This window comes from Pelobates fuscus, chromosome 2 (genome assembly GCF_036172605.1).
Source record: "Pelobates fuscus isolate aPelFus1 chromosome 2, aPelFus1.pri, whole genome shotgun sequence".
Lineage (NCBI taxonomy): Eukaryota > Metazoa > Chordata > Amphibia > Anura > Pelobatidae > Pelobates > Pelobates fuscus.
This window is the reverse complement of record NC_086318.1, coordinates 38,290,240-38,362,328: the sequence shown is the minus strand read 5'-3', so window position 1 is coordinate 38,362,328 and position 72,089 is coordinate 38,290,240. Positions and strand designations below refer to the sequence as shown.

General features: G+C 38.1%; 1 protein-coding gene across 2 annotated transcripts; it reads right to left on the bottom strand.

The window, feature by feature from the left end:
• Positions 1 to 15,210: 15,210 nt before the first annotated feature.
• TFAP2D (transcription factor AP-2 delta) lies at positions 15,211 to 42,656 on the bottom strand. Of its 2 annotated transcripts, none has more exons than XM_063440854.1 (8): positions 42,557 to 42,656; positions 41,352 to 41,849; positions 38,517 to 38,577; positions 22,948 to 23,113; positions 21,649 to 21,767; positions 19,867 to 20,008; positions 19,274 to 19,387; positions 15,211 to 15,577 (listed from the first exon to the last, which is right to left on the bottom strand). In XM_063440854.1, exons 1-8 carry the CDS (start codon positions 42,593 to 42,595, stop codon positions 15,358 to 15,360), a joined length of 1,359 nt encoding a protein of 452 aa, XP_063296924.1. In that variant the 5' UTR covers positions 42,596 to 42,656; the 3' UTR covers positions 15,211 to 15,357. The 2 variants fall into 2 exon arrangements, with proteins under 2 accessions (XP_063296924.1, XP_063296925.1); XM_063440855.1 differs by lacking the exon at positions 42,557 to 42,656 and adding an exon at positions 42,210 to 42,248.
• Positions 42,657 to 72,089: the final 29,433 nt, after the last annotated feature.

Genomic DNA, 72,089 nt, shown 5'->3' with positions numbered 1-72,089 from the left:
TGGCTCAGATTGCTCAGATTGCGGATGAGTATTATGCCTACGACCTGACAAATAGCTGAAGCTAACGAAACCCCCCTCCCAAGTCACCAGGACAGAACAAAGAAACAGACGTTATTGGAAGGCAGACCCTGTGGTCTCCGTGTAGCTCAACGCGCATTTCGGCACCAAGATGCACCTTTGTGAAGAGCTTACCGGCAGTGAAGGCGTCGCAGTTTTAAACGCTCTAGACTCCGCCCCTCCTCTTCGTGACATAATCGTCACACCCAGACACGTCAGTGAGTGGGGGGGGGGGGGAGAGGGATAGGAGTGGCGTAAATTGGGTTGCTGCTCGACATAAGGGGAACATTAACCCCTCATTGGCCAAGTGAAAAAGCACATTAAATAGTCACAGTGACAAGAAAAATTGAGTAGTATTCCTACTCCTTTTTCCATATGAATAATATTGATCAAAATGAATTCTCTATGTGTCTAATAGATTAAGGGATCCAATGGATCTTTATTTACATCCATCTCACCCCTCCATAGGGTGAGGCCCCCCACAGAGTTTTAGGGGTCACTGGGGGGATTAGGCTGATAGGCATACCCCTCTTGTGTCCTTATTGTCATTAGGGTTTGCTAAATAGATAGAGAAAGGTGCAAAGGAGAAGCCTTCGTTTAAACCTTTGGGTTGCAACGTTTTGAGTCTGTATATCCAGAAACTCTCTCGCTGCCTTAAGAACCTATCATATTCACCTCTCCTCTTATCACGTTTTACCAATTCTAGTCCGCAAAAACGTAGGCCAAATGAATTTCCTTTGTGATGTTCCTTGAGGTGGCGAGCAATTGGTGTCTCAGTGGTGAGTTTAGGTGACCTGACATGTTCTTTGATCCTCTCCTTAAAGGGACGAAAAGTTTTTCCCACATATTTATATCCGCATTCACAAGTAAGCAGATATACCAACCCTGAGGTATTGCAATTGAAGAATGAAGTGATATCAAAGACCTGTTTATTATCACTGTCAAACACTTTCTTGGAATCACGTTTTATATGTTTGCAGGCAACACAGTGCCCGCATTGAAATGTGCCAGTGATGGGTTTATTGAGCTAGGTCTTAGTATCAGTACGGATTGGTTGAAATTGGCTGGGAACTAGAAAGTCCCTCAAGTTTTTTCCTCTGCGTGCCATCAGTTCCACTTTTTGTCACAAGATCTTTTTTAAGATGGACATCCCCTGTTAGAAGGGGCCAGAACCTCTGGATACCAGATTTTACTCTGTCCCAGCCAGCGTCGTACGTGCGATCATGCGAGGAGCAGTGGTAGTAGGTATCACAGGCTTAATATTATTTAATAGAGTTTCTCTGTCCGACTCTAAGGCTCTCTTGTACGCTTTTTTAGGCAACGATTGGGGTAGCCCTTGTCCTTGAACTGCTGTCGCAGTATGTCCGCTTGAATTTTAAAATCTTGGATGGTGGTGCAGTTTCTACGGGCCCTTAGGTATTGGCCTATAGGGATGCCTCGTTTTAAGGGCTTTGGATGGAAGCTTTCCCAGTCAAGTAAACTGTTAGAGGCTGTAGGCTTCTTAAAAAGAGTAGTCTGAATAGATGATTCTTTGTTGATGGATAGTGTCAAATCTAGGAAATTGAGAGTTTTCCCTCCAAACTCTGAAGTAAATCCAAGGTTCAAGTCATTTTCATTTAGAAGAGCCACAAAAGTAACAAATTCTTTTGATGTACCTTTCCATACTATTAGGATGTCATCTATGTATCTTGCCCATAGATGTATCATAGGTGCAAAGGGTAAAAATTTGGCTGATATGATGACTGTTGCCTCCCACCATCCCAGGTGTAGGTTTGCATACGATGGGGCACAAGCTGTCCCCATCGCTGTTCCCTGTACCTGGTGGTAGAACCTGACATTAAATGTAAAGTAATTATGTGTAAGAACAAATCTGAGAAGTTCTACAGTGAACTCAGAGTGTGCGTTAAAATTTGTTCCTCTTTTCTCTAGGTAGTACTGGGCGTGTTGTATGCCATTCTCATGTGGTATGGAGGAATAAAGGGCCTCTACGTCCAGGCTACATAGGTTAACAGGTTCAGGGAGTGTAAGATTTGAAAGAAGTGCCAGGGTCTGTTTGGTGTCCTGAATAAAGGCCGGTAAAGATTCCACAAATGGGCGCAAAATTTTATCTAAATAGATGCTCCCATTCTGTGTGAGATTATTAATGCCTAACACAATCGGGCGTCCCGGGGGGTCCAATTTATTCTTATGAAATTTTGGTAGGCAGTAGAAGGTCGCTATCCTCGGGTTCCTATTGAGGATGAATTCATATTCCTCCCTAGATATTGACCCTCTACTGCGACCTACATCAAGGATCTGTTTATACTCCTCCAAGAAGGAGTTGGTAGGATCCCTTTGAAGTGTATGATAAGTGTCCTTATCATCTAGAATTTTAAGGGCCATTCCAACGTAGTTAGTTGATTTCATGATAACTATGTTACCACCCTTATCTGCTGGTTTAATGGTAATCGCCTTATCCATTTTGAGGGACTGAAGTGCTTGACCCTCATGTTTGGTAAGGTTCATGTTGGGATGTAGGTCGAGATCTGTGTTCTTAATACTCTCTATTTCAAATTTGATTGCCTCCAAGAACAGTTCAATGTTTCTAAAACTGCCTATATGGGGAGTGAATCGGCTTTTGGGTTTAAGGTTTGTCTGAGCTTGAATAGTAGTGGGATCACTTTCTTCCAGTAAAGACACTAAAGCGGTCAACCCATCATAATCCTTGTCAGACAGTCCTAGGTCTCTTGTTTTCCTTTCAATTTGTAATTGATGATATTTATAGAGAGCCAATTTTCTCACAAACAGATGTACGTCTTTGATCCAATTGAATTTGTTAAAGGCTGGAACTGGCACTTTTTTGAGAATATTGGTTTCATAGGAGGTTAGATTACGGTCCAAAAGGTTAATTATTTGGGTTGCATTATTTAGTATCGTTTTCTCCTTGTGTACCTTCCTCCCCTGCCCCTGTTGCGGGTTTGATATGTTTGTCGAGGGGGGTCTTCCCTTTGGTCCAATTCTAAAAAATTAACCCCTTTTTTAAGTGTTCCCCTTGTGTTGGGTTGGTTCGATGTAGTGGGGGTGGGAGGACCAATCTGCTGTCTACTGTCATTGTCTGTATCTGAAGAGTCGTAGTCGGAAGTCATTGTGTTATCAGAGTTGGTTCTGATTCTACGGGTAAAAGAGCCATAAACCTGTTTCATAGTCCCTCAGATCTCGGATAAATTTCTGATGTTTCCTAGACTTACCGGTAATTATTTGTTCAAATTTGTCTAGGTTTTGTTTTAGTTTAATTTCCATTTGATTGTATAGTGGATCTGTCTGAAAAGTATGGACTCTATCTATTTCCTGTTCTAAGGTCTTATCAATTTCTTCAAGTTTAATTTCTGAACAGGTACCAGCCGCAGCCTCCCATTATTTGACTAATTCAGGGTTTTCAGCATAGGAGGAGGGAATATTATTGACTCTCAACCCTCTCGGGATCATCTCCTTTTTAAGGTAATTGTCAAGGGAGGATATTTCCCAACTTGCTCTTATTTGTTGTCTATATAGTTAATTTAGGGTGTTAAATGATGAGTTAATATCTGATGGTTTATCTGTGGTATTCAATAGTTCGCTTGAAAATAAATTTTCTGCATCTTTGCACCATAATGAACTGTCTGGTTTATTGGCCAGAAAACCTGTCATATTTGAATATTATTGATCAAAGCTATATATGATACAACCTGGGTATTGAAACCTAATACATATAGTAGAAAAGACACAGCCACAGTGAAGGAGAGAAAGAATCACACCTCCACTGGAGTTGAGTGGGTTGTAGGGTATCAAGGCATAACCCAGGAATATAAATGTAAAAAGAGAAGAGACTGAGAATAAGGGATATTCTCCCAAATATCAGTCCCTATACCCTTAAAAAGGTTGTTCCACTTTTATAAGGCAATAAAGTTGCCAATTTTGAACGTAGGAAAATTTGTACATAAAATTAAAAAACCTTTATTGAGCCTCCTTGGGGGAGAAAATAAGTGAAAAAAAAACTTAAATGAAAGTGTATTTACAATAAAGTAATATAAAATAAAGTGAAAACGTCTGCTGTTCTGTTTGTTAGATAATATATACACCACACTTAGGAGCTCCTGTTTGTAGCAACTGCAAATTAAAGTCGACACTGTTGCTGATACAGATAGTGCAACAGTGTCTCAGTAACCAGTATACATTTATGTGTGGATCTAACAGGGTTAATATTTGACCAACCGAAGTGACATAACTTAAAAGGGATAACTAAAAAAGAAAAGAAGAAATAAGTGCCACTTATGGCCACTGGGTGATTAAACCCTGCCTAATCTGGGTATAATTACCCCTCCAAAGTGTAGGGCACTTATTCCTAACAAATGGGTGGGAGTTAACATTAAAGGGGGAGAATAGAGCGTATGGGGTGAAAAAATTGGTAGCATCACTAAACCAGGGTACTAGCCGTTAAAACAATATAACAACCCCTATTTTTGTGCTCAAAAAGATAAAACACCCCTTAGTTACAGCTGAAAGAAGGTATAGTGAGAAGAGGAGCTTGAGTGTCAGAGAGAGTCAAACCGGACCCAAAATGCAATCGATTATATGCTCTCTTAGTCACACGTACTTATGTCAGTCTTAGTTATTTAACACTGGGCTTGTTATTTAATATAGTCTCATCTGATTAAATCTTGCCAAAACATATTAGTAAACCACTATAGAGTTAAAAACTCGTCTACTAGTTCAATACTTATATGGCTAACAGCTCCTATCAGCTCCTAGGTGGTAGAGTGATGGCTCAGATTGCTCCGATTATGGATGAGTATTATGCCTATGACCTGACAAATAGCTGAAGCTAACGAAACCCCCCTCCCAAGTCACCAGGACAGAACAAAGAAACAGACGTTATTGGAAGGCAGACCCTGTGGTCTCCGTGTAGCTCAACGCGCGTTTCGGCGCCAAGATGCGCCTTTGTCAAGAGCTTACCGGGCAGTGAAGGTGTTGCAGTTTTAAATGCTCTAGACTCCGCCCCTCCTCTTCGTGACGTAATCGTCACGCCCAGACACGTCAGTGAGTGGGGGGGGAGTGGGCTAGGAGTGGCGTAAATTGGGTTGCTGCTCGACATAAGGGGAACATTAACCCCTCATTGGCCAAGTGAAAAAGCACATTAAATAGTCACAGTGACAAGAAAAATTGCTTTTATTATTTTATACCAAATAAATGTTTATTTTAACACTTCACCGTTCCTGGTACCTGAGTTCCTGCTAAGAAAAACTTATTACAAACATCTAAGAGGAGGATCAGATCCAGTGTATCCCTTGGTGGATAAAATACCTTTACAGTCCAGAGCCTAACTTATGTGGCTCTGGAAAGTGTGAGTGAACCTTTTTTGATCTCCACATATTGTAAATAGGTTTCAACAGTATACACTATGTTGTTTTCTTGTATATATTATATATAGGGTCAACAGTTACTGTCTGTTGCTGAAAATAGGACCTATACAAGATTTTAAAGGTAAAATATTTCAATGTTTGTGTGCTTTCACCTTTTTTTTCTGTTCACTACTCTATACTAATTCTCCTCGACCTTTCTGCTGCTTTAGACACTGTTGATCATCAACAGCTTCTTCTCATCCTCCGTAATCTCAGTATACAAGATAATGCTCTCTCCTGGTGCTCTCCCTACCTCCCCCAGTACTCATTAAGTGTTTCTTTCTCTGTCTCTGCCTCTTCTCCCTCTATGTTGGTGTTCCCCAAGGGTCTGTCCTTGGTCCCCTATTGTTCTCAATCTACACTGCCTCCCTTTGTAAACTCATCAGCTCCTTTGGCTTCCAGTATCATTTCTATACACTTATCTGTCCCCCCCCCCCCCCCCTGATTTCTCACCACCCCTCTTTACTTGTGTCTCTGTCTGCCTCTCTGCTATTTCCAACTGGATGGCTGCTCATTTCCTTAAACTGAACCTGTCCAAAACATTACTTCTGGTCTTTCCTCCCTCAAGTGTTGCTACTCCCTTGTCTCTTTCTTTCCAATTCAATGGCACTATCATCTGCTCAAGCTCGCTTCCTAGGTGTTCTCTTTGACTCCGACCTCTCCTTCACCCCTCATGTCCAAACAATTGCCAAAACCTGCCGCTTCCATCTCAAAAATATTGCGCGCATCCGACCATATTTAACGCCTGATACAGCAAAGGTGCTTTTCCATGCCGCTGTCCTCTCTTGCCTTGACTACTGTAATCCACTTCTCAGTGCTCTAATGTGTTTCCAACTTACCCCATTACAGTCTATAATTAATGCAGCGGCGAGGCTTATCTTCCTGTCCGCCTGCACCTCCCACGCCTCCCCTCTTTGTCAGTCCCTACATTGGCTTCCCGTAAGATATAGGCCTCAAAACGTGATTGCTATCCAATGATTACAACAGTTAAATTAAGAACATTTAAAATTTAAATTTAGGATCGATGAATGGATCAGCTACCCATGGAATCGCTAGAAAGCTGTGGTCACACATAGGAGATGTAAGACAACATAAACATTGATATATGCATTATTTAGTCTTCCTCATTAGACTCATGACACGGTTATTCTAGATCTACAATAAGGGCATTACCATCCTAGCTGTCATGATACTAATTTTCGTAAAAAATATTTTTTTTCTTACTTACAAACACGGACTCTCTTTTTATTTGATTATTTTTTTTATCTTTTTCTCCTTTTCTCTGTTACTATATCTTAATCTTTCTCTCACCTTCTTTACAAAACTCCTCTTTGTCTGACATTTATATTAATTAAGCTCTTGAAATGCCATATGCACACTCAGATCTGTTGGTGGAACCACATTTAGTTCACTGAAAGGTTGACAGTTCATATTTTTGAAAAGACCGCGACTTTATGTTTAGTTTGTATACACTGTTGTTCTTATGCATACATTTGCCTTTGGCAATATAAGCACAGAGAATCTCATCAATTATTGTCACACAAAAGCTCCACAATGAAGCTGTCTGAAAAATAAGACAGTATATTTTAGTCACTTATTTATTCTGTCTTATTGTATACTACTATGTGGAGCACAGCACATGGGATTAAAAAGCCCATATGCTTGCATGACGATTTTATGGCTAGCTTTGGATGCTCTAGTAACTAATAGCGAGTGCCTGGATAAGTCTAATTAATAAAATATACTAATTTACATAGAGTAGCCTGTACTGCCCATGTATTTAAAGGACCACTCTAGGCACCCAGACCACTTCAGCTTAATGAAGTGGTCTGGGTGCCAGGTCCAGCTAGGGTTAACCCATTTTTTCATAAACATAGCAGTTTCAGAGAAACTGCTATGTTTGTGAATGGGTTAAGCCTTCCCCTATTTCCTCTAGTGGCTGTCTCACTGACAGCCGCTAGAGGCGCTTGCGTGATTCTCACTGTGAAAATCACAGTGAGAGCACGCAAGCGTCCATAGGAAAGCATTATGAATGCTTTCCTATGTGACCAGCTGAATGCGCGCGCAGCTTGTGCCGCGCGTGCGCATTCAGCCGACGGGGAGGAGAAGAGGAGGATCGGAGGCAGAGAGCTCCCCGCCCAGCGCTGGAAAAAGGTAAGTTTTTACCCCTTTCCCCTTTCCAGAGCCGGGCGGGAGGGGGACCCTGAGGGTGGGGGCACCCTCAGGGCACTCTAGTGCCAGGAAAACAAGTATGTTTTCCTGGCACTAGAGTGGTCCTTTAATGCTTCTGAGACCTGCATATATACTCCAAGATTTATAGGCAAATACACATCATCGTGAATACTACACACATTTTCTTTGGTAGTGTTTTAATTTGTCTGGACTTTTCAATTTATCGAGTTGCCTCTTCTTTTCTAAATTATTGAATCTTCTTGCTACATACATTGCTAGTACATACGGGATCATCAATGTTGACCAATAGACAATACAGTAATGGTCAATTACAGCAAATGTTCCATCTACAAAGATGATCTTGCTAATTTAGATTCATGAACACAGAATCATGCCTAAAACCGCAGGAAGAGGTTGTAAATGTACACTGTATGGTAAAATATTATGTCTCTACTTCCTTACCAAAGTTTTTTATTAAAAAGCACTTTACATCACAAGAGAATACAACAATTGTGTGGATATCTAGCATCACATAACGGTGACAAAGGATAACTATTTAAACAACTAAGATTATCAGTATTGCAAATAGACATCAAAGAGGCTCTATAGAATATAATTAATCTGGTTATAAGTAACGATGATAACCAATTAGTGTTATTCATGAAGGTTAGAATTGTTGGGAATTCTGAATTTTTTTTTAGCAGTTTGCCTATTCTAGTCGTGAATTAAAAATTCACTTTAAATTCACTATCAGGGTTATTAACTAAAGTGTGGATTGCCAGAAATTCCTAAAAAAAATCATAGAGAATTTCAAATTGATCACCTAAATGAAAAATTTCCAAGTCAGCTATGCTTCCAGTTGGGGTATTTGGCATCATACATTAAGCTGTTGGCCAGAAAATCATGATTCCATGGATTGGTAGAAAAAGAGCCCAAAGCCATGCACAGTGAGATCCTAGCTCCCCTTCTACATGGTCCTAGGTCCTCTTCTACCTATTAAGACTTCCTGTATATCGAGACAAGAATCGTGTTTGGCTTTGCTGTGTGTGTGTGTGTGTGTTAGCTATTAACAATAAAAACTAGATCAGGGGATGGCACCTTTTGGCACTCTAGATATTGTGAACTACATCTCCCTTGATGCTTTGCCAGCATTATGCCTGTAAAAGCATTATGGGAGATATAGCCAATAACATCTAAAGTGCCGAAGGTTGCCTATCCCTGAACTAGATGATAGGCAGCTGTTTTACTTTCTGCAAGCCTGTTTGTGTGGCAATCTATGAGACCAGTGTATGTTATGTATCTTGTGGAAATCTAGTAACATAGAAACATAGAAACATAGAAACATAGAATGTGACGGCAGATAAGAACCATTCGGCCCATCTAGTCTGCCCAGTTTTCTAAATACTTTCATTAGTCCCTGGCCTTATCTTATAGTTAGGATAGCCTTATGCCTATCCCACGCATGCTTAAACTCCTTTACTGTGTTAACCTCTACCACTTCAGCTGGAAGGCTATTCCATGCATCCACTACCCTCTCAGTAAAGTAATACTTCCTGGTATTATTTTTAAACCTTTGTCCCTCTAATTTAAGACTATGTCCTCTTGTTGTGGTAGTTTTTCTTCTTTTAAATATAGTCTCCTCCTTTACTGTGTTGATTCCCTTTATGTATTTAAATGTTTCTATCATATCCCCCCTGTCTCGTCTTTCCTCCAAGCTATACATGTTAAGATCCTTCAACCTTTCCTGGTAAGTTTTATCCTGCAATCCATGAACCAGTTTAGTAGCCCTTCTTTGAACTCTCTCTAAGGTATCAATATCCTTCTGAAGATAGGGTCTCCAGTACTGTGTACAGTACTCCAAGTGAGGTCTCACCAGTGTTCTGTACAATGGCATGAGCACTTCCCTCTTTCTACTGCTAATACCTCTCCCTATACAACCAAGCATTCTGCTAGCATTTCCTGCTGCTCTATTACATTGTCTGCCTACCTTTAAGTCATCAGAAATAATCACCCCTAAATCCCTTTCCTCAGATGTTGAGGTTAGGACTCTATCAAATATTTTGTACTCTACCCTTGGGTTTTTACGTCCAAGATGCATTATCTTGCACTTATCCACATTAAATGTCAGTTGCCACAACTCTGACCATTTTTCTAGTTTACCTAAATCATTTTCCATTTGGCTTATCCCTCCTGGAACATCAACCCTGTTACATATCTTAGTATCATCCGCAAAAAGACACACCTTACCATCAAGACCTTCTGCAATATCACTAATAAAAATATTAAAGAGAATGGGTCCAAGTACAGATCCCTGAGGTACCCCACTGGTGACAAGCCCAAGCTTCGAATATACTCCATTGACTACAACCCTCTGTTGCCTGTCACTCAGCCACTGCCTTACCCATTCAACAATATTCGAATCCAAACTCAAAGATTGTAGTTTATTGATAAGCCTTCTATGTGCAACAGTGTCAAAAGCCTTACTGAAATCTAAGTAAGCAATGTCTACTGCACCACCCTGATCTATAATTTTAGTTACCCAATCAAAAAAATCAATAAGATTAGTTTGGCATGATCTCCCTGAAGTAAACCCATGTTGTCTCTGGTCTTGAAATCCATGTGTTTTTAGATGTTCAACAATCCTATCCTTTAACATGGTTTCCATCACTTTCCCCACTACTGAAGTAAGGCTTACTGGCCTATAGTTGCCCGACTCCTCCCTATTACCTTTCTTGTGAATGGGCACAACATTCGCTAACTTCCAATCTTCTGGGACTACTCCTGTTTTCAATGATTGGTTAAATAAATCTGTTAATGGTTTTGCTAGTACACCACTAAGCTCTTTTAATAGCTTTGGGTGTATTCCATCAGGTCCCATTGACTTATTTGTCTTTACTTTTGACAGTGGTAAAGAATTAGATCAAATCCATTTTAATTCCAGGCTGTAACACTATATCACGTGCCAACATCAAAGGTGAGTATTAATTATGCAAGTCACTGTCTCCTTACAAACCATTATGCATTGTACCATGTCATTAATCTCAACAAGGGTCACAGGGCACTCAACTACAGCACACCACAGTTTCTACAGGATATGTATATATTTATTGTTCCTTCATATTACCTTACATTGATCATCATCAGTGTAAGTTGCAGCTTGAAGAGTTACGACTTATTGATTCTTTATCTACCTTTCTTGTTGTCGTTTGCCTGCATCTCTACTGCCATGCCTGTACAAGGACAGTGACAAGTGACCAGAGGTCATGTGACCAAGCTCGTGTATACCTTTCTTACAGGGGGATAAGCTTTGCCCTTTGATATTTTAATTGGGTAATTCAATACTTTTACAAGTCAGGAGAGAGATAACCACTTCCCCCTATCTCCATTCCTTCCTGTTCCTTCTTGGCTGTGCTACTGAGCAGACATGGGCTATTTTTTGTCATGGTGAACTATGTTACAGTCTTTTGCTTCCTTTTCTTCCTTAGTGGATGTGATGTTGAACTTGCAGCAGTGAGCCATTACTAGATGTGATGGCCTAACCGTGGGTGAGATCAAACATGTGGGGAAGGGGATTACTATATATATATATAAAAAGAGAGATAGATTAAAAAGGGTTGTTGCTCCGTGGGTCTGGGCTTTGTGTTTGTGATAAATTTATAGTATTGTGTTGTTGCCTTCTAATTAATACCTTTTAATGTAGATGAACATTATGTAATATATATATATATATATATATATATATATATATATATATTTATATATTAATTTGGTAATACACCACAACAGGTATCTCTCTCTCTCTGTCTATCATGTTTCTTTCCATTTATGGCTGTATTGTTTTAACTGTTAATTTTATATACAATGAGCACCATATTTTATTTTCTGTTTTATGTCTATGGAGAGGATCCTAACTTACTTACTTGCCCCAGATAAATATTTCTGCACATATATCCTAGAGTGGGGATCATTCCACTCCAAGCACCACAAATGGAGCCATCTGGAAGCTTCATTAAATGTGAATGTGCATTTTTAATATATGTATTATCTTATTATCTAATTCCATCTTTTGACTGCACCATTCTGGTATTTTATTTCTGTTTATGCTACACATCTACACTATACTTGATGGAGCAAGAAAAAAGTAAAAAATATATATATATATATATCCACAGGCAGGGGATTTTTTTTTAATATCACAGCTTAATTCATTTGTTGAATATCAAATTTTTTTTTTATTTTTCTTATAGTTTGCAGCCCTACAATTAGCAAGGCAATGGAAGTGTCTTTCCCTTTTTCTTTCCAATTTGAAGTTTTTGATATACTACACTATATTTTTTTCTCTTCCTACCTCCACTACATATCTTTTAGATCTTGAGGACCTTTCCACGGAGCTGCTTCCTATTGTACCTCCTTCGTGTGTGTCTGTACTGCCTGCCTGCCTGCCTGCCTGTCTTTCTCTCTGTCTATCTATTCCATGTCTGCATTTTTCCATCTATTTTAGCACATATCTCAGAGTTTGTTTATTATGTTCCATTTACCTGTCTGTCTTTACGTCAGTCACTCTATCATCCTACCTCCTCACTCATCCAACCATCCATCCTTCCATCCAGTTTCTCTGCCATACCTGTGTGTGTCTATCATATTCTTCCATTTGGGTTGATTACATTTTTTTTGTCTAATTTTCATCAGTATGCCTGTCTGTTCCAAAAATGTGACCAATGATAGAGGAATGAAATCTGGAATTGTCAGACAATAATGTTATGATCAAAATTCCAAATGGTCAACCAGGTGCCTTCTGAATGAATCATTTTAGAAGCTCATTACTGTGCTTATTGGTAGACAGTAGGTTTGTTAAGAGCCAAATCTGATATATTATAGGCTCTGTCACTTCATTGATGCCTTGGCCCCAGGTGAGGGATTCTTCTGTCTAGCCCTCTAATCCCCCTGAACCCTTGTAAGATTTATACCCCCAGAACTGATTTAACTTACTGTTTTTGTCATTCCATTACTGTTAGGTCTTTTCCTTGACCTCACCATCTTAAAGTTTCTAAGATGGTGGCGCTATGAAATCGTATCTTTTGCTCTTCCCTGGGCATGCACATGATTTCATGCACATGCCAAGTATATCGATTACATTAGTGGTGACAAAAAAGTCTGAAGACTGCTATGAGCTGGAGGGAGGTGAGTACACACCAAGAAAGACAAACAAACTTGACAAAGATCATGGTGTTTGACTAAACTCCATCCTTGGTCAACTTTTGTCAACCTACAAGTTATACTGTACATGAGAGGAAGTAGTCACTACTTTTCCTTATGTATCAATAAGCATAATTTTGGAAAAATAAAAATAAATGGGCAGATAAGGATGGATTTTGGACATGACAAAAAGGACAGTGGAAAAACACCCAGTAAACGTAAAAAAAATTCTTAAAACCTCCTGGAAAATAGAACCCAGGGAAAACGGATCCTTGGCAGATCTACAATAATGATAAACATAACATAGCGCAATACAGTATTGAAATACAAAATTGGTGGTATAAGGTAGAAAACTCACAAACGAAAGATGAATCAGGCTTCGCACGCCACCAGGGATTAAATGGATAGAGAGGATGGTGGCTCTCAGATGATAGGAATCCTTAAATATGTGGAGGACAAAGGCCACACATGGTGATGTAAAATTAAAATACAAATACACTTTATTTGATTGCACTTACAGACAAGATGAATGCCGTGAGCATATCTCCACGTCAAGTGGAACTCAAAAGCAGCGTAGTGGATCTGGGGTAACCAACTCCACATATTTAAGGATTCCTATCATCTGAGAGCCACCATCCTCTCTATCCGTTTAACCCCTGGTGGGGTGCGAAGCCTGATTCATCTTTCGTATTACGCAATGTTATGTTTATCATTATTGTAGATCTGCCAAGGATCCGTTTTCCCTGGATTATATTTTCCAGGTTGTTTTAAGAATTTTTTTACGTTTACTAGGTGTATTTCCACTTTCCTTTTTTTCATTGTTTGTTAGGTGTCAGTGAGGTACACCTGGGAACACTCTAAGTTAAACATATATTACTCTTGTCTTTAGTGTGTAAACTCCCTTCTTTTTCACTGGATTTTGGACATGCCTACTAAAGAAAATAAAAGTAATAGAGCCACTTTATCAGCAGATAACAGCCTTATCTGCAGTCAACATCTGTTTCTATGTTTCGGTTTAGGTTACCCTGGGTGTCTAGGTAGGTAGGACACTAAATATGGGCTCTTATATTTATTAGAATCAATGTATAGATGAGTAAATATTTATAAGTTAATCTTTTACTACCTCCTCCGCATCTTTGGTTGTACACTCAGCCCCACTTGAAAATGCATGCATATCCCTAACACACCATCCTTTGTAATTGGTCCTGACTTTTTTTTGAGCCCAGAATAGGTTGCAAAAGGCTGTTGAGCCAAGTCACATGGAAGATCACAACCATACATTCAGTTAAGGCTGCTGAAGATTTGCATGAACTGTCTGCAAACATAAGGACCTCATGGATCATGTGAAACTTTGATTAAATGTCTTTTAGTCGTGTTTGTTTCTGTGTGCATAGAATAATTTGTCAATCACAGATATGACCAATAATTTATCACAGTGCTTCTCTAAACTTGTGTTTTCATAGTACAAGACACCTTTTTGGACGATACAGAAAAACCATTGTGTTCACTGACAATAAACATTTGTTACAATGTAATTAATGAAATATTCAGATTTCTCTCATTTTCAAACACGTACTAGATGTTGGGTACCAAAATCCTTCCTACTCATTTTATTACCCACTTAAATAAGAAAAGCTGAGTCAACCTTGTAGGAATAGCGCCTGCATTCATGAGGCTGAGCAGGTACTCTATAAATAAATATAACCATCTGACCAATTCTAGAAAGCTATTGACCAGAAGCTCACGTTTTGATTTTTTTTTCATTATTTTCTTACATTCATAATAAAATACTACTAGTCGTAGGAAGCCAGTCTTTCATAAGACCTATTTATTAAAAATCTTGCTGCGTCAAAAAAATTTGTACAAAAAGTAGTCGTGTTATGTATATACAGCTGACATGCTGACCTGATTTCTGTGTCAGCTTTTCTATATTTGGTAATAATGAAAATATATGGATACCAAACAATTCACAATATTTTTACTCATAAAATTATTACATATTATACTAATGTGGCAGAGGTAATTTACATGCAAATCCTGATTACAAAGAAATCCAATATTGGTTTCTAATACAACAAGATAAAACCATCATAAAATTTAATTTTCTCAAGTTTATTCTTATTTCGAAGCATTTTCAATAATGTGTTTCAATAACACCGTATGCATTTTTTTTTCAGTACCAAAAAAAAGTATTAAAAAAGAAATTTGTCCAGTTTGTGATATTCCATTTAAAATTTTAGAATTTTCTTTCTTTTGGTCAGTAACATATTTCTCAGTAAGAGGTTGTTGTAGTTGTACATATAGTAAAAAGGAAAAGAAAAATGAATCCAATGTGCATTACAATTTTCAATCGATACAGTCTTTTTTGGGGAATTAAAAGAAAGGTGAAAAATATTATTACATACTTTACAATGCAATTCAAAGGTGTGAAATTCAATCCTTTGTAAATATATTAACCTAATGATATATATAAAAAAAATATCAGCAGCAAATCTCTCTGGTGAACACGAAGGAGTTAGTCTGTTTTTTCTGTTTTGGCATCTTTCACAACTACATCTGATGTTTTCCGAAGTGGTCCTTTCTCTGAATTGGAATTACCCTGGTTAGCTTCTGAAATTCCGCTGGATTTATTTGCTGTGTGTTTTTCCAAATAGTTCAGCATCTCACTGAGAACAGTTTGGAAAGTGCTTAAAGCAGCACAGATTGCTGGCGTTCCAAATCCGTGGGTGATCAGACTATAAGAAGAAGAAGAAGAAAAAAAATGTGATATTCAACAGATGAACTAAGCTGTGATATTATAAAAAAAATGCATATTTTATAATCCACAAAGAAAACTATCTATTTACTTCAGTACATGTTGGTTTTAAATGTTAGGCTTCATACAGTCCTGTAATGTAAACGTTTGCTGCATCATACATGCGTGCGCAAAAATCCAACTTTATTGTTCCACAAACACCATGGCACGAAAAGGGAATGTGTGAGCGACACACTTCATTTGTGCTTTTTGTGATTGCTTAATTATACATTCTCCAGGCAGGGATTAACAAATGGATAGTTTCTCTGTTTTTCCATGTGGTCAATTTATGGTTTACAACAGTTGCACATCCTTGTGTGAGACTAAATTATATTTATCATATAATTTCAAAACCTATGAAGGCCTATTGTTTATTATTTAAACTGTATTCTCAAATATGTAGGATTTAAGGTGAGGTGTCAGTTTAGAGGAACTCCTCACACATTAAAAGGAAATATATTTGTTTTCAACATTAGAGTTATCTTTAGTGGGTTTAGAGTTACGCCCCTCTTTCAATCTTGATAATATCTGGTCCAATTAGATGTTTCCTATAGAGAAGCATTGTGGACCTATGGGGCATGTGCTGCAATTTTCACCCTCTACCAATCTTGCGAGGCAATCATATGTTTTTTTTTATGAGAATCATTAGCTCATTCAGCACCATCATCCTGTGTATAATGATGTTGAACATAAAGATATTTAAAGGATCACTGTAGTGTCAGGAAAACTAAGCGGTTTTCCTGACACTATAGTGCCCTGAGGGTGCCCCCACCCTCAGGGGCCCCCTCCCACTGGGCCGAAGGGTTTAAAACCCCCTCAGCAGCTTACCTTTTTCCAGCGCCGGGCTCCCTCGGCGCTGGTGTCCTCTCCTCACCCGCCGACGTTAGCTCCCTCTGCCGACGTCAGCGGAGCCGAATGGTCATGCGCGGCAAGTGACGCGCACCCATTCAAGCTGAATGCTTTCCCATGGACGCTCTGCGTGATGGAGGCATGATATGTCTCCAGCATCGCAAACGCGCCTCTATTGGCTGTCCGGAAGACAGCCACTGGAGGCTGGCTTAACCCTGCAATGTAAACATTGCAGTTTCTCTGAAACTGCTATGTTTGCATCTGCAGGGTTAAAACCTGAGGGACCTGGCACCCAGACCACTTCATTGAGCTGAAGTGGTCTGGGTGACTATAGTGTCCCTTTCACATTTGAATGTCTTCATGAGGAAGTGCCTGAAGTGGCTATCTACTTCAAAAGAGTTTAGGCAAAATGTATACAGTACCATTTCTGAGAAACAGCAATGTTTTACTTTGTGCGAGAAAAGGGAGAGCATCTATGCATTAAGCACTTTATCTTACTATGTGGTGATAGGAGCATAGACTTACTTTGAGCTTTTACCAGACCAAGATGGGGCTGAAACCTTCTAGCCAAAAGATAGTTCTCCCAAAATGTTCTGCAGGAGAGTTAGTCCTCCCAAAACTTTCTGTGGGAAAGTTAGTGCTCCTATAACTCTCTGTGGGAAAGTTAGTCCTCCTATAACTTTCTGTGGGAAAGTTAGTCCTCCTATAACTCTCTGTGGGAAAGTTAGCCCTCCTATAACTCTCTGTGGCAAAGTTAGTCCTTCTATAACTCTCTGTGGGAAAGTTAGTCCTCCTATAACTCTCTGTGGGAAAGTCCTCCTATAACTCTCTGTGGGAAAGTTAGTCCTCCTATAAATCTCTGTGGGAAAGTTAGTCCTCCTATAACTCTCTGTGGGAAAGTTAGTTCTCCTATAACTTTCTGTGGGAGATCAGTAATTTCCTTTTTCCATCTGAGCTCATAGATATTTTTGTACATAAATGGAGTAATCAAAACCTTCATGGAGGTTATCTGCTCTCATAGAAAGCTTTGTTGCAGTTATATGTGGATGTATCACTGTAGAGAAAATGGAAACACTGCACATAAGGAGCGAGGGCCGGGAATTTAAGGTAAATGGAGAATATGTCTTATTTTTCACCTATTCAGGACAGACATGCCAACAGCTGTAATTACTCAATACAATTTACTCAACACCTTTTATGAAGGGGGTTTAAAAAAAAATTACAAGTGAACATAGACTATACAAATGCCATGCTCTTGTCTTGGTTCCTGGATTATTCTTTGGACTATGTTTACAAATCACATTTATTATAATTGACCAGTGTTACGTGTTTGGTTTATTTAAGTAAAGGTTAATACTCTATTAAGTAGCATAGCTTATAGCTCCGTGAAACAAAAATTTATTATTATTATAATTATATTAATTACTAAATTATTCCCATATTGAGCTGAAATTCTTCCTAAACACAATTTAGCAATTCGGGAATTTTAGATGAATTATTATTTGTAATGCAGATAAATATTTTTGGACACAGGTTTTAATAAATCACTTCACTCTACCAAAATATCAAATCTAGATGTGAGAGAATGATTTAGATAACTTTCCCAGTTATACCTAATGATCGTCTTTAAAACAATCAATATGCAAGATTACTGCAAGCAAATCTATAGGGGGAAAGTATTTGCTTTTTCCCTTCTTAAATAATGTTTTTTTTTGCTTATTTATGAAGGAAAGAAAGAAAGAATTTAATTACCAAGTTTGGTCGTGGATTCAAAAAATTATCATGTTACCAACTTTTTCTATTTTGAATATTTTCTCCTAAAAGCTTATCTAATTTTTAGACTATAGTCACAGTTCATATCTGTAGATTTTAGAGATTCTTATAATATTTAATTTTTGCTTTTAAAATACAATGTAACTAGGTTTTTAGAAAATGTTTATTACTGACTAAATCCTTTCTATGGTTCTTCTAGTGACTATACTTTTTTGAGAAGTGTTACGGTCACTAGTGCGTCTTGAGCTTATTGGGATCATTTACAAGAAATGTTTCTTTGGATGCTAGCTAAGTAATTTGACTGATGATGCCATCCATGCTAAAAAAAATTGCCAGCCTGCAAATGTATTTTGTATTTTTTTTAATATACAAAAGGACATTGAGATTCTATTGGACATCCAATCATTAGTCTAGAGAAAATTTTCATATAGCTTCATATAATGAACAAAAAATGGTGAATAAAAATAACAATAAAGAAATGTAGTAAAAGGAGATAAAGCTCTGAAGTATACTTAGTACAATTCACTTCATATTTTACTAAACTGATATATATATTTAAGTTGTAGTATCCATTGACAGGAAACAATATCTGCTTGTATTATTGGGGCAGCTTATCTGTTAATGTGTTTGTTTATTTTTTGTGGTTAGTTGCAGACAGTTCCTACCAATATGATCTTATGTAGGCAGATATACCTAAATCATTTCTAGGCACATTAACCTCAATGCATTATTTCCACTACTATTATTTTGGTAATTATTATTGTAATATGTACTTTGGTAAAATTAAGTAATAATCACCCTGATAAAGGACACCAAAGTGTAAACTCCATATCACTAAAGTTCTCGAATCTCAAATAAAAAATAACCAGCCTGATTTTACAAATTATATGAGTGAACATTGTTACTCACACTCTCAGCACTTGAGTACTTTTCAAGAGAAATTAATCTCACAGTACAAATAACATATATTGAACACGTGTGCACATAAAACACATAAAACAGATTAAAAACATACCTGAAATGTGTTAAATGTCTCTGAATGTCAAGGTCTAAAATTGGAGTTGGTCTAGAAGATCCCAGCGGAGATCGGTCTTGGCTGAGAAGGTCTTGAAACTCTTTACAAATTTGTCTGCATTATCAAAAAAGATGAGTACAGGTTAATTTATTTTTTTTATTCTCGAGATATGCAACAGTCATAGGAAAATGTAACACCACAAATCATAGCACACTGCACCCAAACAACATAAAACATTATCCTTTTTTTTTCTTTTTTTAAAATATAGACTATTATATTATGTAAAATAAAATGTTCAGATTTAAAATCATCTCAATTATAAAGCTGTTCCCAATTAGAAGCTAAAGTACATATTATTATAATTTGTAAGTAGAATACTTCTCAGTGGCACCACCCCTCCACCACTCTCACTTCTAGTAGAAAATCCAAAGACATTACTACATTTCTCGCTTTTATAGAATGATTCATTCTTCCTTTATCAAGTTTGTTGATTGTTTATATTGTGTATAATATACTTTGCCATAGTTCATTTGTAGTTGTAGTCTGCCAATGCAGTGCAATGTTTGCACATTAAAATAAAAATAATAGCTTACTTTGTAGCGAGGATCATCTTTTTCCTTGCCGTCTGTTCTTTCTGCTCCATGTGTTGTCTTGCCAAGTGCTCTCCCACAGCTTTTGCTGGGAATTCTGTTTCACATGTGTAGCCGAAATCTCTTGCCAAGTGCAATGCCTCTCCTATGGAAAGAAAAAGTAATGACACATCTGGTCTTTGCTCGAAGTGTTTCAACAAGGACTTATCTGTGATACTTTCTCTAAAATTACAACTAATTCAACATTAAGCTATATCCAGTGATCAAGAACCTTGATCAGGGTATCCCAATTGTCTATAATTAAATAAATATTACTAATTACTAATTATGTCAAGAAGGCCCTCACACTGCCTGGTGGCAGTTAAACCATGCATTATGGAGAATGGTGAATGGATAGTATCACCAACTATACAGTAATGAATTAGAAGATATGACCAACCCTATTAAATAATCCACAGATGCAGTTTTGTTCATTACAACTCTTTCCAAAAATGTGTTTTTATTTCTCCCACATTTATCCAGAGCAGATAGTATGGGGGCTGTTCTTCAAAGTAGACATGTGTTGACTTTAGAGCCGGTAAAATTAAAATGAAAAAAATACAGAGTTTGATTAAAAAAAGTATCTAAATTTGTTGAACTGGTTATTTATTTTATCAAACTCTATATTGCCAATTACACCTCCAAAACTTGGAGTCTAACACATCACCCTACATTCCTTTTCAGCTCTGTTCCATACGTGTGAGTGGGGGTGACAATATCCTATTTTAGAAAACTAAATTACTTTAGAGAACCCTTGATTCACTAACTTTAACAGTTAAAAGGAGAAGACAGAAAGAGTGCATTCTATTTCCACAATATTTTAATACCATTGATAAATATGATATACAGCACATTTTCATGTGTGATCCTTTTCTATGGGCAAAAGATTCAGCTCCCTAAAATTTGACAAATATAACCATTTTAATACTGCATATAATTCAGCATGTATATAAATATAAGCAAATAAATAAGGATTGGTTCCTTTTATCTCTTCAATTGTTATACGACTATAGCTTTTTGCGCGCTAAAATAAAACAGGCCTATCGGCATAAATGATACCATAAAAATTAAGAAAACTCTTAAAGTCAATTTAGAAAAGCAGAAAAATGATTATTTTCTCCAGCAAATTGAAGCCCCGATACCAAGAAGTTGGGGTAATTTTATAAACAAATACAGAAACAGTCAAGAAATAAGAGGAACACCGGGACGGGTAAGAGGTCTGAGTGTGTTTATGAGCATTTACTTTGTCAGAGCCAACTGAGCCAAACATAAACAATCATTGTTCTTGATAAAAGTTTTTGATCTTAAAAAACACATTTTAAAATACTGATTCAAATTAGAAATGCTATATTCTTGGGCTGGAATATTTGCATTGTTTGCGAAGCTTGAAACAACCAACAATAGAATTAGAAGATGAATGAAGGCTCTCGGGAGACCTTCAGATGAAGAATCACGCTCAACCTGATCAGTGCCTGAAAACATTCAAGGGAATAGAGGAAAACATTTTTTTGTAAGGCCCAGTATGTGAAGCCATACTTTTATCCAGGCTATGACTGAAGCACATCGCCAGTACAGGTACAGCATGTCCCACACATGTTCTCTGTGACTTTCTATAAAATGATCAAAGAGAACTGGGATACAGTCTTCTGATCTGAAGGTTCAGAACATCTTCAGTGATTTGAGAAAGTTGGAGAGTGATGCAGTTAGTCTACTTCTGAGTAAATTAAAATTAAAACAAAAAATTACCTTCTACCAGGGATGTCAAAAGTGTTACATTTGCAGCTTTTCTCCTCCCGGCAGGTAAATTTAAACCAAGTCTATCCAACTTCTCTCTCAAGCAGCGGCCACCATTTTTGGATTTTGCCCTAGAGAATACAAAAGCATTGGGTGTTCATGAGAGCCTATTTTGATTGATAGAAAAAAAAAAGAAAACCTCTATCATCATGATCTTGCCTAGTTTATAGTCCATCTCTACTGCTATCATGTACATCATATCATGCATGCAAATAAATTACATAGGTCAGTTAGATATGGATACCACACTTGTCAACCTATTTTCTCTTCACGGTATGCTGCACTTTGACCTGCTGTGTAATGACACCCTACTTCTTCTAGACTGTAAACTCATTTGAGAAAACCCTCATCCCTTCTTCACCCAAGTTTGTCATTAGTTTACTTGTATGTATTGTTTATCCACTGCTCAATCCTGCAGAATGAGCTGACACTTTATAAATAATAACAATCCCAAAAGAGTAAAAAATATACATCATTAAGCATTCTCTGCTTGCTTTCACAAACACGTGGAGATGGAATAACCAGGTTATGAAAATGGAAGAATGTACACAACATGATCTAAGCATATATGGAGCTTATATATGGACCTCAAACATCACGCACGCTGGTAACACAGAGAAAGACACCATATAGTGACCTGAATATTGCCATGCGCCACATTTTCCTCTGATAAATGTTGATAATGACAGAAATGATTTGATATGTATTAGAAATGATTTAAACATTCATATTGTAATTGATGATTTAAATTTTGCATTGACAGGTGAGCTTACTATTTAATGATCATTGCAGTGTTTCCAAAAAGCTTGGTTATTTAGATGAATATAGATATTCCATATTGTGTGCAGGGATTTTTTCATTTATTTATTTGAGCTGATGAATATTATAGGCATTGCTACCATCCAAGTGTAGTGTGAGTTGAAGTGCAGGGCTTAATATTGCTTGCAGCAGTCCACCATGAATGTTCTCAATTTAGATTTAATTACGTTGTCGATATTCATAAGAATACTCACTTCTGCCTACCAGGGATTTTGCTTTTAAGCTGAGACCATTGAGGTCAGGAGAGCGGCCTTGACTACTACTGCTGGAATCTTTTTTGGGGAAAGAATCAAAGTATGCTTATCCATTGTGTATTGAAATTTAATGTCAGTCACCTCTTCTTTTATTTAATAGGAACACACAATTCTATCTCACCAGCTCTTCTCTTATTAAGACTTTTTCTATTTTAATAAGAGCAATCAGGTATTTTACCTTCTTAATATACCTCCCAGTAGAGAAGCATTCAGGCATTCGGGTGGAGAGAGACGTCGTTTCACTTCAGCTATGGTGACTTTATATTTAGAAGTTGAACTTAGGAGAGATAATCGTCCAGGAACAGAACAGAACAAATCTGTAGGGTTCACTACACAGGTCCCACCTAAAAAAAAAAAACAACCAGAAATGTTATTGGAAAAGGTTTTGGCTCATAACATACATACTACAGACATGGGCAAGAATACAATTTGTGTGTGAATACCATGATATTTAGTGAAGACGGGAGAGGGCCCTATCCTGCAATACCATGTCAATCATAATGATTTCCAACTCAACATGCACTCTATCACGCTCTCCCCAATTTTTTAGGGATAATAGCGCTTCTCTAACACTAGCCATGATCCAGGTTATATTTCTGCCTTTGTACTTGTATAGTGCATAAAGATATCTTAATGTGACTCAAAGAATATAAAATGGGCACAATAAGGACTTTTATCTTCATCGAGGAAATAATGTCGTATACAGAGAGGCGGAGGGCTATACTGTTTTCAAATGTATTTATTACATAAAAAAAAAAGATTTTAAAGGGAAAATTTTTCATGGATGAGGTCAACCAGTGATTTCACCTATGACTTATGCAAGCTTTCAAACTTTTTAAGTAACTTAGCTGAATAATCACTGCAATTGACTTTGAAATAAATATAGTACTATGAATTTAGGGGCTTGTGTTACTCTCAGTCGGTCAGATGACTGCCTAAGTTGGAAACTCACGTATTGTTTACTCTCAACAGATAAGCCAATTCAAGATTTAGAGAACAGGCCCTAGAGAGAGAGATGGTCTAAAGTACATTACTCTAACAATGACTGATGCAATTCTTGTAAAATATAGGAAATTATAGGGTAATTCAAAAGATTTGTAGTACTACTGCACTAAGCTATTCAATCTAGTCCACTGTGTTGCCATCTCCATCCTTTTCTAGGGTTGCTTACAGATTACCCCACAAACTACAGGCGTAAATAAAACTCAACAAAATTATTAAAACATGAGGATCCTCGTAAATAAATCAACAAATCATTTTTTATTTTTACACAACCCTTAGTACTAAAGTTAAAACATTGTATCCAGATTGGATTCTTTAAGGTTTATAGACTCATTGCTGAAGAATTATTGCAAATGGAGCTGTTATAATAGACTGCAATAATCAGTGGTATCAATGAACAACATCCACACTAACCTTATTGGAGACCATGCCCTCCCAGGAAATCTGAGTATCTATAACTGCCTTAAATGATCTAACTACATCTGTATGACTTCTAATATAAGTTATCTGCCATTTCAATTGAGATAATAGTGTTGATTCATTAAGGTATATGTTTTAATATCTAGTATGAATGAAATTGATCCTTTGACATGTAAAACAAAGTATCTGATAATCAGTTAATTCTATCCTCTTGCCACAAATACCCCAGAACCTCTACCTAGTTCCAAAAATGACAATTTATCATTAAGAAGAGCAAAGCATTGCCATCATCAATATAGAATCCAGAATTAAATTATTCATGTACAAATAAACAAAGAGTCTCACAACCTACTCCTAACAGTAAACATCTTTACTCCCAATAATATCGAACCCACCTATTCAAAATCCCCAATCAAAAGTATGCAACACATTCATCTCTTTGTAGACCCATTTAATTGTTCTTTCATTATTCTGAAACAAATCTTGAAACACTTCAAATGTAGTACAGCAAATTTTTCGTTACACTGAAGGTCCCTCGTTTTCTGTGATATAACCCCATGGGTGTAGTGGACGAGTCCAGTTCCCATGCACCATGAATTGGTCATGATTTGCGTTAATGCTTATTTAAGGACCTTTGTATTAAGTTGTGTGAGTTTTACATATTTATGCCCATATTTTTCTTAGGTATGGATATATTTGGACTGTCCAGTAGTGCTTTAATGCCAGCAGGATGGAAACAAGTTGAAATAAAGTCCTTATCAAAGTAGAATTTGCATGGCTACATATTCGTATGCTCCTATTTAACTTGCTTGATTTGTGTTTATCTAATAATGTATAATATTAATGATAATAATAATAATAATAATAATAATAATAATATATTATTTTAGTAACAATCTCCATACTATACTGTTTCTTCACAGAGATCCTTTTACACAAGCCTACATTCTCAATAAATTTCATAGTCAATTAGTGAGATAGGCTAGATGTTTATATCGCAAAGTGAATACGTTCTCATTAAATATGCAGATGACAAGAACATATATGAATGTTACTCAACTAAATGCTGGTGAAATTGTCATTCTTAAATCACATTTTAAAATTAGCCTTTTCATTAGACTGAACTTGCGCTAACGTTCTCCTACAATGCCACATGCTTGGTATTGTGGAGGCCCGTGAAGGCATGTTATTGATATATAGCTTATAACATAAACTAAAATATAAATGCCAACCATTTTCCAACAAAATATACAGATGTACCTAAATACTATATACCATGTCATATTTGAAAGACGGCTGCTATTTATATTATAGAGTTAAGCATTGACTTGCTGTGCAATATAAAAGTAACAAAATCTCCTCCATTACTGAAAGGAAAGAAAAATCTATAAAATATCTTTTAAGTATAAGCGACACATACACACCGCAAAGGAAAAATGTATTGTTCTAGTGGTGAAAAAAGGGAAAACAATGTTTGTACCTTTGAATTTGTCTTACTTTTCATTATGCACCAAAATACAACTAGCTTATCATAATGCTATCGTGAAAACGAATGAATAAAAATGGGTAAAGAAAATATTAATTAGAAGAAAATAGTGGGTGAAAAGAACACATTGCATATTTCTAGCATTATGCCCATGTGCATAAATCGTTCTATTTCATGTATATATTGGCACTATTATGATTAATTAACTACTCACTAAATAATTCAGAGATTACTGCTAGGAATTAGCACAAAAATAGCAATTATTGCTTACATTTTTTTTTACATATTTTGGCAATTTATTAATGCCATCCAATACAAGAAATTGTAGCGCAGAGGTCATGTTTTGAAGAAATTATCCTTGATACCACTTTAATGCCTACGATGATTGTGCAATATTTGATGTTAGGTGTATTTGTGTAAATAGGCTCCAGTATGCTTTACAAATGTATAGCAAGTTTATAAAATACTTATATTGGGGTGTATTGTCACATGTATATATATAGCTATCATTCCAGATTACCAGAATACCTTGATGATATCTAGAGTATATTAAATTGGAAATAGTTACAGCTTCTATTTCATTTTTTTATTCTCTAGTCTACTTTGAGGTTGACTGTACGCTATATATATTTAATGTACACGAATGACAATTGCTGTATGAAATAAATCATGAACAATATCGCAAAAGGATCATGCTGGTAACTACAATCACATTGCTGGAGGCAGAGGCTTTTTTTGAGCCCGATGCTGCCTGTATTCTCGGAGAAATCATTTATTTACTACTTCTATGAAAAAATATGCTTGTGTCTCAGCAAGAAGAGGCATCTAAGAGCCATTACACAAAAATTAAGGGATTTCGATATTTTGTCACTTTTGCTACAATGACAGCAAAGCCAGGCTTTGTCTTACATCACTATTTAACTAGCCCTTTTTACCGTTCACATACACAACATCAAAGTCATTATTAACATCTTAACTACCAGTAAATACTTGTAAACAGCAAAGAAGGGGATGAGGCCTGCAGCATTATACACCATCTCTATGGCATTGACAATTCATTCGAGATAGGAAAATAAACACATAGGCTGTTATGACCAAAGGCTATACCTCCTAATTTAGAGGAGCACCCTGATTTTTATTTTTATTTTCCTTATCTGTTGCTTTAATTAGGAAAGAAATATAATTTATGGGTTGTTTTGTTTTTTTGCATTTAAAAGATCAGTTAAGAGAATGAAAGTGATGCCCAGTCACTAATAATTAAATTAATTTAACTAAAATCAAAATAATATATTTAGTTATCATTCAAGCTGTGTTGGAACACAACAAACGAGTAAGCAAAAAATAAATAAAATGCACAAAGCAAGGCTATATTTTTTTAAGAAGGTTATAAATAATAATATTAATGATGATATTGTTGTGCACACGCATAGATAGGGAATTTTCTCGAATCGTGTATTAAGATGATCATTTCTCGACTTGTAAAAAGTCCCACAATACAAGTCAGTTCATATAAAGAGATCTGAGAGCCAGATGGTGTTTCTACATAGGAATAAGGAAGATTACTGTTATAAGCCAAGCTTGTCCAAACAATTTCGTCAATAAAAGGGAAAGTGTTGTAAACGAGAGAGAGATATATAAAACCAAAGTTGTATTGTTTTATAATGTTGCAAAAAGATTTAAAGTTCATTAAAGTTTTTTTCTTGTCCCAAGGCCATGAAATATGCTGGTCTAGTAATGGTTAGTAATAATTATATAGCTTGCAGCAAAATAAAAAACTGTTACATTCTACCAAAAATCCAAGCAAACTATCAGTAGAACCGTCTCATTCTTAAGTTTAGGTAGGTGAATGTTAAGTCATCTTTTTTTTAAATAATGGCTACCAATACATATATTTTTTTCAATAAGAGAAACATAATTATTATTTTTTCCACTATTGTAGTCTAATTTTCATAGTTAAATCATAAAACATAAGGTTTAATTTCATCTTCACCAAACAACCCAGCAATGAATAATTGCAGTTAAACGAGTCATTCATTAATTGCGGATTCCAAGGACTGAAGGCATATGTTTGTTCGATATAAAACATTTCATTTCGCATCAACACAGGTTCAAAATGTGAACTGTGAGGAATGCAAAGTGAATTCAAAGTGAATCAGGTTCTCGGTTTTACAATTGTAGTTTAGAATTTAAAATTCATAGTTTAGTGATTAATCCCCTAAGTCCATTTTAAATAATACATTTTTGCAAACACAAGAATACCTCCAAATTCTCTTTGGTTAATTGGGGTTTTGAAAATGACAAGTTCCCAAAAGTCAAAAAGAGTTCGAGAATTTGGCCAATCGGTGGATAATCTTGCCTATGTTTAGCTGTTTTTATGAGTTACTTGTAGCGCAGTTGTTTAATAAAAAGAACACCATTTATACCACTTGCCCATATCTTCTATGGTTGATGTTTGTGAAATGTGATGCACATGGCTTTGCTTGTGTGCTACTCTAGACATAATGCTTATTTTATGTCTGATATTCTTCAAAAGGCATAAAAGGTAGCTCTCCTGCTGTTTTAGAACTACAACGCCCATGATGCTTTGCAGTCATAAAGCTGACATCACAGGATTTGCATTTCTGGAAATGCTAGGGATTTCATATATAGCCATCCCCGGTTACATCGATATCAGTGAGGCAGTGTGGTGGGTTGGCTGACTGTTACACACATTGCCCAATATTGTGAAAAATCTAGGCCGTGAACGGAACACTTGGGTAGCAGAAACATGAGCATGCCTAGAATTGTTAGATTTTCGTTATATTTAAAGTGGGAGATTTATAAAAGGTATTTTAATGGAAAAGTGGTGAATTTGTTTTTTGACCATGGACACCAATAAAATAAGCATGATTATTCCATTGTTTTATTGCTCAACTTGTAGAATTGTTCCTCACAGTCAATTTTTAAGCATCTCTACCAATATGTTATCAACATGATGTTGATTGAGTCATATTTATAGCATTGATTTTGATAAAAGTAACACTCCAAACACCATAACCACTACAGCACTCCCTGCCACCCCCCATTGTAAGTAGTCAAACCATTTTAGAATGGTTTGCCTTCTTATTTGGTGTCTGCTGGGCACTGCTTCCTGTCTTCACTACTTCAAACAGAGAATCTGGAACAATGCAGGGCTTAGCTCATTGGCTTAAAATAATCGGCTGCTGCTCTCAGCCAATGAGCTAGCAGGGCTTAGCTCGGGAGAGCTAACGAAAGCACCTGGCTCTTAACTAGCACTAGTGAAATTAGGAAGCAGTGGCTGGTGGAGGCAGGTATGAAGTCAAACCATTTATAATTGGTGAGTGGCAGTGCACTCCTGGCTCCATAACCACTACAGTGCATTGTAGTAGTTATGGTACTTGAAATGTAACATCCCTTACTACAAAGCCTGTTCAAAATGCAAGATCACAGGTTCAAATCCCAGCAGGGTCAACTCAGCCCTTCATCCTTCCAAGGTCGATAAAATGAGTACCATCAATTGGGTAATAATAACATCTATTAGTATTCAGCTGCTGATTTGGTTAATTCCGAGAGCAAGCGCTTTGAGTCCCACTGGGTGTAAGGCACTATATAAATACTAGTTATTACTATATTATTCAGAAGTTTCAGTTGGATACAATTGAAATTGCTCTGATGGCGAGTTTAAAGTCTGTTTCTAATTTTTGTTGCTGATCAACATGAAAATCGCTGCCGAAAATAAATATTGGCCCTATATAAATGCTAATAAAAATTATATTAATAATTATAATATAGTCTTGACCATTTATACAAATTGAGTATATCTTTTATTGTTGTGAAAATATAAATGTGTTAAAAATATATGTTATACCATTGGTTTCCTCTACTAAGTGGTTCATAACGATTTAGTAATTTGATTCAGGGTGAATGCGTTTCCGTTAAAATTTGGAGTTATACTGAGAGGTCCAACTTCGGACATTATGGTAATCCATTCTGTCCATGTCACTTTTAAAGTAGCCCATCAGTTTATAGTATCCCATCACATGGGGCAGGTGCTTCTATTGTAAGAACAGATGGACCTGCTTGAAAAGGGGTTATTCACGTTCAATCACTCCCCAAAATTGCAACATTAAGGCCAAAATAGCATCCTTGGGAAATAGAAACTTCTCAATGAGCAGAGCTAAAATTCTCCTCCTTCCCCTTCCCAGTTTAGCTCCTATAGTCTACACCAGGGGTCCTCAAACTCCAGCCCCCCAGATGTTGCTGAACTACAACATCTGGGGGGCCAGAGTTTGAGGACCCCTGGTCTACACCTTAGTCAATTGTCAACTCACAGTTTGGTTAATAAACACTTATTGTATAATTTTATTTTAGAACCTGATCTGGGGTAAATTCAATGCCAAAAAGTAAAAATCCCATATATATTGTCTGTTGCCTGGGATGAAATCAAATTGAGACCGGCCAACTGATTTTTACCTGATATTAAAAAAAATATATAGGGTTGTTTAGTTAACTTGAAATGTAGTGAATTGTTATTAGAATGGCAAAATGTTAAAAAAGTTCATTACATCGAAGTTGTTTTGGTCTAAATTTTCAATTACGGTACTTCTAATTCAGAATTTAATAATTAAACCTTTATGAATCAGAATTCAGCATCTATGTTAAAACTCCTTTCTACAATTTTACTTTTTTTTAAATTATATTAGCCCTATGGGGTAAACAGCCACACTCCAATCTCACCTCCAGTTCTGCCACTTCTCCACCTTGCTGCCCTGTTGTGTATTAGTACTCCACCTCATGTAGACTGTAAGCTTGTTTGAGCAGGGCCCTCATCTACCTATTGTTCCTGTGTCACTGCCTCATTTATTGTAATTCCCCCCTTTCATAACATTGTAAAGCGTTGCGGAATTAGTTGGTGCTATATAAATATCAATAATAATAATAATAACAATAATAACCGAACTACAAAATGTAGGCCCAATTTGTAGAATATTAAAAAAAAAAAACCCTCCAACTTAAATAAATTGGAGATAAAGTAAAGCTCAGCTACTTTGACATAATATTGGCAAGCTCAGAAGAACTCCCCAAAAATCTGTTTGTAACTTTACCCCTGCTTCCAAATACCATGCAGAACAACTGCACCAAGTAGAAAAATTAAAATAATGCAATGTAATTGTAAAAAGGTAGTTAAAGAACACGTACGATCATTGGTGGCCTACTAAAAAAAAATGAAATACAGAGAAGCAGAAATCCACAAGTAATAATTTAGGGTGTAGCCAGACTCGGAGGGGTAGAGAGAAGACTAAAGGATAGAAAGTAGAACACAAGAAACACAGAGATTCCAATCAAGACAAATTAAATAATTATTATTCAATGAGCGGTAAAGGCAAACTGTGATCCATATATTGTGCAATATCTATATGACTGTCTATATGTCTGTCTGTTTTGCGTTGATGGTTTGCATAGCACATGCACAAAACAAGATACTATGCAAGATACTGTAATAAGCAATGGATAGGATTCTGACTTACTGAAACATGTATAGAATTTTTATTTATAGAGTACAAACTAGTAACCAACTCACACGCACAAATCTAAATAGGGACAGTAGATAAGAGACAATCGCGAGGCACAGATAATTCTCTTTTTCTCTCTGTCTACTTAAAAATATCAGTACAAAGTCACCAAATTAGAGACCAATGTAGCCGTGGTTAAGCGTATTTGTGCACAAAATGTGTTTGGGCTGTTACATTACACCTATTTCCACCCTCCTGAGCTTATGTACAAGGTATAACGTTTGTTTTTGCTTGAGTGACAACAGATTTTTTTTATCTTTGTTTTAGTTACTGAAAATGTCACTGTAAATATAAATCTTTCTCTACTGTGGATGAGATATCAATAATAGGCTGGGTCTAAATTTTAATTTTTTATGTCAGAGACAAAAGATCAACTTCTCCAATGGTGTAAATTAAGGATTGTTGGTTATTGTCTGTTTATTAAACATTATCAGACAATATCCTATGGCATGCATCCCAAATGATGTAGGTGATTCTTAGTGTGCACATCTGTACCCAGGATTGTAGAGTTATGCTCATTAGTAACCGGCTCTAATGCAACATGAAGACATATATATATTTACATAATATGATTCATAACGGTGAACCATGCATTATGGGAAAAAATTGCCATGAATGGGTCTTGCCATCATGACAAACCATGAGAAAAAAGGCCCAAGGTAGAATAGTTTTCCCATAATTCACCATTATGTATCCCCGCTCTCTGGAGACAGACAGACAGACAGACAGACAGACAGACAGACAGACAGACAGACAGACAGACAGACAGACAGACAGACAGACAGACAGATAGATAGATAGATAGATAGATAGATAGATAGATAGATAGATAGATAGATAGATAGATAGATAGATAGATAGATAGATTTCTATACTGTGTATACAAGTATTTGTCATAGAGAAATCAGGACTTGCCTAAATTTGAACTGGATCACTTTATCTACTCCAGCAATCTGATATAATAGAAATATCTGGTATATTTTTTTCAGAATTATGTTGTAATTGAAAATAGTAAGAAAATGCATTTCATAGCCATAGTTTAAGTTATGTAATACTTACTAGGTCCTGCATACCACCGGTTACACTTAATTTTAAAAGTTTTCAATCACTCTGGTATACATCAGGCTGTACAAAATAACAAATCACCAGATAATGTGTACACCAAACTGCATAAAATATAAATCACTAGATCCTGTATAGCATATCAATCTGTTGATCCTCGGTACACTAAGATGTACACTAAACCAATCACCATGTTTTGTATACACCAAGCTCTACTATATATCAATCAATAGATATTCTGTACACAAGGCTTTACAAGATATGAATCCCTAGATCCTGTACACATAAATCTGTACAGAATACCAGTCACTAGATCCTGTACACATCAGGCTGTACAGAATATTAATCACCTGATCCTGTACACATCAGACTGTAAATAATATTAATCACCTGATCCTGTACATATCAGGCTGTACATAATATTAATCACCTGATCCTGTACACACCAGGCTGTACATAATATTAATCACCTGATCCTGTACATATCAGGCTGTACATAATATTAATCACCTGATCCTGTACACATCAGGCTGTACATAATATTAATCACCTGATCCTGTACATATCAGGCTGTACATAATATTAATCACCTGATCCTGTACACATCAGGCTGTACACAATATTAATCACCTTATCCTGTACACATCAGGCTGTACATAATATTAATCACCTGATCCTGTACACATCAGGCTGTCCATAATATTAATCACCTTATCCTGTACATATCAGGCTGTGCATAATATAATCTCCTGATCCTGTAAACACCAGGCTGTACATAATATAATCACCTGATCCTGTATATATCAGGCTGTACATAATATAATCACCTTATCCTGTACACATCAGTCTGTACATATTAATCACTGATCCTGTACACATCAGGCTGTACATAATCTTAATCACCTGATCCTGACAATATCAGGCTGTACATAATATTAATCACCTGATCCTGACAATATCAGGCTGTACATAATATTAATCACCTGATCCTGACAATATCAGGCTGTACATAATATTAATCACGTGATCCTGTACATATCAGGCTGTGCAATATATCAATCACTGGATCCTTTGTACACCTGGTTAAACAAGTTGTTGATCCCAAACCTGTATTCACCAGTCTTTATACTGTATCACTCAGTTGACACAGCATACACCAGGCTGTACAAATAAGTAATCACTAGGTCGAGTATACACAAAGCTGCAAGAGGTACACATCGCTAGATAATGTATACATCAGTCTGTACAAAACATCAAAATCATGACAGCCTCTGTACAGCAGATTGTGTTAGACACCCAGCATTAGATTCCTATATAAACGATGCACGATGCTATGTCACCTCTCAGTGTGAATACTCGGAATATACAGCATCCACCATCCAACCAGCTTATCTATTGTTCTGAACACCAATCACAGCCTCCATTAATCCATGCAGTTACCATAGACAATGCAGCCAATTCTGTGTTCACTATGGAATCCAGATACAGAGACAGGGAGTGCCAGGCTCATCACTACCCTGCCATATGGACAAGGAACAGGTGGCATCATTGCCCTGGGCACAGCAGACAGCAGCTTTATGTCTGAGAATGGATTCCACTTCCAGATTCTAATCAGATCCCTAGATGTTAAACAACACCGAAACCACTCTTTCTCATTGCAATCACCAAAATACACAGCAAACCCTGCCATGCCATCTCTGGCAGTGGGTACCATGCCAGTAAGTAAGTTTCCATCCTGATGAATAAATTGGCAGACAGCATGCAGTTTGATGGAGCAAATGGTTGAATTCACTATCTTTAGAATAGAGTCCAGATGAGTTAACCCTCTCTCTGCCAGAGATGCACATGTAGCTGAATCCATAGTTAACCTCAGGTCCCATCCTAGGGTTAAATAAACACCAATGTTTGTGCAGCTCTGAGTGATATAGTACTATGTTCATCTATCCTGGAAGATAGTGTTTTAATCAAATAAGATCTGACAGGGTTTCTAGATAGTGATAAATGTTTCTCTATGCGAATGTCAGTCACCTCTAAGCGGTTTGACAATCTCAAGATCTCATAAAACGAAAAGAGTTTCAGATCATATTAATTCCCCAAAAATGTTTTGATTCAAAGTAGTTTGTATTTTATGTTGCCAAGGGCAATCGAAACAGAACTATTGGCAATATCCATGTCCTCTGTTCATGGCCTACAGGCTATAGCAGTATTTAAGCTTTTTGAAATTAGCCTGGGGCAGCCATCCTGAATGATCACAAAGACAAACAGGATCTTTTTTTTGAGTTTTGCTATCTAGACTTTTTTCATGATAAAACGACATAGGTCAAAATGCCATCCTGTTACCTTTCTATCCAAATATTGAGAGATGCAGGTAGGAACTGGCTGGTTTCCTTTATTTTATTATATATTAGAATGGTATACAGCTGTACACTTGTATCAAACAAATTCTTCAAAAAAAAAATACACTGATCTTTTAACTAAAGAGAAATAAAAGGCAAAGCATCATATTTTTGTAAAGTTGAATTTTTTTAACTTTTTTTTTTTTTAATGATTAAAAACACTGAAGGCCTCTGTAAATATCTGCTTCATTTCTTCAGTAATTTCTTTTGAAATTGCATATCTGAATATTCAACTAAGGCAAAGGCTCAACTCTGTATGAACAGCCTTAATATGATCTCTGCAGAGCCTGGTACTCTGAAATATTAGCATATCAAAGCTCTTGCCCCAGGCTGAAATAGTCATCGATACCCAGCACTAGGTAAAATAAAGATTATTGGTTGTGATTGCTGGAGTGGGGGGAACTGCAGGGGGACATCCTGAGCTCTATTTACTAGAAGAGATAGCATGGGGATCAGTTCCTCAATGTTGCTGCAAATACTATGTCAGAATTCTCATCCTAGCTCCTGTGCACACCCATAATTGGCATTTGTAGTCAGCTCATAGACACCAGACAGTCAGAGCTAAATGCTGTCTGTCCAGCTGCAGTGAAATACATTTCTTATTATCCTCAGCCATCCAAGGAGGGTAGACTACAAGATGTTAGTCATCTGTGCTACAGTTAAGCTGAATCATAAACTCAACTCTTCCGTACAAACAATGCCGTGTGTCATCTATCAATCTATTTAATTCCATAACTCATCGTGCCCATCACAGGACCAAACTTACTTTGATTTGCAAAACAAAGAGAGTGAGAGTCAGGCCAAACCTTTGTTGTCTGATGTGTCTTTGGTTTGGCCCTTAACCCCTTAAGGACCATACTTCTGGAATAAAAGGGAATCATGACATGTCACACATGTCATGTGTCCTTAAGGGGTTAAGGAGTCAACCGGGCAAATTTATATCTATATGTATTTGTAATTCTCTCTCTTTCTCATCAGTAAAATCTAGGTATTGTATAGGCATTACCGAAAAGGAAATATTCGCTTAGAATCTGAGAATGTAAAGTAGATACAATGTATAAAACTTATATAAAATACAATATATAAATGCTCCCAATAACAAGCTCACCTTGGCACAGAACAGAACGCTGTATAATGTATATTCTTACCGGTCTATACATGTCAACATAGTTATACCTATATGTACACGACGGTATGTATTCTGTGCGCGCGCACATACACACACAAACACACACACACACATACACACACACACACACACTCTCTCTCTCTCTCTCTAGTTTGGTATAACCGTGTGTACACTGCATTACATCTTGTGTAAACTGCACAGTATACCAGTCTGGGATAACCTGCACACACACAGTATACCAGTCTGGGATAACATGTACACACAGAGTACACCAGTCTGTGATAACCTGCACAAACACAGTATACCAGTCTGGGATAACTTGCACACACACAGTATACCAGTCTGTGATAACCTGCACACACAGCATACCAGTCTGGGATAACCTGTACACACACAGTATACCAGTCTGTGATAACCTGCACACACAGCATACCAGTCTGGGATAACCTGTACACACACAGTATACCAGTCTGGGTTAACCTGCACACACACAGTATACCAGTCTGGGATAACTTGCACATACACAGTATACCAGTCTGTGATAACCTGCACACATAGTGTACCAGTCTGGGATAACCTGCACACACAGTATACCAGTCTGTGATAACCTGCACACACACAGTATACCAGTCTGCGATAACTTGCACACACACAGTATACCAGTCTGTGATAACCTGCACACATAGTATACCAGTCTGGGATAACCTAAACACACACACAGTAAACAAGTCTGGGAGGACGGCCTGTAATGAAAGGAGCAGAATATACCTGTGTGTACGCTGCATGACAGGCTGTGTAATCTGCACACATGGTATACTAGTCTGGGATAACGGTTTGTGATGAGAGGAGCAGAATGTAAAATACATGGCAGGCTGTATAATCACACTATAATAATCTGCATACACGGTATGGTCTGCACACATAGTGTACTAGCCTGGGATAACAGCCTGTAATTAGAAGAACAGTATATATTGTGTGTGCACCGAATGGCATAAAGTGTAATTTGCACACACAGTATGCTAGTCAGGGATAAACTGCACACACAATATACTAGACTGGGACAACCTGCACACACTGTATACTAGTCTGGGATAATCTGCATACACAGTATACTAGTCTGGAATAATCTGCACACATAGTATAAAAGTTTGAGATAATCTGCACACACACTATATTAGTGTAGGGTAACAGATAATATACCTGTGTGTACATTGCATGACAGGCTGCGTAATTCGCACACACAGTATACTAGTCGGGAATGACATCTGTAATGAGGGAGCTGTTCTTTCAGCACCACAGACAGGAAGCCAGACAGACATTGCAGTGAGTGGCAGAACCAGCAGCAGCTGTCTGTCATCAGCATGGAGCGTCTCTCACTGTCTGTAACCAATGTATGGAAACATGTATCCTCTCAGACACTACCACAGTGTCACTAATGAACGGTCCTGCCTGTTGATTCTATACCTTTATTGAGTATATTGTACTCACTATGTCTGTGTGCCTGCACCCATCCCCCACCCATACACGAATATGAACAAATTAACATATACATATACACACCCATTCACAGAGACACACACTAAAACACACAGATAACGTCAAGCAGACAATTTCATTTTTTTTTTGTTTATCTGCTAAGGTATTTTTATTATATTTGTCATTATGGCCTTAATTTAATATTTCTGGGTATCATTTTCAAATTATTTACTATTTCTGGATAAGAACTTCTAAATTATAATTTTTTTTAAAATAGTAAAATATCAAAATATATCATATATAAAAACAATATCAATATATCAAAAAATATCAAGATATTAAAAGATTTTTCAAAATAAAAAAATCGAAAAATATTAAATAATTTGAAAAACGTATCCCGAATATAAAATCGAGGCCTATAAGCTAAATTCATGTGTGTGTGTGTGTGTGTGTATATATATATATATATATATATATATATATATATATATATATATATATATATATATATATATATATATATATATACATACACAGTGTATACCATATGTGTATTTATACTCATCTCACACCTCATATAAAGTGGTACAGGCTATAGCAGCACTGTAAGACTAGTCAGACTCGATCTATATGGTCATTATAGAAATAGTGACCATATAAATGGCCATATAAACAGAGCGGTTTGCTGTTTACTGCTATTTATTAATAATAATAATAATAATAATAATAATAACACTCAACCCCAAGAATATTAAAAAAAAAAAAAAATACCCCACATAAGACTACAGCAGCTCAAATGCACCAATATATAGTGTCTTGCCTACAACCAATCAAGGGGGGGTGAGGGGGGATATTCACTAATTATCTACTTTTGGTGAACTGAGAACATATTTGCAAAGTTTAGGCCAAATACTCGAGTTAGAGAAACATATTCCTGTACGGATTTATTTTATTTTAATTTTTTTTGTAAATCTCTCCTCAAATCATCACTGATCAGTGTATTATAGTACAATTGCATTCTGTGGATTTCTACACATTAGATTTAACCTACCTTCATTGTTCTTTATACATCACATACATTGCCAGGTAGAGAGTTAAACCCAGGTTTGCATGGTAAGAGTCTTTCATAATAAAACCTCATTAATAGCGTTTTCTTATGTTATCATATGATATAAATATGGATATGTAATAAATTGTGCTTACCCCTTCTTATCACTCCAGATTGACTGTTTAGAACCAGCCCACACTGGGCCTCCACTGACCCCTTTAAAATAAAACATTACATAGTTACACAATGCTTTATACACAATTATATATCTATACATTATCACTGCAAGTTCTTTATATCCCAAAACTCCTCACTCATCCACATTTATATCTGTGCAAATATTCTTACATTTACATAAATCGGTCATCGTACAGTAATTATTAAATACAATATGTCAAATCAACCCCTCCCCCCCTTTAAACTCTACATATCGAAATATTGTGTAGATTTAAATCTATATTTCTTTATATAAATTTATATTTTCTATTGTGTAAATATTTATTATATTAAATATGATAGATTTTTATAATGTACTGCAAGCGTGTACAGGTATCACACCTAATACAGAAAATATTTAGAATATGTCAAATATATATAAATACATATATACATTAAACGAGAGCTTTAGAAAGAGTATATATGTGTATTTATTTAAGGTAATAATATTTATAATGTATGACTATGACATAAAAGATAACAGACAGTTATAGTACATTAAATATTGGAGCTATTTATAATGTATGATCGATATGTTTATATTTTACATTAAACCCAGGATGTATTTATAATGTATATTTTATATGTGTGTATGTATATTAAATTAATACTTGTAGACATGTATCCTGTGCAATGGGCGTGTATGTATAAATTATATTAAATCCAAGAGATGTGGATATGGTATAAATGGTCTGAACAATATTGAAAAAAAATATATAAATACATAAAAATAATAATAATAAAATAATAATAATAATAAATATAATTAAATAAATATAATAATACAAATCCAAATAATACATCGAATTTAATATTAATAAAATAGAATTACAAATAATAATAATAAAAATAAATAAAATTATAAATATATACATACTATATATTTACATTGATTTACCAGTCTGTATAATCCCCTATAGTTAATGTAATACAACAGGGAAGAGCCCCTGGCAAAGTTCAAGAGGAAAACTCCAAAGCTTTGAGAAAAGGAGTCAGTTCATGTCACACACCTCTTTCTTTGCACAGCTTGTACAGTCTGCGTTTTTATTTTATTTCCCCTACCTCCCCTCCTCATTTCCAAAGCTGAATTGTAAGATCTCTTCACAGAACATACTTTGGAGTTCTGCTCTAAAGTGATTATGAAATCGATATATAAAAAAAGCCCAAGGACTGTATAAATTAACAGGATGATGGGGAAAAGGTGTGACAGTTTTTATTGTTACCCATGACAAATCTTTTTAGGGGACTCAAAGATGCAACTCGCAGTCTGCAGACTGTTTGCATCTGTTCATCTGACTTAAGCACCCTGTAAAATGTTAAGGGGTTCACTAGCAACACTTGAAAATCTATGCAGAAGAGAGTCCATTTCAATTTTTTGAATGCACAATGCAACACTGTTTCACATTTTTTTTTTGCACATCAACAGCTAAGGATCTGAATTAAGAAAAGATTGAAAAATAATATAGAAAAAAAAATTGGGGAAGGAAACAAACATGTTTTTTAAATTAAAGGTCCAAAGGAAAAAAAAAATATTCTATCTAAAAATTGTAGGTGTCTAAATATTTTAGTCAATGTAACAGCTGGTATTTTTTTATGGATTAGTTAGCATTTTTACCAGATTTTTTTTTTTTAATATAACATAGAACATGCTGTTTGATCGGATGACATTGCATAAGTAACTGGCTAAATGGCATTAAGAAGAAAATTGGATAAACTACGGTACTCTTTGCTTGGGTATTAGGCTTTGTCTACCTCTTGCAAATTCTCTAATCCTCTCTTTTGAAAAAATACAACGCTTGATGCCCAGCAATGGAACTAAATTTGTACAGATTCGAAAAAAACAGCAGCAGACGTGAATACGAAAAGGGGGCATAAATAGGGGGGGATTTTAAAATAAGGGAGAATTTTTTTTTTATTGTCCCGTTTAAACACTGTGACTAAGGAGCAGTCCTGACAGACACGAACCGAATAAAATGATTAAATCAATTAAAATAGGAAAAGTCACGTTTAATTGACCTACATTAAAACAAGGTTTACCAGCTTAACTTTTTACTTAGCTGGGTTCTACGTTAAAATAAACAACAGACAAAGAATGTTTATTATCATAACAATCATAACATGTGATTATTCATATTATTACTTTTGCTATAATAATAATAATAATAATAATAATAATAATAATAATAATAATAATAATATCGATGTTATAAATAATATATTTCAATAATAATATTATTACGGAAAAATTGTAAACATATGCTGAATATAAATAAAAAAATACAAGTATATTATTTTATTTCATACACCTGCGGATATTTTGTGTCCCCGCTGTTTAAATGATAATAATATTAGAATATTCGTTTTAACATTTTCTGCTTATTTAATTACAAGAAAAAAAATGTAAATGTATTTCTCTATAAAATAATAGACATATTTATTTTTATTTCATTTTTCCTTTTTGATGTTTTAGCGTTAGCAAAAATACATTATTTTGATGCTAAACACGTCATACGACATATTTAATATATCAAATTAATGTAAAATATTTGAAATAATTCTCTTTTGCTATTATTGTAAAATAATTGTTTTACTATCTTATTCAAAGCATTTATTTTGTGAATTCTTTTTTGGACCTTAATTGTCTTTTATTGCAGCCACACCCAATATTATTTGGACAGCACTGATGAATCCCCCTGCCTCTTTTAATATCCCGATTTTGGGTAAGGAGGTGCATTTTTTTGGAGGGGATACAAAATGGAATGGCAGGAAATTACCTGAAATTCGTCACCTCCTGTAGCTGAGAGACCCAAACTTGATCCCGGCAGAAGCCTTTGATCAGGATGCATCCCATATTGAGATCCATGACTCATAAGGGACAAGTCATGCCGCCGGTAGGCATCGAGGCAACCAAAATCTCTCCTCTGGTCATCCAAACAAGAAGACTTGAGTGCCCTGGCATTGTGCAGGTTGATAAAGTCTGTGGGCTCCCCATGATGGATTTGTTGGTAATATTGTTGAGAATGATGCAGAGAGTTCAGTGAATAGGCATCTGGGTTTACAGCTGGGTGGCTGTGCTGGAATTCATAATGGAACGATTGGTGGTGGAGAGGTGTGTATTGGTGATTTGCGGAAAAATACGGGGAAGCAAACTCTGTACCAGTTGTAGAATAAGCTAAAGGGGATGTGGAGGAGTAGGCGACAGTTGAATTAGCCACAGACTCCAGACAACCAAGTTGCATCAAACGATAACTGTTTGATCCGTCATGACGTATCTAGAAGGAAGGAAGGGGAAAAATGAGGAAAAAAAATAGGTTTGTCATTTAAAATAGCATGTAAGGACATCAGGCTTCATATTCCGGATCCTTTCTATATTCTGTCCCTGATCCATATAAAGAAAGAAGAAGGTATTAAATTGTGCCATCCGTCACTAGTACAGAATCTAGAATAGAATTCTACTGTCTTGTTGACGTGCCCATTCTTCCAGCGTTCTAATAGATCTACAAACAAGTACAGCAGTTACATTGTGCTAAAATATCTCATGCAATATCTCTACCCCTTCATCAAATAAAGGAAACTAACTGTGACCACACATTACACAAATTTAATCTCCAAAATACCACACACACACACACCCCATCTTTTTCATAGTCCTTCTAACCGTCATCTCAGAGCATCACCACATTTGATTTTTGAAATGATTAGTTGCTAGATTATATGCTACTGAACTCATTTGCTATATAGGGGGGATTATGTTTTTTTTTCCTCTCTACCCTTTTCGTTATAACAACTGTTGTGCAGGAAAAAGATGCCATTCTAGGCGACAGATGTCATAACGAATTTTCCTCTTTTCTTTTTTTTTTGTAAGTTTTGGGAAGCAGATATGATGACAATGATAACGGTTGCATGGGTTAAGGGGACAACTAAAAAAAATGTATCTAGATATATGTACACAAGAACCACAGAAATAGCCTTAAAATACCTCTGAATCGTGGACGAGTCCTGGGAACGAAGTTGACATTTTTCTTTAATTTTCCTTGTTTTAAAGAAGATAGAGCTTCTCCCTTCTGTCAATAAGACGATCTCTCCCAGCTTCCAACTTCTTGTATTTTCCAAATAATATATATATATATATATAAGCTGGTATAGTCTTGCACAGATAAACCTCCTTTCGCCTACTCTCCTTAAAAAATCTGTAGGAATAAAATTTCCCCTCTGCTCAAAACCAGCTCCCTGAATCAGATTTTGTACTTGCTGGGTAATTCTTTATCTGATGTCGTAGGTCCCTTGGTAATATAGAAGTTTTGAAAATTAAGCATCAGCATAGAGGAATGGGAGGACAATAGATAGAAGGGATTCATCCCAAGAGACAAGGAATAAATATTGTATCTTCCCCTAATAAGGAACTGTGGGATCTTTCGACATTTTTATCCATTTTCTTCTAATCTCTTATTAGTTTCTTTACCTGGGAAATATTTGTGTCCATTGGATTTGTTTCGATTTGTTTACATTTGCACTGAGAGAGCTAAACGATGCAATTAATATAGATATATATTTTCTATATATATATATATATATATATATATATATATATATATATATATATTTATTTATTTTGTGTGTATATATTTTTTAATATATTTATTTATATATATTTATACAAATATATATATATATATACATATATATACTTTTTTGTATATGTATGTATATATATATATATATATATATATATATATATATATATATATATATATATATATATATATATATATATATATAGGCACACACACATATATAAATACACATATAAAATATATATTCCTGCATAGTTTGATCCCAGCATAATTCAGTTTTCTTTCCAAAGCTTCACAGCGAATAATGTTATATTTAAGTTGCAATAGACACAAATGCATATATTGAATAACATAGGAAAAAATACACCAAGATCCCTGCTAAACCCCTGCATCCTTTTAGAATTATATGATTGATTGTATTTTCTGCAGGCTGTTTTAAAGCACTTTAGCACAGTTACACGTGTTGAAGATCATGTGAGATTCGTGTAAAGATAACAAGCAGAAGAGGTGTTTGAAAGGTGGGTGTCAATAAATTGTATAAACCGTGTGAACAACGACTATGAAGGGCACATAATTATCAGGAACGAATCTACCGTGCAGCAATAATAGACTCTTTTTTTGTGTGTGTATTTAGAGCCAGCAGCCATAGTAACTTGTTTTAATTGGTATTTAATATGGTTTTACTTTCAAGTGTTAAAACCAGGAAGGTGTCTTAATAACTAGCTGCAGGCAAAGAAAGAAAGGGATTTTTTTTTGCATTGAGAAAAAAAAAATATATAAAAGGTCAGGATTTAGGAGGGTTGGTTTTTCCTGTGTCTTTAAACCTGTCATTCAGACTCTGCACTGCAAGCTAATGGACAAAGGCACACGCCTAGAATTGAAGACTTTGTGTGAAATAGGAGTGTATTTTACTAACCCACATAGGGGTCAACAGCCTGCTCTAGGTGCATGTTATTAACAGGCTCATCAAGCTGATATGTACCATTTTACCTAATCAAATAAAGCAGTAGAGCACAAGAAGGGAGGGCACAGAGGATAGCGTCAGACTGGAAAGGAGGGGAGAAAAGACTGATTGAAGTAACAGGAGAAAGATAGATTTATTGGAATGCTCAAAAATACACAGCTAGAAAATGGAACATGGATGTGTACATAATTATGTACAGAAAACTACACTGTCTTTAATACATACAACTGGGCTTTTAAATAGCCAACACCTGTTCCTGTGTACAAGTACCTTATAGGGATATTTGAACAATGTCCAGTATGTTTAATCACATCATATTAAAGTTGTACCGATTGAAATCGTGTATTTTTCATTTTATTTTATTAACTGTATGTGTCCTTGTTTTATTTTAATACTCAATTTACAAATATGCGTGTAATGTTTGAGAATGCAATATTTACCTATTTTATTTATTATTGTTATTGTTTGACAGTTGGTAAATATTAGTCTTGCTTGGTATATTTTGTTATAGTGGCTTTACTGACTTAGTTGGGCTATTGTAAAATTATCGATCCAGATGTAAATTTAATTCTTGGACAGACACCAGTCTGCAGCAGTAATGGTTTGTCAAAGATATAAACGGTCCCTGGTCTGTGATAGCGTTGGCTTTGCTCAAGTTGAAGATCACGGTGCCATATGTAGGGGATTGTAATCTGAATTGGACAGCTGGTAAGGTCAGAGAAACTCTGAAAAGAAAAAGAAACACACACACACACACACACACACACACACACACACACACACACACACACACACACACACACACACACATACACACACACACACACACACACACACACACACACACACACACACACACACACACACACACACACACACACACACACACACACACACACACACACACACACCTAATCTATCCTAAATATTTAGATCTTCCCCCCTTTTTCTAGCCTTAAATAATTTTATAGATTTGAGTAATTTTCTTAAAAGAACACACACACATATATAGTCACACTCTAGTTGTGAACACGCTCAGGGCTAGGTTCTATTACAAGAGATAAATATTTTTTGGGTATCTCAATTTCCTCATAATAATGGGAGAATGGTTACTTAGTCACCAGAGTTCTCTTTGTATCTTGGATCAGTTTTTAGAATTTGAGTTGTTGTCTTATGGATAATATAATGTCAGGTCTCTCCATAAGAGGCTCACACAGTGTGCTAGAAACTCACGAGCTCCCCTCCCTGTTTCTCCCATCCTCTACTATTTTCTTACACATTCTCACTCTCACCTATTCTTCCCCTTCGTCCCTCCACATTCCTCTCTTTCCAGTATGGTTATTTACACACAAAGTTAGAACTCATGTAAACCATTAATATAGAAGTAGCTATACAAATGTACATTATCCCAGATCTATCTATCTATCTATCTATCTATCTATCTATCTATCTATCTATCTATCTATCTATCTATCTAACTATCTATCTATCTATCTATCATCTATCTATGCATCTATCCAGCTATATATTATCTGTCTATCTATCTATCTATCTATCTATCTATCTATCTATCTATCTATCTATCTATCTATCTATCTATCTATCTATCTATCTATCTATCTATCTATCTATCTATCTATCTATCTATCTATCTATCTATCTCTCTAGCTATCCTAATTCCAGCGCTAGGATTGGCTGAACATTAAAGACAACGTTTCTAGACAACGTTACGTAACGCGAGCAGTTTTAACTAAAAGAGCCTCACTAACCCAATGCATTAAACCTTTCCGTGCCAGACTGCAACTAAACAATCTGCAAACATAACCCCAGCAGTCACATGGTCTAAATGTATTCTATATAAGTAAATTCCTTTACCTGTTACACTCCTAGGAGGATACCCATTAAACAGTGAACTGTGAACTGAAAACGGAATTGCAACATATAACACACACTCGTTTAGATCGCAATGTTGATACATTTGGAATACAGGTTTCTAAAACAATTAACCCACTAAAGACAGCGGAGCCGGACACCATGTCCTTCTTAATGTATATCTTTCTTTATATAGATAATTAGCTAAAATAAAATACTAAGCATGTTTTTCCTAAATATCCAATACTTGCAAGATGTTAGAATAAGTGATTTAATTGATATCTAAAACGGTTGGCAAAGTTCCAGAATAAATACACTAAATGGTACCTATATTACTATAAACACACACTGTGCACACAATTAAATAGAAATAAAATAATATGATGTTAAGCTTTAGCATTGAGTGATTTAGAGAGCAGGTACACTGTGCACTGCAGTCCCCACACTTTGCATGCAATGATGTGTTTAACGATTGCAGCAAAAAGAAAAAAAAAAAAAAAAAACAGGACTGATTCATAATTAATAATTAAATGGAGGACGCTAAATAATTCAGTTAAAGTATCTTCATATTAGTGTATGTATTCATTTATAAGAGAGCATTCGCATTATAGTTTGCTGCAATAAAAAAATCTTCCCTATCAGTCCTGGAAAAAGGTCACAGTAACTCAAAGCTGCCCTGAATAACACACTTTGTATTATGGCATATGGTGTAAAATGTTAGTATAAATACCCCTTGAACTTTATTGTTAACCCTTTGCTTGCCAGAGAGGGACGACAGAAATATCCCCCTATTAGACTGCTTCCTATAACCCAGCACAAGCCTTCCATCACAATACCGCCTCAAATAACCACCAATAAAATAGTTATTTTGTGTTTGTGTCTGTTTGCTTACGTGGTTGCTGTTGAGTGCTGTTTGTTTTTATGTAAGTGTCATTGGATGTATATTGAATGTGTCTTTATACATTTGTGTAGTTATTTTACTTTTTCTATGTGTGCATTCTGTGTAATATTTCTGTGTATCATTGAATTGTGTTTGTGTCAGTTAGAAGTGTGTTTGGTGCATCTGTGTTGTATTATCTGATTCTTTGCTGTAGGTACATTAGTGTGGGTATATCTACTGTATTTGTGTATTGCGTTTGTTAATCTGTGTGTTAGGTGGTTTGTGAAGTGTATTGTGTTTTTGTGCAGTTAAGATGTTTCTATGTATATACTTTATACTGTGTTTGTGTGTGTCTGTGCGGTGTTTTGGCGTTGTCATTTGTATTGTATTTTCGTTCAATTAGGATGTTTCTATGTATATACTTGATATTGTGTTTGTGTGTCTGTGTAGTTGATATTTTGGCGTTGGGAAGTGTATTGTATTTTTTTGTGCACTTAGAATTTTTATATGTATATACTTTATTTTGTGCTTGTGTGTCTGTGTGGAGTGTGAGGCACGTGTAATTTTTTTTTACTAAGTATAATACGTTTTACGTTTAATATCAATTGTATTGACGCTCACAACTCTCTGCTTACTGAATGTGTTATGTTTTTATGTCTCTCTATGAGTGTGTTTTGTTTGTAGTCTATGTGTGTGTGTTACTGTCTCTTAATTGTGCCATGTCTGTGTGCGGCCACCCTATTAGTTATCGTTGCTTATTAGAGCCTCACTATACAGTATCAAGCATTTCCTTTATCACTACAGCTCCTGAGACCATCTAAATGTAAGAAATATGTTGCACAGTACAGGTCAGTGCAAAATTGTGCACTAACCTATGTCTATGCAGTTACATAGATAGAATGATCTATGTTTCTAGTTCTAAGGAGCTGTTCTTTCAGCACCACACACAGACACGTGTGAGCAACGCGCCAAATACAAAGGGCTGAAATATTAATTAATATAGGCCAGTCTGCTCAATCCCAGCCTGCAGGCAAACTCTAACGGAAACAACATATGCCTTTCTCTCTTCACTACATCTTCATTAGGTATTAAATACTTAAAAGGATTAGTCACTAAATACTTGTACATTTACTTTTAATTCAGTCTAAATTCTATGTCACAAAGGTTGCACTGCAAAACTAGTTTAATCATTCATTTTATAGTGGAGCAATGGTTTATTTTTATGTCATTATATCTGAATCAAGATCATTTGCATATTAGACGAAAGCAATTAAATCTAATTAAATCATTTTAAATGAGCTCCTAACCTGAATTGTTATTGTTCAGCTTGTGTTTCTGAGATCAAATTAACCCTATGGTTCAAGTTGAACTGAACTAGTTTGTTCCCAGAAACTCTTCCTCTCTCCTTAATGCATGAGATAAATTTAGTAGTAAACTGTGAATCATGATTGGTGGAGCCACTTCCTGGTTTAGACTGTGCTCACTGCAGATGCTGCAAGCAAGAGAGAGTTGCAGAAAATACAAGATCTGCGTGAACTTCATTACATAGTTTTTTTTTTTATTATTAAACATATCAATATTAAATATACATTTTCATTTTATTTTGGATTAATTAAACTTTTACATTTTATACATATATGTACTTTATTAAAAATGGATCAAGCTCAACCAGGAGCAACCAATCGACCATTTAAATTGTTATTACGTTTTAACAATTTGCTTTGAGTTATTGGATGCTACTTATGTTGTATGTGCAGTGTAACATTCTAGCATATTTTAACAAATTATAGAAATTAGGCCAAACCATTTTTATATTAAGCAATGCTCTGGCTTATACTTCTCAATTCCATTTTTTTCCCTTTTCATTATTCAGTGAGATCCATGGAATTGCCTTCCCTATTTTTATTGCACATGTGTGGTAGGGTATTGTTTGATAAGTTATAGTCATGGTCCCCATGATAATCTATTAACCAGAGGGGTTGTTCTGTGGTACCCTACATCAAATGTGATGCAAGTTTCTATAAAAGGTCCACACTTCCAGTCCAGTCCAAAGCTTCCATTGGAAAACCTCATAATGGGTGCTGCTGAAAGGCTGAGAGTGTGTCTTCTGGTCTGTCAGCCTATCAGTAGCTCCTCATTCACAAAATAGATTAAAATGTTCATAACATTTTTATGTAAACATTTTATGTAACAATCGGTTACATTTGCATAACCAGGTCGTATAGTCATAGTTGTATGGCTTTTTTCCCCTCATATAATTTGTAAGAATCTAAAAATATGGAATCCAATATTTAATTCAAATACTATTTAATTTTCTTTTATATCTACCATTACCCAGCATTTACCCAGCATTTAATTTTATTAAAGACACGGAGGCTCCTATTATGCATATCTCTTTCTTTATTACTCTCAGCAGCAAAGAAATAGAGATATATAAATAACTGAAATGAACAAAAAAATCACATAACCAATCAACCAATCACATAACACAGGAAGTGACTATAATATGCTTGAAGCACCCACAATCCCCCTCTTTCTTTGCTGCTCTCAGACCAGTTAAGTACACTTTTTCTGCTCTGTGTTATATTGCAAGGATTTATACTGAATTGTTGTATTTGTCTGTTTTTCCTGCTCCTAATTTAACCCTTAGGCGTATTAGGAGTCTATGTGTTTAACAGATTCATTTTTCTATAGTGTTTTCTGTGCTTTACTGTCTCCCCCTGTGGTGTGCTCTCCTGGGGGGCTATTGGCTGCCGCGTACGGCAGTGCCGCCTCCCACCCTCTTCCCTCCCTGCCGCGATCTGCGGCTAGCCGCGGGGTATCCCCTGTCCCCATGTTTGTTCTCTGCTACACGCCGGTAAGCCTCCGCTTCGTTTGGCGGCGGCTCACAGGCTTGTGAAGGTCGGGCCGCGCTGCTCTGCACGCACGCTCCCCCTCCCCCTCTCTGGCCAGCTGCCTCACCTCTCCTCGTGCAGCGGCCATCTTTAATTCTTCCGAACTCACTCCTCTGCCGTTCTGAGACTGCGGACACCAGTACCGCTTCACCCTCTGCTCACACCACTGGGGGGGTAGGTTTTATTCCGTTTTTTTGTTCCGTTTTTCTCATATACTCAGTTGCTTTGTGTATGTTATGATGTTTGGTTAATCTGCCTCTGTTCAGTTTTTTCCTTCTCTGTGCTTTATTCTCCTCCGTTTTTCCTTTGGGTTAATAAACCCTGTACTTTTCCTTTCCCCTCGGCTGAGGGGAGGTTATTTGGCGATAACTTCGTCAGAGACCTGGGATCTTATGTCAAGACTTTCACGCCCATTGACAAGGCCCAGGCCAATATGAAGAGGGTGTTTTCCCCTAGGGTTTTTGGAGGGGCTGGGCGCAACAGGAGCCGCCCACCCGGCCGTGGATTCCGGGGTTCGTCTCGAGCCCAGAGAGGCTCCTTCTTCCCCACCAGGAGTTTCCAAGAGCCAAGACAGGCTCTGTTCTTCCCCTCCAGAGGGAGACCCTGGAACTCCCGCTATCCGAGAGGTGCCTCGTCGAGCAGACGACCTTATGGTGAATACCCCTTTTTTCCCTCATGCTCAAGAGCGGGTGGCGGGCAGATTGGCCCAGTCCGTGGGCTGCCTTAACATCAGACGCTTGGGTTCTCCAAACAGTACGGGGTTACCACATAGATTTTGTATCCATGCCTGTCCAACTCTTTGTCCACAGGGAACTATCGCTCGCCCGAGATCAAGAGGAATTGATCTCCGCGGAGATCGTAGAACTTCGCTCCAAGGGTGCGATACAAGAGGTCCCGTCGGCTCAGCCGGGGTTTACGAGCAACCTATTTTTGGTCCCGAAGAAAGGAGGGGGTGTGCGTCCTGTCATCAACCTCCGCCCCCTCAACGCCCTCTCCAGTATCGTCATTTCCAGATGGAAGGCATCCATTGCCTTCGAGACCTCCTTCAAGAATCCGACTGGTTGGCCAAACTAGACCTCAAAGACACTTATTTTACAGTGCCTGTAACCTCGGCCCACAGGTATTTCCTCCAGTTCACCTGGAAAGGGGAACGCTGGAAGTTTACTTGTCTGCCATGCTTCACCAAGGTCATGAAGCCAGTGGTGTCCTTCCTCCGGAGCCGTGGAGTGCATCTGATCATTTATTTGGACGACATCTTGCTGATGGCCCAATCGAAAGAACAACTACAGGTCCATGTCTCATGGACTACGTCCCTGCTCCAGAACGGCTTCCTCATCAATTGGGAGAAATCGGTGCTCAATCCCACTCAATCGATAGAATTTCTGGGGTTTACGGTGGATTCCGTCCAGCAGTTCCTATTTCTACCGGAGTCCAAGATGAAGGCTATCAAAAAAGAGATCAGACGTATGTTACGTGCAGACGACCTCTCTATTCGACATCTGGCGAGAGTGATCGGCCTGTTGGCCGCCTCAATACAAGCAATATTCCCTGGCCCTCTCCATTATCGGGCCCTTCAACAGTTAAAGGGCTCTCACCTGCGTGCAGGCCACTCGTACGAGACGAGAGTACGGCTCGACGACGAGTCCAGAGACGAGCTAACCTGGTGGCTGGCACACATGGATGCATGGAACGGGAGAGCCATATTCGGCACCGTCCCGGACGTCGTGATAGAGTCCGATGCCAGCTTACACGGCTGGGGCGCACGTTGTGGTACCGCGTCTACCGGAGGCAGATGGTCAGATCAGGAACAAACGCTCCACATCAATTGTCTGTAGCTATTGGCGGGAGCATTCGCCATTCGCAGCCTTACACCGGATCGGGCGAATTGTTGTGTGATGCTCAGAATGGACAACGTGTCAGCGGTGCGCTACATCAACCACCTGGGAGGCACGAAATCGCACATGCTAGCTCTCATGGCAAAGGATTTCTGGCGGTTCTGCCTTCACAACAACATTTCCGTGCAGGCGGAACATATCCCGGGGCTGGACAACTCAACAGCCGATTGGAACTCACGCTACTTGAGAGACTCTGGAGATTGGCACTTACACACTGCGGCCTTCCAGGGCTTGGAACTAATTTGGGGCCCTTTCGAATTGGACCTTTTCGCGTCCCGTCTCAACACACAGGTAGCCAAGTTCTTCAGTTGGAGACCAGATCCGGCAGCAGCGGCAACGGATGCGTTCCTTCAGGATTGGCCGAATGCTCGGCTTTACGCCTTCCCTCCATTCAACCTGATAGCCCGCACCCTGTCGAAACTGACTTGACACGGCTGCTCGATGGTGCTGATCACACCGCTGTGGCGGTCTCGACCTTGGTTCCCTCGGTTACTGGAGTTGACTGCAGATTACCCACGTCTAATACCGACCTACCCGAATCTCCTGAGGAATCCGGATGGCAACTCGCATGAATTGGTGGACCGCGGCCTCCTGCATCTGATGGCATGGCCCCTTTCAGGGGACCCTGGACTATCGCGGGGGTTCCGCAATCGACTCTCGACCTCCTCGACAATGCATGGGCACCAGGTACTCGAGTGGCATACCGTTCCGCCTGGCGACTCTGGTCTTGTTGGTGCGTGGAACGGTCAGTGGATCCCATATCTGCCCCTTTACATATGATCATGGAATTCCTTACTGGAATGTTTGAATCTGGGAAAGCGTATTGCACCATTAATTTATGCCGTTCCGCTATATCAGCTGGGCATCGAGGCTTGGATGGTTCGCCTGTCGGACGTCACCCCTTCGTATGCCGGCTGCTCAAAGGGATCCGTCTCACTAGGCCACCCTGTGCGAGATTCACTGGGTTTTGGGACGTGAATGTGGTCCTCCAATTTTTGGCCGCTTGGTACCCTAACCAGAATCTGACGCTGAAGCAACTGTCGGCTAAGGTGGTCATGCTGTTGTGCCTCATTTCTTGTAAGAGGGTGTCGGATGTTCGGGCACTCGACTGGAATGCCATTGCGTTTACCCCGGAATGCATCTCCTTTAACATTTCCAGAAGGACGAAGTCAGCCTCGAAAGTGTTCGTTTATCCTAGATTACAGGATAATCCTGCGCTCTGTCCGGTCGAATGCCTTCAAACCTATCTTGAGGTTACTCGACCGTTGCGATCCCTGGATTTATACCCCTTGTTCATTTCGTTTAGAGCCCCACACCTTCCGGTGTCTACACCTATGTTGGCAAGATGGGTACGAGAGTTGTTGACTCTGGCCGGGATCGATACGGCCAGATTCACCCCTCATTCAGTCCGTGGAGCTATGGCCTCTAAGGCTTCGTCTATGGGCTGCCGTTTGGAAGATATTCTGCGTGCAGCGGATTGGTCGCGGGAATCTACTTTTCGTGACTTTTACTTCAGACCGGTTGAACATTTTGCATCTCAGGTGGTTTCTAAGCTTTGAACTTGCATAATAGGAGCCTCCGTGTCTTTAATAAAATTCCCAGATTTTACTATTAACATGACGTAAAGTCATGATTTTATTAAAGACATGGAGGCGAGTATTATTCCCACCCTCCCACCCGGATGGGTTTGGACATTGTCTGGTATGATAGGTGAGTAAAAGAGTTTCTCTATTTGTGGTTTTGATTTGATGTTTCAATATTTGACGTCCTATGTATTGGGGAATGCGTTAATGCTGTCACTTGATGTATTGCCATATTTGGGTGTGAAATGTTTGGTTTGACTTAATGATTTAATTGTTGTGATTGTGAACATACAGTTGGAGCCCAGATATTACCTTCTTTTTTCTGTGTCTCCTTTTAGCCTGAATTGGTCGTGGTTTTCCATGTGAGTGATGCTGTTGGCTACGTTAGCTGAAGTTGGATGTTCTACTGTTGGTCTTCGTTATCCGCAAGAAAGAGGGGGATTGTGGGTGCTTCAAGCATATTATAGTCACTTCCTGTGTTATGTGATTGGTTGCTTGAGCACAGTATTTTTTGTTCATTTCAGTTATTTATATATCTCTATTTCTTTGCTGCTGAGAGTAATAAAGAAAGAGATATGCATAATACTCGCCTCCGTGTCTTTAATAAAATCATGACTTTACGTCATGTTAATAGTAAAATCTGGGAATTTACCTGCAATCTGAGATTCAGCTGTAGGTTTTGTGTAATATGAAGATGTTAACATAACACTCTTTTGAAATGTTCTAAATGTGGAAAATTATGTGTATGCATTACATTGAATTCTATAATTCTTTGAATGGACCATATAACCCTCTTGGTGAGCTATAAAATCATCGTTAATCACTGATTAACCTTCTGTTTGGGTATATGCAGTTTTTAATTAACGGACATCTATCTGTTGTCACTCAAAATATCGAAGTGCTTGTTTTCAGACCTCTTTTATAGCTGACAAATAATGCTAGTTTGAGCACACAGGGTTATTCACTAAATGGAGACATCAAAGTGAATTTTAAATTCTAGGTAAAAATAGCAGAGCTGAAAACTATGCTTCTAGCTTGGCTACTTTAGCCTTAAATTTGAATTCACTTTTAATTCACTTAGAATCTTCACTTTTGTGAAAACCCTGACAATCTATTATAACTCAAGTTTGCAGTAGCATTTGTGTTGTGATCTATATACTTTAGAGTGAATCTCCTCTCCCATGTGGTGTTTCTATCATTTATTCCACCCCTTTAACAATCTTTAAATCATTCAAACTTCATAAATGGGTTCTGAACAAATCTTTTTATGATACCTTCTGTTACAGACATGGCCTAAATTATTCTTGCTTAAAGCAAATTGTCAAAGAAAACATGTTTTTCTGTAATTTGTATCTATAAAAGATTAGTACAGCATATTTGTCTGCTGGTATCTACCGTGTTTCATTGAAAATACGACATCCCCCGAAAATTAGCCCAAGCTTATCTGTCCAATGACTCATTGAGTGACAATTTTAAGCACGAGTATACACCAGTCAATATCAATACACACTTTTAATGAATACATATGAATTATAAGGATGAGTTATGTAATAACATGAAACTGATATAATAGGGGTTTAATTACAGTATATGATTATACATTGCAAAAGCCTGCCACAAAGCCCATGTACCCTCAATCATTTTTCAATAGGTGAGGTGTTTTTTTTATTTGACATTCTTTATTTTTGATGTGCACAGATTAGTACACAGGTTAACAGAAAAATGTCAGCAAGAATATATATATATCAAACAGAGTTTCGAATATGGGTCAAAACATGTTAGGAGTCTTGCACTTATTAAGAGAGTAAAAAAAAATGAAAAGGAGAATTCTAATGGTAAACATGCTACATACTACAAGCTAGCTATACATGCCAGGATTGCTTAGCCAATGAGATATAATGAGACTAACAATCCTCACTAGACATGTAAATCACTTATATGTTAAAGTACACGTACTTAAATGAATAACTAACAGGAGAATGAACCACTGGCATTACATACAACAATAGCCCACTGCACCTCACAAGGTAAATAAAGGGAGAGTAGTAATATAGATTAATAAGAGCAAAGAGTCACATATCAGACTACATAGCAGCTGCCCTTATCCAACATGAGCTCAGATAGCGGGCTCGGTGTCAGGATCAACCCATCCCCATAAGCGGCAAAGTAGCTGAGCCTCAAGGTGGGTAACTGTGAAGTAGCGCCAAAGCAGGGTTCTCCTTCATTCCAAGGCCATGCAAGGGCCAGTGTAATGGCACCCCGGGCACAAAAGGGGTTAACAGCCATTTAGTAGATCTTCCTTTCCAGAGATACAGGCACAGCTACTGCAGAATACCAAACTCCCGAACTGGATACAAAATAGCACTCCACCTCCCGAACTGGAACCTCACAAATAGCTGCTAGCAGACGAATAGGAAAAGCAGACAATCAGCCTACACTCCTGGCAATCAGTCTCTAACAGCATACAGTAAATCCCCCCAAAGACGAGACAGAGGTCCGTGTTGAGGGTCAAGCAGTGGTCTGTTTAATGGCACCAAAAGAACCTTCTTTTATGACAGTTTCCCTTAGGTAGGACCACCCACAGGGTGTTACAAAATAACCAATCATACACGTACATTACAGAAGACACTCCCAGCATTTACACACAAAATCCTCCCCTCTGCCTGTGATACAATTATGTTACACAATGGTTTAACATAATTATCACAGACAGTAAAAATACAGTTTTTCCACATACCCTGTAACTTTAAAACCATACACCCAATTTCCATAAATTACATATTTAAACTCAGCATACTTTAAACATAAACACTCTCAAAAATCATACAAATCCCCCCAGTAGATAAAAAGATAGCCGGAAGTCCTTTATGACCGACCGCAAGCACATTTTCCTGCCCAAAACAGTTCCATAGATTTGGGCTGTGTGGTCGGTCAATTTCCTGTAGAAAAACGGCTAAGTCCCATTCGAAGGCACGAACAGGTCCGTTCGTGCAAATAGCTCCTTAAAACAGGATGTTCGAATTGTCGAACGTACTTCGACTTTTACCGAAGTGTTGAAGTGGAGGCGATGGTAAGGGTCAGCGGTGTTCGTGTATTTGCGTAGCCGATTTTAGTTCCACAGATTCTTTAGCATACACTGCTGACCGCGTTCGACTAAATTAAAATGGCCGCCGCCACGTTTTCCTTTGTCAAATGGCGGCCACTTCAACGACTTCGACAACTTCGGCTGCATCCGAAGTGCCATATAAAAAGTGCCAAACCTTCCCCAACAGTATTTAAAGGGCCAAAATGAGTGACATACACTCTGGTATGCCCGAATACTGTTTTTAAAGGGCCCAATCTCCCAGGGCTATAGTCCAGAGGCAACAGGCAAGCAACCAGGCTCCTCCAATGCAATGTGGCGAGATTGGTCTCGTCACAGCCAGCATAAAGAAACCATGGATCCAGACACTACCGAGAACAAAGTCCTTCACTCGTTGGGGCAAACTGAGGATCTGAATGGTGGGTGCCATTTTCATCCAATGATCCTCCACATTTGTGGTCGATGTTCTGAGGCTAAGCCTTGAGAGGCTCTCAGCCCAGGAAGGCAGGAATCAGAGGAAGTAGGTGCATGCAGACAAGAAGCACCCTGTGGTGGCCCTTTTTGTCTAGGCAACGTGCTTCTCCCTCCGTCCTCTTGCCGCTGTGGCATGGTGATCTGTTTGCGCTTGTAAAGAACCCTGCAGTGGTAGCTAGGGGTTCGTCGTTTTTTTTTCGGGTTTCCATGCATCTCTTACTCTAGAGTAGGTACAACTTTCCCAGCAGAATCTCCCAAAATAGTAATCAGGTACCCAAACATCAGCCGAAACATGATGAAGGGTGTAACAGGAATGAAGCTTTATTGTGCCACACTGGCTTTTATGCAATTCTCCAGGCCAGAGGAACACCCCCTGGACCTGATGGAAAACAGGGACATAACTTATTACAGCCAATGACAATACAGGGACAAACAGTGACACTCCCAGTAGAAACAGTTAATTCCCTCCTCTCTGCCAGGAGATAATTGGGTAATATAAAGTAATAGCTTAATTATCTCCAGACAGAGGGAACATAATTGTCACAAAACTTGGTAAACACCCCAAAACATTCAGGACCCCCATAAATGTCACATCCTCTGATAGCCCTGATCTGGGTGACCAACATATCCAAAAATCACCCTGATCAGTTCAGGGGATTTCGAATTTCATTCCCATTTGATCTACTGCACATGAGGCTCCATGTGTTTAGGCTGTGCGGTCAGTCTATTTCGTCAAATCACAAAACCGAACAAACGCACGAACGGATCCCTCTGGCTCATAGTAGCGATTGTTCCCCTGGTTCGTGGGAACAAAACTACCGAACAGAGCTCTCCTTGCTGATTGGGAAAAGGAAGCAGGCGTTCATTAGTTTGATCGGTGTTCGGGAAGTCGAGTGTCTGATTTTAGTTCCAGAAACTTGACGACCAAGTCCCGCTGCCTCCTTTCATGCAAACAAAATGGTCGCCATTTTCTCTTCCACGTGGCATTTGGCCATACGAATGGCGGCCACACAGAGAGAGCGCTTAATTGAAGATTTCCTTTAGTAATAATGAGCCAGAGGGGTGGTCGGTGGTTCGGTAGTTTAAAAACTACCGAACAAATAAACAAAATTAGAGAAATAACCAAAATATTGTCCGAACAAAAGTTGAGCAAATGCTGGTTATCTTACAGTGTTTTTGTAGCCTTGACCAGAAGCACCAGAAGATTTCCTTTAGTCATAGCATGATATTTGCTGTGGAGAGGCCTTTGGGATAGGCTCAAGCCCTGCACTTAATGAAAAGGGGCAGTCATGCAGGAGTGATGAAGTCAAGGTGCAGTCATATAGCTAATTGTGTCTTAAGTTACTTAAGACATAAGAAGGGTGGCAGAAAACGCACACTGTCACAAGGAAAAATAGATTTTGGTGCATACGTGTAAGGCACTAAAACTAGTTTTAATGCCTTACACGTATGCATCAAAAACTAGTTTTAGTGCCTTACACGTTTGCACCAAAATCTCTTTTTCCTTGTGACAGTGTGTGTTTTCTGAGGAGACGATTGCAGCTGCCACCCTCAGCCACCCTTCTTATGTCTTAAGTAACTTTATGTTTTTTTTTAATATATATAACCGTTGAAATATGCTTAGTTCTGTAAATTCCTTTTATGGTACAAAGGGCCTTCAAGCATCAAGACACCGCGGGTGTCTGGTGTCTGATTGCTTCTCCAAGTGCATTCAAACTAACAATTTGGTTTCCCCTGAACATGTCCTTGGATTATATTTATCCATAACAGTAATGGTGCCAAAACCCAGGAGGAGACAATCCGTTCCATCCGGACAAACTATTGGGAAACCCGGGAGTTGTAGACAGTGAATCTTAAGCTGCAGCAGGTGAGAAAAATGTTTACTTTTCTACCTATCTAGATTCACTCTCTATTGAGCTCTCGGAGTCCTATGTCCGTGTGAGTAAGGATTTAAATGGGTATCCTCCCAAAGAACTTGTTTTCTGTGGTATAGTATGTTCAGGTGGACTGTCTTGTGAAAGAAATCTTGGAATCTTAAAAGTCTTGAGATGGTAGAATATATCTGTGGTGTTTCTCTGCATTGTCATTTGTTTTATAGTTAGTCAGAATCCTCAAAGGCAGATCTCTGATGTGTGTTTAACCCCTTAAGGACACATGACGTGTCTGACACGTCATGGTTCCCTTTTATTCCAGAAGTTTGGTCCTTAAGGGGTTAAATTAAGGAGGGACATGGTGCATTGAAAAAGAGTTGTACCTGAAATGTCTGTTTAGTATTCTGTCCTCCAATAAATTTTGGTAGCACTTTGGTTGTGCACATAGCAACATTTTGCACAGCCTCTATTTGTTTGATTTGTACTGTGTTTAACCCCTTAAGGACACATGACGTGTGTGACACGTCATTATTCCATTTTATTCCAGAAGTTTGGTCCTTAAGGGGTTAAATTAAGAAGACAAAGACTGTGAAAATTCCACTGCAGTGGTCCTAAGTTTTTAAACACTGTTTGTATAGTCTTGTCTTGGTTAAGGAAGTAATTACTCCTTACAGGTGTTACAGATGGTTAACTCACAAAAAAAACATGAGAAATTTACAGCTCTGACTATAGTCAAACATCATAAAGGACAAGGAGCTACTAAGGCAATAAAGAAATTACTTAAGAAAGCTGGCATGCCCTTAGAGGGCACCCTTGACCCACAGATATGGAAGAAATTTATGGAAAATTATAGAAGATGGTTAGAAGATAATGACTTAATAGAAGTTGCTCAGAAATGGCATGATACAGCAGTTGAATTAACTAAATGTGGTTGTAGAGAAACTACCAGTAAAGGAATGCCCTATTACCAATGTTTTGGACCCTGATGATGCTGCAACAAAAAGGTTCCCAAATGTGAAGCATAATATGCACCCCCTTACCTGGGTAAGAAAGGAACCATAAACAAATTGGTCCCTAAAGTGAAAATGAGATCTCAAGTTCTGGCATCCACTGTAAATCAGAGGAGGAGGGAGGGGGAGAGAAAGGAGTAATAGGATTGGATAGTATAACAACCCGAAGTAAGACACAAAAGAAAAAAGACAAAAAGAAAAAGAGGCAGGAAGCTTTTAATGAAAGTAGACCACTAGAGGTTCAAACAGATCCACAAGAGTGGGAAGAGTATAAGCCATGGACACCAAGTGAACAACTAGCTATAATTCAACAGTTGCCAGACATGGAAAAAGCTCCTTTAGCTTTAGTTCAATCCCTGTCCACTACTCAGGCTACTTACCAATGCACTTGGGCAGTCCTAAAGCAAATAATTGACTGACTTTAAGGCAGGTCCTGTCCTCACTCGAATCATTGCCCCATACATGGAGGTCCATGAGGGGAATTTGAGAAAAGGTGGGCAAGACCAAATGCCAAAAACAGATCAATGGTTTAGATCTAAAGCAGCCTCAGGAAAATCCTATGTAGCTGCCATTAAAGATTGGGCTAAAGTAAAAACCAAAGAACCGGCCCACATGCTAGGAGATATTATACAGGGGAAAGATGAGTCTGTTGAAAAATTCTTTGTCAGACTGCAAATGGCTTGGCAGTCACTGGGCTATACTGAAACCGAAGTAACATCCACTAGATTGTTAATTAATAGTTTTATGGATGGTCTTCATGTTCCTATAAGAACAAGACTCCAGATTGCTACACCAGAATGGAGAAGCCTTAATGACCGCACCTGGGTTTACCATTGTAGCAGCTAAGCACACCCAGGCTTGCATGATTTGTGCTAGAAATAACCCCAGACAGGATGTCAAAACACCAGGTAAACATAAACCAAGGCCACTTTACCTATTTCAGAGACTGCAGATAGACTATATTCAACTTCCTAAGGTAGGAATGTATGAATATGTGTTCGTGTGCATTGATCTCTTTTGAGGCCTAAGGCCTATCCAGTGTTGAAAGCCACAACGAAGGTCACAGCAAGTAAGCTTCTAAAGGAACTGGTATGTAGATATGGGGTACCTGAAGTGATTGAAAGTGACAGATGTAGCCATTTCACTGGAGAGATAATGCAAGAAATAATGAAAGCACTAGGGATCAGCCAGGCTTTCAACACTCCCTACCACCCACAAAGTAGTGGGAAAGTAGAAAGAGCAAATGGCACTTTAAAAAATAAAATTGCCAATGCCATGCAAGAGACAGGTAAACCCTGGACTGAACATCTTACCTATGAGAGTCTCCCCCTATCCTTGAAGTTGTTTGTCTCCCTTTGAAATTCTGTTTGGTTGTGCTCCAAAGACAGGACTCTATTTCCCCCAGACACTCCAATTACAACTTAGTAACATGACCTCCTATGTCCAGGCCTTCCATAATAAGTTAGGACAGGTGCATAAACAAGTGTTTGATTCTATTCCAGATCCAGACTCCAGTTCTACCACTCATACACTACAACCTGAGGATTGGGTAGTGATAAAAAGACATGTAAGAAAAGGACTGGAGACAAGATTTGATGGTCCCTTCCAAGTGTTGTTAACCACAGTCACCTATGTGAGACTAGAAGGAAAAGCCACGTGGATACACGCCAGTCACTGTAAACAAGTCACTCCGACTGATCCACTGAAATGAAGCTGTTCATATCCTTTACCATTGTATGCTCTGTTCAGATATGCTACTCTGACTTGAGACCAGAAGATAATAATGCATGGCAGGGAAATATAAAGATGCAGATAGCAAAGGCTTTTAATCTTACCTCCTTTTGCCTCAACCCACTCCTCAGTACTAAAAATGCCATACAATCTTGTCTTATAGTTACCCCATCTCACTCTTGGAGAAGTACCTACATATCCATAGGCCCCATAAAACGCTACAACTACATTCTCATGCTTTCAACCCACTGGTAGGAAAGCCCCCCTTAGCCCTGAAAACAATTAATGTGACAGCCGCTGAACTATGTTGGTCTTTTTCATGTAATTGTTCAAGAGACCCTAATATTAAATCCCTGTTTTGCCCCACATGGTGGAAAAATACTATGAGCCCTGAACACCACCATGATATGTAACCAAACTCACCAAGATATGAGTTACCATCCTCATGTCTATCTCCCTAAAGGACGGACTTTCTCCTGTGGAAATGTTGCTTCTGCTTATATCCCATGCCTAACCATGACCATGTTTTTCAAATCTGACCTGATCTCTGAAACCACCCAGCTACACAAACCACAGAGAGTCAGAAGAGATGTCAAAAACACCCTTACTTCAGATTGTAACCCTGAAATCACTCTCTTATCTAAATCTGAATACGCTGCCCTTTCGTACTACATAGTAGGAGTTCCAGGCTTAGCACTGTATAATACCTGAGTAATTAATGCCCTAGCCTGTTCCCTTGCCAAAGGTTTAAATGAAACATCCCAGGCCCTGGAGGAACTTCTAATGAATACCCAGATTAATAAGAAAGCGATTCTTGAAAATAGGGCATCTGTTGACTATTTGTTACTGAAACATGATCTAGGGTGTGAGGCAGTAAAGGGCATGTGTTGCTCTAATCTTTCGGATCATGGGACCATGATCCATGAGCATATACAGAATCTGCACGATCTAATGAAGGAAATAAAACAAGATAAAGGGTTCTTCGGGGATTGGTATTGGACCTTTGGTCTTGGTACATAGCTCAGTATGCTAATTAAGAAAATATTGTATTTCTTACTTATCGCAGTATTTGTCATAATGACAAATTCTGACATTTAAGTTCTTCTCCTGTCTTCTATTATCCTTGTGTAAATCAAAACCTCATGTTGGTTATACCTTAACTTATATGCCATCTTCCTCAACCTCTGACACCTACAGCGTTGTATAACTGATGAAGGAACATTCCTCCAAGGACCCCTGTCTTGCCCTGTCTGAGGGAGTCGTGGTGAAGGCATAATAAAAGGCCCACATGTATGACTAGCATACCTGGACATACCTCAGACACCTGGGTGAGCTTTGGGGTCAAAAAGAGGGGAATTGTGAAGGAAATCACCTTGACCCAAGGCTCAAGCTACAGATGACTGGATGACCAGTCTGGTTAAAATTGGCTAACTTAGATCATGATATGCTTTGAACTCTACCCTAGTTTTAGTACCTGACAGGTAAGCAACAAATTATTTTTTTCCTTGTGACATTCTGTGGTTTCTGAGGAGACGATTGCAGCTGTCACCCTCAGCCCTCCTTCTAACGTCCTAAGTAACTTTATGTTTTTTTATATATAACCATTGAAATATACTTAGTTCTGTAAATTCCTTTTATGGTACAAAGTGCCCATAAGCATCCTGTTTTTGTCGCGCAAGTCACAAAGCTATATTATCTTGCTCTCAAATTAAAAAGCAGAAGCTTTCTTTGATACACAACCACTATTGTCTGGTGTCTGGTGTCTGATTGCTTCTCCATTATTTTTATCCATAACACTGTACACTGCCTGTCCCACTTCCCGACCACGTAGACGAACATCGTTCAGCAGATAGGATCTACCATACAGGGGGAACATTCGCTCCATAGCAGGCAGAGCATTCGTCGGTGTTTGCTCAGGAACCCCTGAAAGTCAAAACTGTGTCTGACGATAACTTTCGTTCTACCAAACCGGTCTCAGCAATTTTTAGATTTGTTGTGCGCTCAGATCGGGGCTAATCAGGAATATGATTTGTAAGTTTCTGTATTTGAGAGATAATTGAGTTATACTAATTGAAGCTCAATTATCTCTCAAACACAGAGGCTCTTGGGAAAGAAAACCTTGTATTCCTTTTGTCAAAATGTACAGCCTTTCAGCTTTTTGCAATGAACATATCAAACAAAAGCAATTAAAAAAGTGCAACACTATGTACGCTTCAAGTGATTACTGAACTAGAAGCCATTGCTCAAGGTGATTTAAGTGATTTTTGTTGCGCAGAGAACTTAGCTGTAGTCGATCTCCGCTCTCAACCGTGCTGTTGCTTGATGCCCCCCACCTCCCCTTGGACCGGTGTAGAGATCTCGGTCTACCCCTGGAGGCTTCTGTCCCTGGCTGAAGGTATGGGGCACTACTGCAACTCAAGCAACAAAGTACCACGCTGCACTCAAGATGGCGAAAGCCACGCAACACTCCGACCTCTGAAGAATATAATCCGCAGCCCTGCAAAGTCTGCATGGAGTGTCTAAGTCCTTAGGGGCAGCAGCGGAAACTCAGCTAAGACTCATAGCATGGAGAATCAAGTCTGCCACCGTATCTGAAGGTCCACAAGGCAAGGCTGTGTGGAAGGTGAAAAACCATCCCTTGACTGGGCCATGCTGATTTCAGTTGTAAACCTGGGATGCTCTCTATCTGGCAATGTATCTCAGAGCTGCATCTGGAGTTCCATCCTATTAAGCAGCTGGCCTGTCTATCCCTATTTGCATGCAGGACATTTAGTTCTTACCTAAATGGGGTGCCCCCTGAGGGTTTCACTCTTTGATGAAAATATTCGACTTGTTTAACAGTGTTCTCTGTTGCTCTTCAGCAACTCCTTTCAGTGCATATACTCTGAGAAGGGAAAGTGCCGAACCAGGAACACCAAAGGAACTCCTGATCGGGGTCTTTGGAAACGCCCCATAGTCCTTGGTCAGGAGGCAAGCTAGGAGCTCCCCCAGGAACATTTTCCACAAATTTTTCTTATCGGTCCCTCAGGAAGTCCTTGTGAGAGGGAAAAGGCTAAAATAAAAATAAAACACTTTGTACCTCTTGTTTTATTGTTCATTTATTTTTTAAAGTGCTTACATTTACCTACTGCATCTCATGATGGTGATCTCTGGTGGCGATGCTGGAGTCCAAGAAAAGGGGTTTAGAAGTAAGGCCCAAGTGATAACCAGAGTAATTTGAATGTACCTTTCCTGGTTAAATACTTTGTTATTAGTATATTGGGGAGGCACTCAAAGCCCAGGAAGGCTGGCGTGGGGACCATTCTCAATCAAGTACGGAGGCTCTGCTTGCGGGACAGAAGGCTAGTAACTAGAGCTGTAACCAGCAGACGCTGTAGCTCAAAAATGCATCTGTGAACAGGCAGCGCAGCTTTGCCCATTGTAGCCTCTCCAGCATGGGACCTATCAGCAGTGGCGTACACACAACCCATGGGGCCCCGGTGCGAAAACTGATCCGTGGGCCCCCCCCGCGCGCGCTTACTCTGCGTGGGCTGGGGCCGCAACACATGGCGGCGGGCACCTGGTCGCAGGGCTGCGACCCCTGCGACCACGTTATGTACGCCAGTGCATGCATAAACACATACACTTAAAGGACCACTACAGACACCCAGATCACATCAGCTCAATGAAGTGGTCTGGGTGCCAGGTCTCTCTAGTTTTAACCCTGCAGCTGAAAACATAGCAGTTTCAGAGAAACTGCTATGTTTCACTGAGGGTTAATCCAGCCTCTAGAGGCTGTCTCATTGACAGCCGCTAGAGGATTTTCTGCGTTTCTCACTGTGAAAATCACAGTGAGAAGACGCTGAACGTCCATAGGAAAGCATTGAGTAATGCTTTCCTATTGGCGGTTTGAATGCGCGCGTGGCTCTTGCCACGCATGCGCATTCGGAGCTGAGAGGCGGATCGGGGCGGAGAGATCCCCAGCGCCAAGGGAGTCCAGCGCTGGAGAAAGGTAAGTGCTTAAGACACACACGCACACATTAACTGACAGACACACACTCAGTGACAAACATACATACACACTCACTAACAGACGCACACAGACACACACTCTAACACTAACACGCACACTCCAACACACACACTAACACACACACACTCTAATACTAACACACACACACTCTAACACTAAGACAAACACTCTAACACTTACACACACACACTCTAACACACGCTCACACACACACTAACACAAACACACACACACACTCACTAACATACACTCACACACACACACTCACTAACATACATTAACACACTCACTAACACACACTCACTCACACACTAACTAACATACACTAACACACTCACACACACACTAACATACACTCACACTAACACACACTCACACACACACACTAACGAACATACACTCACTAACATACACACACACTAACTAACATACACTAACACACTCACACTAACACACACACACACACTAACACACACACACACACTAACGAACATACACTAACACACTCACTAACATACACTCACTAACATACACTCACACACACACACACACTAACATACACTAACACACTCACACAAACACACACTCACACTAACACACACTCACTAACACACACTCACTAACATACACTCTCTCACACACACACACACACACACACACACGTTTTTTTTTTTCTATTTAATCCCCCCAGCCTCCTTACCTGTGGGAGAGCTGAGGGGATTCCCTGGGGTCCAGTGGTGTCACCCGGCGGGCAGTCAGGCTGGCGGGCGCGCGAGGGAGCACTCTCCCCTGAGTGCTCCCTCTTCAGCTCCCTCGCGCGCCGCGTACTGATGCCGGAGCCGGAAGATGACGTCATCTTCCGGCTCCGGTTTCAGTGCGGTGCGCGAGGGAGCTGAAGAGGGAGCACTCAGGGGAGAGTGCTCCCTCGCGCGCCCGCCAGCCTGACTGCCCGCCGGGTGTAAGCAGGGCCAGCCTCGGGGGGCCCGGAGGTGGCCGGCTCCTGGGCCCCCCAGGAGAAGAGGCTGGCCCAGTGAGTACATACCTGGGTCGCAGGGGTCGCGGCTGCGACCGGGCGATCCCGGTATGTACGCCACTGCCTATCAGCATGGCAGGCAGGTCCGGTCCTGTGTTTCTGAATTCTGCCTGTGATGCCAAAAACAATTATATGATTGATGACTAGGGGACAGTCACTAAATGCTGATTTTTTTTCAGAGATCAAGGCGAAAAATGGAGGATCAGCAAAAAAAATCTTTATTTATATATTAAATATCTAATAAATATTTAATATATAAATATAGATTTATTTTTTTTTACTGCTCCTACTGTTTTTCTCACTATTGGCTACTTTTTCTGGATTGATCTGCGAACCAAATGGTGGTAAAATGTTTCCGAATCTTTATCTCGTTTCTCAATTTCTGCTGAGAGGAACCAAAGTCAGAAATTCTGGTGTCCTGAAAAATTTTCTATTTTCAGGAAAAATGGTTTGACTAAGACGGATTCATTCATTGTGCACACGTCTAATATTTTAATTATCTTGCTATACTCCCATTAGTTGTGTGAATTAACGTTTCAATCACCTAGGACTTCTTACAACAGGAAATTGTCTGCATAAAAACAGAAGTATATTCATTTAAGAGAGTATTTTCTACATTTTATAATACATGCATTATGGTTACTTAAAAGGTAGGATTTATGCATCTTTATCTAATGGACTAAATATAACATTTAGATACGAAGGTACACAAATGTCCCTTCTCAATATGAAAACATTTAATTTCCACTCTAACATCCTTTAATAAAATTATATTATAATTTCAACTCTTTCGCCGTGAAGATTATCTTTAAAATGTTTTATTTTATGAATCTATATTAACCCCTTAAGGACACTAGACGGAAATTTTCCGTCATTGCAGCACTCCCCTTAAGGACGCTGGACGGAAAATTTCCGTCCAAAATGAAAATTAACCCCTGATTGCCACAATCGCGGCAATCGTGGGGTTAATCTTCCTGTAGTGTGTCTCCATATCGGAGGCACACTACCATGGGCAGTTTCACTGATTCAGCCCATGTGATCGCTCTGACCGGGAGTCAGAACGATCACATGTGCTGCAGTGAAACCCGATCTGTTTCCCTGCAGATCTGTGTGAGCTGTGAACTGCAGAGAGACAGATCGGTGCTGGTCTGCCTCTGGCTGTAACAAAAAACAGTTAGTTACAAAATCCCACCCCCCCCTCACCTCTTTCAAATAAAATTTAACCCCTTCCCTGCCCTTTGATCACTGCCTGCAGTGATCAAAATACAGATCACAGTATTTCACTGTGATCTGATTATTTTTTTTTAACCCCTGAGGGTTAACTTATTTTTTTTACTCCTCAGGGGTTAAATGTATTTTATAAATTCATTTAAATATTTTAAAATATTTATTTATTTAGCTAGGGTATGTAGAAGTTAGTGGGGAATTTGGGGGATTTACGGTTAGGCTAGTTAGGGGTTAAAAGTAAAAAAAAACAATTGAAAGTGAAAAAAAACTTTTGAAAAGTTTACACAAAGTTTTAAAATAGTAAAATAAGTTGTTAAAAGCTAAATAAAACTTTTGAAAAGTTAAAAGCTAAATAAAACTTTTAAAAACTTTTAAAAAGTTAAAATAAAATTAAAAAAAGGGGGAAAATGCGTATTACCTCTACACTAGCGACAAAAACAGGCTAGCGACAAAATTATACCACGCTAAGGTTTCAAATATGCCTTTTGAAACACCCTGGGGTGTCTTCTTTAGGAAATAGTATGCCTTTGTGAAGTAATTGGAATACACAACCTATTAAAAACATTTCAAAGTGGGGCATGGACCCAGCGTAAAAATTCTAACTTAAATGGCTGTGTCTCAAATGTGCCCCTTCAACGTTGTCATATACCTGGTAAAAGTACATACGGGGGTATTGCTGTACTCAGATGACATAGCGGAGCAACATATGATGTATTATACTGCTGTAGCACATATAATGTTTGCAAAATATATATTACAAACTCATTGAGTATGTCAAAAAGGCATAAAAAATGCGTATTACCACTACACTTGGTATAAGCTAGCGGAAAAATTATTTCATGCTAAGGTTCAAAACACGTCTTTTTAAATACCCTAGGGTGTTTTCTTTAAGAAATGGTATGCCTTTATGGGGTAGCTGGAATAATTAACCTACAAAAACACCTCCAAAGTGGGGTATGGACACAGCGTAAAAATGTAAAGTTTGAAAAAACTTAAATGGCTGTGTCTCAAATGTGCCCCTTCAATGTCCGCATATACCTGGCAAAGGTAATTTTGGGGGTATTGCTGTGCTCAGACAACATAGCTGAGCAAGATAGGAAGTATTATATAGCCGTAGCACACATAAGGTTTGCAAAATATACAGTACAAACTCACTATGTGTGTCAAAAAAGCAGAAAAAATGCTTATTACCACTACACTTGGTACAAGCTAGCGGAAAAATTATTCCCACGCTAAGGTTCAAAATTTACCTTTTGAAATACCCTTGGGCGTCTTCTTTAAGAAATAGTATGCCTTTTTGGGGTAGTTGGAAAAAGCAGCTTGCTTACATATTTAAAAATAGAATACGGACCCATTAAAACTCTCTGTGGCGAAACCAACCTTGCCACTATGAACTGGAGAAGCCTGGTTGCCGCCTGCTGCCTTTGGACTATGGCCCTGGGAGATTGGGCCCTTTAAATAAACGTATTCGGCCCTAACAGAGTGCATGTCACTCATTCTGGCCCTTTAAATACAGTGGGGTAATTCGGTACTTGCCCTGTGTGAGCGGGGATACCCCAGATAGCTATGCCATGGAGCCCATTCATATAATGAAAGACTATGGGAAAGACTTTAGCTCCATGGCAATTGAACTGTATGTGTGTGGTCTGAGCACCATTCAATAATGTGCACTCAGACCTAAGCTATCTGGGGATATGTTGCATGTCTTTATTTTATGTAGTAAATGTAACCTTGTTTATTTTATGGTATTTTATGTCTTTTTGCAACCATGTGCTCAATGGAGTCTTGTCTCTGTCCTGGGAGATAATTGGATTACTTCTCCATTGTCTCCAGGAGAGAGGGCTCTGTAAAACCTGTCTGAGCCGGAAAGCCATGCTGACAGGGTTTTTTAAAAGATACTTTACTAACTTTTGAACCCCTGGTCTGATTCATGCCATTTTTTAATATGTTGTTACCCTGAATGGATTGATTGTGGATATGTATTTTTATGTGAATGTGATGTATGGTTTTAGAGTTATGAAAGTTGGGTAGAAAGTATGTTTTAACTGTATGTGTAATTGAGTTTCCTCTCAGGATAAGGGGAGGGAATATGTGGGATGTAACTGTGATGTGATTGGTTGTTTTATACCTCCCTGTGGGCGGACCTGTATTTGCAACAACTGTAATAAAAACCAGGCTGGGTGGGCCAGCACCTGAGTTCCTGCTTAGCCCTCAAAGTGAAGTGTCGTCTCCTTATTGGGGGAGGATTTATGTATGCTGTTCCAGTTTGACTGCTAGGAGTGTAAACCTATTTATATGGTTTCCTATTCAACTGTCTACAGCATTCAGAGGCTTGAGAGGATTCATATGCTTCTCCGATACGGTGATTGTGGTGTCTGCCAGAGTGCTGGGAGTTCTCAGGAAACACTAGGAGCATCCTTTAACGGAGGTACCCAGTCGGGGGGCCAGGCGATCCGTTACACACTTAAAAACCTAAACTTGTCACGTCTCTTTCATACTGCACTGTAACTTCACAAAATAGTGTCTAGGTCATACATCGGGCTTATTGTTTTACTCAGAAGAGGTAACTGAGCATACTTAGGGGGAATTTATGACAGTGGCACTTATCAAATGTAAGAAATACCCAGCGAAAATGCAACATGTATGCAAAAAAATTAAAAAAACAATTCTCACCAAAATGGTGGCAAGTTAAGGTATAATATATGCCTAATAACATACCCTGGAGTGTCTGCTTTCTCAAATGGAAGGCCTTTGTGGGGTTATTTGAACAGTCAAATGGCTATAATTTTACAAAATCAGACATACGACCATCTATGAAAATTCCAACTATAGAAACTGAAATAGCATTGTCTCCTATATGTCATTGTAGCTTCACAGAATAGGGGCAAAGGTATACAATAGGGGTATCGTTTTACTCAGCAGATGTAGCTTAAGACAATATGGGGTTCTGTACAGGGATAGCACACACTAGGTTTGCGAAATACACATTACAAAAACCTTGTAATGTCTGTATATGCCAAAAATAGAGAAAAAAATAAAATTTTACTCCAATATTTAGCAGAGATTGGTGGTGAAATGGCTACGCAAAAAGTGTCAAACTAACCTTAGGTAAATAGCCTGTGATGTCTACTTTGTATGAATATATACTTTTGTGTGGCAATTTTGCTTCCTGTAATGGGTATTAAACTTCCAAGACAAACATACCAACTTCTAAAATTGTTTCACATTGAAATTTTATTTTAGACCTTGTAGTTTGTGACCTGTAACTTTCAAAATAAACTGAAATCCTACACATATTATGCATTTTGTAAATCAAGACACATAAATGAATTTATTTTGAATTACTTTTCCTAAGCTGGACATATTATACACACATTATTATTGCCAAAACTTGGGAAAAAAAGCATTTTTTTGTTTTTTTCCACATTATTTTGCTTTTTTTTTTGTAATAAATGAGAATTTATATATGTATATGCCACATAAAATTAAAGCCCTTTTTGTTGTCTAAAAAACGGTATATAATATGTGTTGGTACAGTAAATGAGAGAGATGCAAATTGCATTTGAACACAAACAGCAAAAAATTCAAAAATTGCTTGAGTCCTTAAGGGTATGTCCAGCTTCTGAAGCTGTGTCCTTAACGGGTTAATACCCTTAGGGCAAACAAAACGTTGCAAAAGTAAACAAACAAAAAAATTAAATACAAAAATCTGTTTATGTTATTTTCAACAAGTTAAAATCAATACTTAACCCTGTAAGTATTAATGTTTTTTTAACATGTGGGTTTACCATATTACTAGTTCAGTATTTTTCCTAATTTTTTCTTGATTACCCGATAAATTATAAATCATTAGGTTTCCCGTAAAGCGATTAGCAAAATTACGGGACAGAATATGCTTCCTTTGCTTATTATGTTTCTCATGAATTAATCTTTCCAATATGTTGGCTTTACCGTTAGACTAATACATCAACAATGTCAATACAAAGTATAAGCAACATGCTGCTTTATTTCATTTTGCTTCCAATCATAACAGAAAACTTTAGGTTTTAACATTTGTTGGCATAATTAAATTACAACAAAATGGAGAGAACAAGATGTTACAAATATTATTTAGATCGGAATGAAGTAGGCCTTAGGTCAGATATTGATTTTGAATCTTTTTATATTGTATTATCTAGAATCAGGGATAGGCAACCTTCGGCACTCCAGATGTTTTTGACTACATCCCCCATAATGCTCTTACACACATAATGCTGGCAAAGCATCAAGGGAGGTGTAGTCCAAAACATCTGCAGTGCCGAAGGCTGCCTATGCCTGATCTAGATTATCTTGTTTTTTTGTTCTTCACTGTCATCAGGTTGTTAGTGATGCATGATTTGCTGCTATAGATCTTGCCAAGTCTTTACACCC

Coding starts and splice junctions, on each gene's coding strand:
- TFAP2D (XM_063440854.1), bottom strand. CDS start 42,595: ATGTCAACTTCGTTCCCAGGACTCGTCCACGATTCAGAG. Junction 21,768..22,947: donor CTGGGAGGTATATTAAGAAG/GTAAAATACCTG, acceptor TGTATTCTCTAG/GGCAAAATCCAAAAATGGTG. Junction 20,009..21,648: donor TTTGACATCCCTGGTAGAAG/GTAATTTTTTGT, acceptor TTCTTTCCATAG/GAGAGGCATTGCACTTGGCA.